General features: G+C 44.4%; 3 protein-coding genes across 3 annotated transcripts; all 3 read right to left on the bottom strand.

Annotated features, from left to right (window-relative positions):
- Window positions 1-10582: 10582 nt before the first annotated feature.
- On the bottom strand, window positions 10583-18319 carry LOC104032301 (stem-loop histone mRNA binding protein). Its single transcript, XM_075709285.1, has 8 exons — window positions 18276-18319; window positions 17275-17421; window positions 14714-14818; window positions 14112-14171; window positions 13736-13867; window positions 12938-13087; window positions 11534-11618; window positions 10583-10823 (listed from the first exon to the last, which is right to left on the bottom strand). The coding sequence occupies exons 1-8, from the start codon at window positions 18317-18319 to the stop codon at window positions 10707-10709; spliced, it is 840 nt and encodes a 279-aa protein (XP_075565400.1). The 3' UTR covers window positions 10583-10706.
- Window positions 18320-23417: 5098 nt separating this feature from the next.
- LOC104027634 (uncharacterized) lies at window positions 23418-39544 on the bottom strand. Its single transcript, XM_075709873.1, has 12 exons — window positions 39360-39544; window positions 37425-37541; window positions 35500-35604; window positions 34637-34768; window positions 31993-32142; window positions 31085-31222; window positions 30281-30397; window positions 29105-29212; window positions 28563-28676; window positions 28156-28269; window positions 27211-27396; window positions 23418-25407 (listed from the first exon to the last, which is right to left on the bottom strand). The coding sequence occupies exons 1-10, from the start codon at window positions 39542-39544 to the stop codon at window positions 28164-28166; spliced, it is 1272 nt and encodes a 423-aa protein (XP_075565988.1). The 3' UTR covers window positions 23418-25407; window positions 27211-27396; window positions 28156-28163.
- A 3755-nt stretch (window positions 39545-43299) lies between these two features.
- On the bottom strand, window positions 43300-59565 carry TMEM129 (transmembrane protein 129, E3 ubiquitin ligase). The gene is made up of 4 exons (XM_075708988.1): window positions 59361-59565; window positions 58207-58681; window positions 55719-55878; window positions 43300-45316 (listed from the first exon to the last, which is right to left on the bottom strand). Exons 1-4 carry the CDS (start codon window positions 59563-59565, stop codon window positions 45068-45070), a joined length of 1089 nt encoding a protein of 362 aa, XP_075565103.1. The 3' UTR covers window positions 43300-45067.
- Between the last annotated feature and the right edge of the window lie 5661 nt (window positions 59566-65226).

The following is a 65226-nucleotide window of genomic DNA, read 5'->3' as shown; positions in this document are numbered from 1 at the left end:
ATGGGAAAAATTAAGTCAGGGCATTATGCCTGGGAATCAGGCAACCTGCTTCCTGTCTCATTCCTAATTCCTTTACGTGCCTGTACACTCCTTCACATCACACCTGACGGCTGCTCCGCTTACTCCTGGTCTCCACAGTGCAAGGGGCACAGAGCAGGGACGCCCCAGCTAAGGGCGATGCAGCAGCACGGGGGATAACGCTGGGTAACGCGGCCCTGCTGCTGCAGAGCCAAGGGGGCCGTGCACGGCGCCACGCTGAGCAACGCGGCCGAGAGCCCGGACCGCTGCTGGCTGCAGCGTGCCTACAGCACGCTTCTGCGCAGCGGGGCAATCTCCCTGGCTGCTCTATCGAATAGGACAGAAACACCCGCCCTGTCAGATAGGAACGATGGCGCTAAGTGGCTTCGCAGGGGACGTTTTCGGGACAGAGCGTGCTGCAAGGCAGCCCTCTTCGCTTCAATGGTCGCTTCTGCGAACCTGCAACCCCTAACTCAAACTACGCAACCATTTCCCCCTAACGCTGGTGAAATCAGTAGCTAAGGAGACAAATGCAAAAGCGCTACAGGGCCAGGCGGGTGTTGGTGGACCGCAGTTTCTCAGATAAACGGCCGCGGGCAAGGCAAGGGATCAGCTACCTGCAGCGTGGCACTGGTTTATTGCCATGGAAGGGGGCAGGCAGGCGAGTTTTTGCAGTTCTCTTTTGAGTTTTGCCCTCCACATTCAGTAACATACGTGAAGGTTTTTCAAGCTGATGTGCAGAAATCACTCTTCTAGAATAAATGCAATAGTTAGGGCTTTCCTGGTAGGGTTAAACCTTTCAGAAATGTAGCAAAGAAATGCCGAGACAGCGCAAAAGTGTCTCCTCAACCACTGGTGCCTCTAAGAAGCAGTGGTGTGACACGCCTGGCACGATGACAGAGTAAAATTTAGGTGCCCGCCCTCCCAAACCATTCATTCTCGTCTTCATAGCCTAGCACCTGGCTCGCCGGCTAAGCTCCCCGCTACCTCTGCACGCCTGATATTTGCATCATTCCCATCAGGTCTGCGAAAACAAGAAACTTCTGTCACACTCGGAACTGCATCTAATAGCATCCAGAAAGGGGGAGGCGCGGGGAGGGAGAGTGTTACCTAGGAGCTTCAGGATTTTCTCCGATAGACTTGGTTCATTTTCTCTGAAGCTTCTGTGTTTTCTTTTTTCCCCTTTCGCCCCACTTCTCTCAATGGTCTGGTGCCCTCAGAGTCCAGGAGCAGACACCAGCTGGCCCTAGCAAAGGCCACATCCCCCACCGCCTGCGTTGTTCTCTCCGGCTCGGCTATATGGATCCCTTAATTGCATGCATGTCTTTCAGGCTATTCTCCATGCATGAGCTGTCAGCAAAACCTTGCTGGAAACACTGGAATTTCACATTTTTCATGGAGATTTTCCATATCAAATGGGCAGTTCTACATTTTCCATGAAATTCCTAATGACTACAAAAAAAAATACAGCCACAGTGTTTGGAAGGACTTGCTCAGCTTGCCTTCAGGCACCATTTGAGTGCTAAATGCATGTGTGTGAATTTACTTAGCATATCATTTCAGGGATAGGATTGGAATATTTTTTTGTTGTTGCAGATGACGGGAGAGAAGCATGCATTCATCCATTCATTCATAAACTCAACTTGTGGCACTGCACGCTGGGGAAGGGATCTTTCGCATCATTTTTAAAACAGAAAGAGTGCAAAGCCCTGTCAACTGACAATATCCATCCAAGCTGTCATTGCCAATCACTTGAATGGACTGCAGCGGAGAGTATTTTCCACAATGAGATACCAATGGGGGTGACCATTAGGTCAGGAATCTTATTTTCTCAGCTCACCAACCCCTGCAAATAAATTCTCACCAAAAGGAGAGAAAAGCCTCATTGATTTGACAAGCGATCAGGCGCTGCAGTTGTCATTTTCCCAGCAGTTGCTAGCATATTTTTTGCCTGGTGTGCGAGATATGAATTTCCCGACTTAACCTATCAAGCTCTTAAAGGGGGATCATCCCTTTTTCATCAGCATCCTTGTGGAAAGTAGAACTCACGGCAATAAGACTCCAGAAGCAAAATACTGTTCTCAGCCTTAATGTATTACTAGTTGATTTACGACAAAGTTCACACAGGGGGTCTACTTTGTTGTTAATAGTCAGACATACTGATTCAACCTGCAAGACCGTGGGTTTTCTCCATCAATACCCACTTTAATTTGTAAAACACATCTTTACAAAGTTCGTTTGTTTTTCTTTATGAATGCAGAAAAACCAAACCAAGAGAGGCTATGAAAGCAAGAAAAACCGCATTATTCAATGAAAGAAGTCACATTTTCAGTTCTCTGTGTTCTTAGACACATACATTGAGTTTTCATAACTTTTTAAAATAGCACAGTAATGTAAAAAAAAAAAAAACAACTTTATACTGAATTCCTGCAAAGGGCCTAAATTTTACTTGTGGTTCTAGTGAAACAGATTGGTACTGGAAGACAAAGTATGTCTTGCTCCATGCTCCCCAAATCCACTTCACGTCTAAGAATTATAGCTTGAAAATTCATGTTGGATGTATTTGGGAGTTTTTGGAGGTAACATCTTAGCACCGTCCAAAATTAATTTATTTAATGATACAAAAGCATTGACTTTGCTGACATTTTTGCAGGAAGGTTCTTCAGGAACATTTTCTGACTGCAAGGAGAGCCTGGTCCCCCACTGAAGAACAGTTAAGAGCCTGCAGGGATGTGAGTCCTTGGTTTAACTGCCTTCTCCACAGCAGGCATAGCAAGGATCTGAATCCCCGAGTTCCCCACTTTTTTCATTAAAAACAAAAGTTCGATATAGAAGTTTTTCACATCATGAGAAGCCTGTTCCTGCCCAGTTCTAGACACTTTCTGAAGAGCTCGCCACCTGCTTGAATAAACTACTTCAGCCAGCCAAGATTATGATTTACAAAACCTGTAACTCCATCCAGCCATCCTTTATTTAGTTCCCAATAATAAAACTGCATTAGGTCTCGCTTAATCTGTGGCGTGATTGTTATTCAGAGAAATAATGCCATCCACTAATACTGGAAGCACTCATGCCAACATATCAGTAGATTTTAAAATATAATATATAAAATATTTTCATCCCAATATCTATATTTACTATTGGGAGGAGAAACGGACCAAGTCAGAATGCTTCATCATACGTATTCAAAAGAATGGTCAGAATGCCATTAAAACCACGTTAACGGCCAGGTAAAGCCTCACCTCTGTGCTTTATACTTCATGCCATACTTGGTCTAGCATAAAGATGGTTCCTGCTTGCTTAAGTTTGTCCAATGCGAATGAGGGGAAGGAGTTTTATGGTCAAATGTCAGAGAAAAATTGTAATTGATTCTTTTGGTAAATTGGCAGTTTGCTGGAGTTAGTATCAAATGCACTTAGCATCTTCAGACCACTGTTAGTCAGTACTGTATATTTTCTGAGCAGTCTTATCTCTGGAGTACATTGTACCAGAAACTCTAGCAGCATATTGAGGCATGAGTCTGCTTCCAGATAAGCCTGGGTGGCTTCAATTCTTTTTTTCCCCCATTCCAGATAAGTGCTCAAGGACAGGGGACCACCAGAATGTCATTTTATTCCTTATACATCTATTAATTCTAGCTTCGCCGTGTCCTTGCATACAATGTCCAGCTACTCAGGCTGTGAGCAGTCTCTAGATCGGACTGACTCTCTTTTGATTACTTTTTTTAGCAGTCTTTCCTCTGTGCCCCATATACGATAACCTTACCAACATATTCTTTTTAGTTGCTGCTAATTCCCTGCTTTGATTTCACATCCAGCTACAATGTATAATTTTAATTCTCACAGCAATGCTTTTTGAGCGCTGATGATTTAGGAGGTATAAGAGAAAAACATTCTAACAAATGTCAAAGAATATGGAGTCAATGTTCAGGAATATTCTGAAAATAATTAACTGTGGATAAAATCCTGAAACTAATTTTCCCTGGGAAATCTCAAATCCTCAGGAAAAAAATGAGCTTTTTCTTTTCTTTGCAAAAGAAAAAAAAATGTGTCTTCATCAAGCAATTTAAATAGGCATTTTCAGACACTTCCACCGTATAGCACTAACGGTTTTAAATGCAAGCAGGCTAGTACTATCTGTCAGGACTTTCTTCCCCCCTGAAGTCCATTTTTTCTCTGTCTGCTGTTAAGTTACTATTATCGTCCATTCCCTGTAATAATGGGCTTAAGATCAAGTGAAACTGGAAATGGAAAGAACAGTGAAAGATGACAGACTTGAAGGGATTTTATTGGAACTATGGGTTGCTCCTAAGGTCAGAATCAGTAAGTATAATTAGATTCCTGGCATTTACAACAAATGTAAAGCAACTCTGAGATCTCTTTTGTGTGCACGTAATTAAACATGCACTTTTACTGCCCTCTGCAGTACTGCAAAGTGACTTTGATTCTAGCACATGAAAGCTGATTGAAACAGCAGGAGCGAATCTTCATCTCTATATTGCACTCATATTTCTGAAAACAAAGCATTTTTCAGAAGAAATGGAATAGCCCCTTTCTTAAAGAAACACAAAAGGGAACGTTGTTTTTGCTAATAATTAGAGCCATTCCAGTACCTCCCAGGAACTTTCTCAATAGAAACCTGAACAGATAGAAAGCTCCCAGCGTGGACAGCTGAACCCCAGTTTAACCTACAAAGTAAGTTCCAACTTTCCACTTAAAACTAAGTTATTTCTCAAGTGCACGAATCAGCACTTTTTGGATAAATTAGTTTGCTCTTGTGCTTAAACACAATCCAAGGGAGGCAAGTGGCAAGCTCAAAGAATGAATAGCACTGGTAATCCAAAAATACAGTGGGGGCAGAGGTGACAGATGCTAGACCTCGATTCCTTGCCTGTTTTGTATTTTAGGTACTACCCAGATGCCACAAAATGAAACACTGCATGTATAGAATAAATTCTGCTCAGCAATACTGCTTTCTCTCCTAAACAATTTATCGTATACGCTAGACATCCTAACTACACTGTTTTCTTTGAAAATAAAATGGATTTTTGACACTTCTAAATAATTCAATCTCTTAACTATTAATATAATATTTTGCCAAAATCATCCCTATTTCTCAGGAAGCACTCAAACAGTTATTCTTAAACAGATATTAATCAATGTTCTCACATTTTGAGAAACCATATAGAAGAAAACACAGAAGAGTAAGAACTTCCAGTAAGTTCAAAATTCTTTCAAAAGGGCTCTTTTACCGGTCCAGTTTTGATAAAGAAATGCTTGATCCCCCAGCAGACTTCCACATAGATCCGTACTCAAGCATACATAGTTGCTGTGTATGCCTTACCTCTATACCAGGGGTTGTAACTGCATTAGCAACACGATGAAGCAGATAATCCTGAAAATAACTTTAGTAAATACACACACGAACTAAACATTCTTTGAATGGTATTTTTGACTTAAAAATGGATTCATGGAACAAACATGGTTTTAGCTTGGCTTCCTTAAAGAGGCTTAAATCCTTGTACTGTCAAGTTTTTTTTTTCAAAACATCTGTCCTGCCCCCTCTAATTTTTGAACTAGCTTTCCAGGTATTTAACAAAAGGGTACATATGCTCCTTTAAGCTTTATGTGACAACAGCTAAGTAATGAATAAAAGACCCAATTAATGCCCAAGCGAAGGAAAAGCTGGGACAGCTTAGCCTGTAAACGTCCTGCTTGCCGTCCTATCGGCACATGTATACCAACTACCCAGTCAAAACAGATGGAGATTTAAATTACCCACAGTTAAGACTCCTGGCAGTTAGCCAGGCATAGTATGAAGGATGCTGAAAGAGGACAAGGCTCGGTGCAAAGGGAGGAAGAGAAACTTAAAACAGAAGGCACAAATCTATAAAAAGCAGGCTTGACAGCTTCTGCTGCCTACGTAACAACCTGTTCCTTTTTATTTTTAAAGGAATTTAACCTAGTAAGTCTAAAGTTTGACAGCAGCACTTGCCAATTCGCCATCTGACGCAAACTCCGCTGTATGCAACTACGCACAAGGGAACGTGGGGATGTTATTTTTCCGTAAGATCAGTCTGTTAACAGGCAGTAACCTAATGGATTAGGCTATCCCACATTTAACCACTAGAGGGCTTTATTCGATTGCAAAAAAGTTTTTTCCAATTCCGTGTTCGGCACCTTTGAAAAAACATCCAAACTCAGACAACGTGAGCACTCTTTTTAAATGCAATCCATAAAAACTAAGCTCTCTAAGCAGTTGAAGCAAAGGGGAGTAATTTGTAGGATTAAAGACACTACTATGGATGCCCAGCTGTTTCAGGATAAATTAAAAAATCTGAGCCTGTTTCACAAACAGCTACTGGACATGGACCAGCTACATTTCTAGGCTGAAATGTTTTACCAACATATACCTAGTTCCTGGGTGAGCATGCATGCTGAACAGCACAGACCTGAAGAGCTGAACAGCACCTAAGGTTTGCTTTTAATGAAGCCAACAGAATTAAGTTACCTGTAAGCTAGCAAAAGCACATTAGAGGAAAAGAAAACAAGGGATAAATTAGCACAGAAAAAGGAACGGTAACATAGGACCTTACACTGTGAAGCAGAACTTTGTCTAAGTTGTCTCAGGTTGCTTGCCTAATATCTTTCTACACTGCATAGGTATCGTGGTTCTTCACAATGTTTTCCTCACGTTCCCCCATACATGGATCTTTTAGTCAGAGAAAGACTTCTACATTTCCTCCTCCAATACAGTTTCCAAAGAACACAAGTCACAAAATCATAAGGACTGTCACAGAGAACCCAAATTACTCAAAAAGATCATGATGGGGTTTTTTTTTTGTTGTTTTTTTTTTTTTTGGGGGGGGGGGGGTTGCTGCTGGTGTGTGATTGGTTTTGGGTTTTTTTTTTTCTTTTGTTTGTTTTTAATAGTATTTGTTCATGTATTATCTTCTCACTAAGAACCATATTAACTGTCTCAGATACCATACCTATGGTATCTGTAATTAATTATCTGGAATGCTTTCTGGAATTAATATTTTTTGTGAAGTCATGGAAAAAACTTAATAAAAATTGATTTTCAGAGACATGGACATTTTTCAGACTAGTAGAGTAACAAATTATTGTACAGTAAGCTCTGAAATGTATGCATCTCCTTTAGCTATCTCAGTGGATATTTATTGGGTTCAGTAGTAGTCTTAAGAAACCAGGTGTAAGTAACCTTAACCTTTGGAAGCCTCAAAACAATCTTCTGAATATTCCACTGCTCCAACCTGTTTGGCTAGCTACAGTGGTGTAGAAAAAGTTTTTTTTTTTTAAAAAAAAAAAGCTTTCTACTGGCCATTCTGATACTCAGGTACAGATTAACATGCCACCACCCCTTATCCCCCCTTAAAAAATCTCATCTAATGGTTTCTCTTCTAGCCTAGGGACTCCAATACTGCCTCATTCCGGTTCTCCACATAAAGGATTAAAGTTACTCATTCACTCCAGGATTATTTAAGGTGGTATTTTTTAGGTCATGTTACTCAGGAGAGCAGATTATATCTATCTGTTAGTACCTCAAGACTTAAGTTCATTTAAGATATCCTCAACAGCCTGGGTGTACCCTTGAAAAGCTCTGCCACTTTCTTTGTGCAAAATTTAAATACACCCTGAGGTTAAGAATAGCATGAATAGAAGCCAATTCACTGATCACCTAATTCCCTGTATAGCCATTCCAGTTGTCCTGGTTTCAGCTGGGATGGAGTTAATTTTCTTCCTAGCAGCTGGCATAATGGTGTGTTTTGGATTTAGTAGGAGAATAATGTTGATAACACACTGATGTTTTAGTTGTTGTTAAGTACTGCTTATGCTAGTCAAGGACTTTTCAGCTTCCCATGCTCTGCCAGGTGCACAAGAAACTGGGAGGGGGCACAGCCAGGACACTGACCCAAACTGGCCCAAGGGCTCTTCCATACCATACAGTGTCATGCTCAGTATAGAAACTGGGGGAGTTGGCTGGGGAGCAGCGATCGCTGCTCAGGGACTGGCTGGGTATCGGTCGGCGGGTGGTGAGCAATTGCATTGTGCATCACTTGCTTTGTATATTTTTATTATTACTACTACTATTTTACTTTATTTCAATTATTGAACTGTTCTCATCTCAACCCAGGAGTGTTTCTCACTCTTATTCTCCCGATTCTCTCCCCCATCCCCCAGGGCAGGGGGAGTAAGCGAGCAGCTGCATGGTGCTGAGCTGCTGGTTGGGGCTAAACCACACCACCAGTATAACACCACCAAATTAGACAGCTTGAGTATTACTACTCACTGCAGCAAGTGTGTAAGCAGCCCAAGCACCTGGTGTCTCCTGATAACATGCAAACTGTGACATATCTGAGTGTCAACTACTAACCTGCACTTCAAGCTTATGAAGATAGAACCAAGTTGACACAAAATACCAGTTTCCAGGTATGCAATATGTAGTTTTCTACAGAAATCTTGCCTTACTCGTTTCACACTGGGTAGAAACACATCATTTAACATTAATACTTTATTCTAGACTGACATTCAGCTGCATGAACTATTTGTATCTTAAGACATGAATGGTTTTGTTCTTGGCCTCCTGTTACTAACTTTTAAAACATTCAGAAGTAACACACATTCTCAAAAAAACCACTCTTATGAAAACAGTTTGGTACCATCAGTTACTAATGGTCAAGTGGCACAGAGACAGAACTGCATTAAGCTTTAAGTGGCTGACTCAAATTTGATGCATTAGCCATTAAAAAACCTAAGAGTAAGTAGCCATGACTTGAAATAGGGTTCCCAAGTAGCTTCATATGCTATTGTCTGTCAGGCCTGTCATCAAAAGTTAAAACCAAGACAGTCAGAACAGTTACTGTACTACCTGGGAAGTGTAGTTTAAAACCCTTTTAGCTGCCATGTAGAAACCGTAAATAAAGGCATCAAATGATTCTAGTTAGACATGGAAGAATTTGGCTTGGCCTTAAGACAACTTTTATTGAAGGGGATATAGGAAAAAAGTTCCAAAGCAATTGTGGCTCAAGCTGCAATTAGGTATTACACAATAAACGCTTCAAAACAACCAGGAACAGTGTGGCCAGAAAATGGGCCATGAGAAAAGCAATCTGGGAGGGCAAAGAGGGCTTACTCCAGGTAGTAAGCAAGACTAACTATCACTTTGCTGCCTTCTCTGGAAAAAATACATGCTAGGAAGGCTCTCTCCTTAACACCAGAGCATAGCTCCAGCCTTATCCCTATGCCACTGCTCCCTCTTGGAAGTTTCACCATCAGATCAAGCTACCAGATGTTAAGAGTGCCCAACAAATTACATAGCTAGTAATACTGCTTACAGCTAGGATAATCACTTGAGTTGAAAAGCTTAAGTGTCTGCATTGAGCCTGACAGCGTTGTAACACCAACACCTGGAAATTCCATTTTAGAGACAAAACCAGGTGAGGTGACTTTAACAAAAAGTCCTGTATAGTGAACAAGATTGAAGTGTCCACCTAGCACTTCTAGCAGTTTTTCTAGAGAACAGAACTTGGTAACAGCTAATGGACATCTACTGAACTAACCTGCTTCTAAGGAGTCTGCAAAAGGTCAACAACAGGCTTACCCATCATAACTAAGTCTTAAATTCACCCCAGTGGCCTGCACACAAACAAATCATTTTTAAGGTCTCCCTCAAAGTCAGAGGATGGTGCTAACACGCACATATCCTAGCCTAGTATCAATATCAGTCTCGGATACATGGCTTGCAGTATTTTTCTGCATTTTGTTATCCACAGAACATCACTGGTAGGAAATGAAGAGTCATAAGTAAATCCAATTCCATTTATTTTCCAGCAACATCCCATACAAAAGTAATGGAAACATTAGCTGCTTTCAGCAGAAAATCTGTACAGTGTTATCATTTACAACAGTTTTACATTTAAAAATCAGCAAATTAAAAAGAATCAAGCACTTTACCTACACATTGTTTTATTGACTGTATTAACAAGTGACTCATGACTATTTACAAATTTCAAATTCAGGCTACTGCTTCTTAAAGGATTATTACCTTGGGCTTTACCATACAGACCTCGAATTTTTTGAGAGTATTTAATTTCCAATCAGAAACGTTTTTGCAAGTAAAAAAGTATCTGCTGGGTTTTTTTTAAAAAAAGTTAAGGCAGTTTAATCTTACAGTAAGTAACTGCAGTAGATGAGTTTACTAGTACTAATCAGCAGCGAGGTTCAGCTACCAACTGTATTACTTCAAGTCAGATCCTTGTAGTAAAGTCAGATGGTAAAGCAAGGTAACATACCGATGCTCAAAAATATCTCCCTACTTTGTTCTTGATCTGCAGGCGGACAACTGAAATTATGGACAGAGTGAGGGAAAAATAAAATCAATAAGATCTTTGCTGAACTATTTATAATTACTTGAGGACAGTATTGCCTTTGGCTATTTTTTCTATTAAAAGGTCTTATAAAAAAAATCTGATATACATAAATTAAAAGTTAAGAAGTCACACAACTGTATTTTTACATAACTTTGGTCCAGAGAATACGTAGACCAACCACAACTGGGAGAACAGCCTTCAACTTTGCTTAAGCTTTCTTACTATTAACAGTTTATGAATTAAGCTAATCTCTCAAATTTAAAAGAAAGTTCCTCTAAAACAGTTTGCACGAGACTATTTAACTCACAGTATCAAAATCTTTAAGTGGTTCACTCAAACACACTTCCAAGTCGAATTCACCTTCTGCTTGATAGTCAACATGTCTGACTTTGGTGGGAGTGCCAGAACAGGTATCCTGGAATACAAAGTCAGTTAATAATTAGCAGTTAAATACAAGTTTAGTTATGCAAGAATTCATTTAACTTCTGTAATTTGTTTCAACCACCCTGTAACAGAGGCTTACAAACATTTTACAGGCACAAAAAATGAAGGCTTCTGCCCATTCAACCACATTCTAGAATTTCCTGCAAATGTTTTAAGGATCTATATACGCATACATTAAAACATTATACAGATTCAATATTCACCAGAGAAACAAATCCAGTAAGAAAAATATTACTAGATCTTTACTGAAGGTTACTGCTCAGCTGTACTAAATGCTTTCTGGATATAAACAGAGCCTACTTCAAAAAGTCTGAGCGTGCCAAGAAAATTACATCCTGTTTTAACATTAGATATTGCAATCTAAAGTAGTATTTGCACTATACATCACAGTTCATAACTGACATGCTTTGAACAGATAAATTTTCTTTTGCAGGCTATGAAAAGCGAGATATCTGTCATTTGAGATGGTCACTTAAGTTCTAACTCTCTAAACTCAAGCTACAGACAGATACTGGCTATAGCTGGGGAAGTGTCTGAATTTAAAGATCACTCAGCTTTATAAACAGTCCCTAAACACGGCAGATTATGCAATTTCTCATGTATTCAGGCTACTCTGGATCTAATTCCAAGTAACAGACCAATTATTAACAAATATTTATGCAAAATAACAGATATGCTTACATCATTATCTTGACAGCTTGTCTGAGATTCAGTAGAATTGCTTCCAACAGATTCTGTCTCCATCTCACCAAGGTCAACAGGACTACTGTAAAATAATTAAAAAACATACAGCTTAAAAAAAATTCAGTTTTTTAGTACTAAGTTGCACTTTGTTGGTGCAGTTCTGAAAATGATGGCTAAAGAAGAACAAGACGACCTGCAGAGATTATCGGGACAGTGGTAGCAAACTGCAGAGCCCGAAGAGAATAGCAGGTCAACTCAATACAGCCAAAATGGCCAAGGACTAAATTAAAGTCTTGAGATTGAATACTGCAACTTGTCAAAGACAAATACCCAACACTCAAACAATGCCTCAATACAAATGATGACAAATGTTATGGAAGAGCAAGGAATTTCTCTTTTTTCCCCAGACAAGGTTTTCATCAATTGGTTTTGCAACATAAAATTTAGTATCCAGTGTACACAGAACTAGACCCCAGCACCTGAAGACAGACTAGTATTTCAACACCAACGTATACAGTAGGCTTCAGGACGAAATAACAACTCCTCTCACATCAATTACAAGTAAAAGGAAGCTAAAAGTAAGCCTTTGCTTTTAGCTCCCATTGCTCCGTATTGGTTTAAAATCAGCAGCACTGTTAGGGAAAAACAGTAGTTTACTACCACAAAACTGTTTCCTGAGGAATTAGTTACATCTGTGTCCCCTTCATTCTATAGACCCAGTTTTATTCTGGATGTTTCCTGGTCGGCTGTATTGCTCTCTATAAAGGAAAATAACTAGTTGCATTATTCTACATCTGCTAGAGCAGAATACCACAGGAGCTTGGACCTTGAACACTTGTGGCCATGCTTTTAATTTAATGGTACCAAGACTTCTCTCCTCCGCTCTGCTCAAGAAACAAGAATTTATACCACTGTTCTTGAACTAGCAAGCGAGAAGGCTATGAGGCAGGTTCTCATACACTGTATTGGTCCAAGCTCAGCATTCATGAGAGCTATTAATTAGCGAGAACTCTCCAGCACTGCTTCTACCACAGATTAATCTGCAGACTGCTCTGAAAGAATCAGCTTGCCTCGATGGTGTGGTATTTTCTTTTATAGAGCACTGCAGAACAAGCTCTGATTTCACCCAGTGGACATACATTAAAAAAGCAAGGGATATATATGTATGCCCATGCAAGGACACTGGGTAAGTCTACTCCCACCAACTAGGTGCAGAAAGCTATTAGATATTTTGACTGAGAAGGAACTGAATAGCACTAAGTGTGGACAAGTAACTAATTAAAACATTCAGCAATCACTGACTTGTCTCACAAAGGGCTATGCTGGGCTTGCTTTTTTTTTTAAAACATGAGATTTTATACATTAATTTCTATAAAGGTATCTTGAATACCGTATACATACATTTCCTGCAGATCACATCCTTCTTCAGTAGGTGGATCCCAGGAATGCAATGCAACTTTCCATAGTTTAATTTGCTGGTCCCATGACCTACGGCTGTACTTCTTAAATTTATTGGGAGTTCTGGGATGAACTCCTGGTACACGATGGCATCTATTCAGATATTAGACATGAAAAATTCATTACTGTTTTTCACACAGACATAAAGTAGTTTTTAATGTTAAGACTGATTGCCTGCTACACACGCTCATTACAATGCAGCAAATTCTAAGTGATTCCATTATTTGAGAAAATACTCAACTCCAGCACTCAAGTGAAGAGTTGTCATCTCCATATGAATGTTTTCGTTTTTCTGTCTTCAAGTCAAATGAAAAAAAAAAAAAATTATGAATCATAGGTCTGAAAACTTCAGCATGAAATTTCCGAATGTAACATATTCCAAACTTAAGGGCAACTGTAGTCCGTTTTGTCTTTTAGCTTATTAATGAGAAAATTGACTGCAAAAAGCAGTTTCATTTCTAGTTGACAAGCACAACCAAAAGAACTTTCACTTCCATTTCTGCAGCATGAGAGAGTTTGAAGGAACATTCCTCATGTACTGACTAGTAAAAAAAAAAATCCACATCTCATTTGATTGTTAGTGCCACTTATCTGTTAAAAAATGTCTTAGAAGGTTTAATTTGTAGATGCCTTCTATGTGAGTGTGTTTCAGATACCAAGTTTAGTACGTTAATATGCTTATAAAGAACAGGTATGGCTTACAATCAAATATTTAGTTTTCCAGAAATAACAGCAGCTTACCTAGGAACTTCTTTAATGTATCTATCATATGCAATTGTGTTTTTTCCATAGTTTATCTGTTTTTGTCTTCTCATCAAAACCACTTCATCCGTCTCAAGTTCTACAGTCACAGTGGACTCCTTTGAATCAGAACTAAAGAAAAAAACATTGTAAATTTGTGACTACTAGAAAACAAGACTCAAAACCAAACCCACATGTAGAAGATTATAAAGAAACATGCTAAAACTTTTGAAATGAATGCTTGGGATGTTACTGAACTATGACATTAGAGCAGACTTAAGATGAACTATTTTGAACTGCGCGTTTCAGAAGCAACAATGGTATATGTGAAAATCAGGTCAGGATTTTCCTCAGCTAAGCTAGAAATTTAACCTACCTTCCAGAGGAAGACTTCCTTTCTCTTGAAAATTCATTTATCAGGAGTTTTCTTCTGTATCTGTAAGAGTTCAAATCAGTATTAGGAATATACAAACATGAAGGGAACACATAAGGCTGTGCTGCCACCGCTCACAGTTGATTTTACTTCTCAGCTAAGCAGCAGTCTTGAAGTCAACCCAAACACTGTAAAAGCTTTCCACTATGGAATGAACATTTCATTTTCCCCTAAAAAAAAAAAAAAAAAAAAAAGAATCTGCGGACTTCCTTTTCCTAAGTCTTTTCCCTAAAAATCTTTTTATAGCATTGATATACAAAACCAGGAATTAGTGAAAGGACATTCAAAGTAATTTAATCTAAGAGATTCAGGAAAGGTTTCTTCCAAAAGGGAGGTATTTAGTGATACACATCAACTCTCCAGGGTATGCTATGTCATTCCTCCAGGACTTAAGCCAAAGCTGACCTAAAAGCAGCAGACAAGAAACTAAGGTTGGTCTACTTTTACTACAATGGTGAAGTTAAAAATAAAAGTCAATACAGATTCTACAAGACAACTACCATTTCCCCTCCTTTCCCTGCATCATCTTAAACACCCGTGGGTACCTTGCAATTTCTTTGTTAACACTGGTCCTCATTTCATCTTCTTCCACTGCAGTTCCCCAATCTGAACACCGGGAAAGGGATCCAGGGCCTTCTGGTGTTGTAAAACTAAAAAGAAAGAAAGAAAGAAAAAAAAAAAAAAGAAAAAAAAAGAAAAAAGCCTCTACATTAAAATTTTCTTTTATTGTATTTCCCACCCCCAGCATCTCCCCCATTCACAGCTTGATAGCTATTTAATATATTCATTTATAATATTCACAGTGAGTGTGAAAATTTTGTATTGTTCTATTAAAATGTCATCATTGTAAAATTAAGCATCAGTTGAGAGTTCCACCTTGAGGTTGTGCGGTCTGGTTTTTTTTTTTTTTTTTTTTTTCTTTTTCTTAAGAAGTTTATGTAGGTGTCTACAGAAACATACCACTGTAGCATGTAACCTAGCCTACACTTTCAATAACTTTAAGCTAGTGCCCTTCAGAAAACAGTATGTGAAATACCAACTTCACTCATTTACTCACTTATTTTCACTCCACTAAGTGAGTTAACAAATATTTATTCTTTCGTGATTGCAGACTCATTAGCTGTATGAGACAAACGTTAGAACACAGTATACAATTGTACAGCTAAAGTTACATGACAGCACCAGGAGTTTCTCCATGTGACAATGTACCTAGTAGAGAAGGCAAAGGCACAAAAAAAGTAGTCAATTTTTAGCTAGCAAACTGAGCTTTAGCTACGACTTTGCAAACTGGTATTTAACAACTTTATTGTAGCCCATTAGCACCACAAGCAGATTCAGACTGTTGCAGGGAATAAGCTTATAACCCTTCCCAGCCAAGAATAGTTGTCTATATTCAGATTATTGAGTATGTTTTCCAGTTTCTGTCCTCCTGATGACCAATTTTCCCGAAGTACAAACTCAAAACTGTATCCTACAGACCAGAGCTTTTTCAGTAGATCTGGAGACTTACCAGGATTCTGTGCAAAGAAGTCCCTTGAAGTCAGGGAATTAGATCCATCTGTGCTAAAACCAGATCCAACTCCCTCCCTGCTCCCAGCTCAGAGATCAGCTTGCATTACTTTGAAGTTTTTGTTAAATTCAAACTAAAAGTTCTTTTTAGATGAAACCCAGTTACCAACTCAGAAAAATTAAAAATCCATAGCAAACAGTAAAGGTCCCTCTGCAAATATCTGTCCAACCTCCGAGGATTTGTAGCATTTGCTTATATTGATTTCTAACTTTGCACAAAATGCAGGCCACGTTCAATTATTGCTCTCCCGTGGTAGAGAACAGCGCAATCCCAGAAGCCAGTTAGTCCCATCATCTGAACTTTTTCCTCAACACTGGGTCACACCTTTTTGTACTTGTTTGATTTGGTACCTGTGCTGTGCATACAGAGAATTAGGGAGAATGTGGGAGGGTCTACAGCTTTTTCTCTCAATTAATTTGCTCTGTGACAGTACTGGTGCCAGACATACTAAGCTTAGCTGTCTGTCTTCAGATCCTCATGCCCACATGCTGTTTCACACTTGGTAAGAAGCCCCGGTGCTGCAACAGGACTGCAAACGGTGCTCAAACTCTGCCAGAGGTGCAGAAAAATAAGGCTGTAGCCCCCTCCCTAGACTGAATCCATTGTGTGACCTGGCCTCCATCCCAATCTTCTTCCCATTTTAAGCACGAAGAGAACAACTTCAATCAGAGCTGAATCCAAACTAAACCTGAGAGTATGCCTGTTCAATTCAATACTGGAAGACACACAAAAGCATTGTTTGTTTAGGTTGAAACTGATGAAGCAGTCTGTAAAGTTTCATCTTTGTACCCCTATTCAAACACACTTCCTGAAATAAATTTAACTTACTCTGGATATTGTAATTTGAGCCACTGACTAATGTCTTCCCTGCTTATTATCAGCAAAGAAAAACGGGTAGTTGCAGGGCACCACCCACCTCATTCTAGACTAGAAACCTAGATTCAATCAACTGGGCTGCAGGCCACAACTCCCACCCACTGATAAAAGGGACTAAAGGGACTGTGGCATGAATAGCTCAGATGTACATAGTGATATAAAATAAGATACTTTCACTAAACTGAAGTTTACCTGTACTGGGAAATGGTAAGGAAGGCAGCGAGCAGCAGTATGAACAGAGCGAGTGCCCTCAGACACGTGCTGACACAACTTTTCAAGACGATCTGTACTGCCTTCAGAAATATGAAGACAGATGGCTTTTTTTATTTTACCACAACGGTACGTGCAACCTGTACCCACAGACAAACATGATGGGCTTGTGCAGTTATTGCTTCATGATAAATGGCAGTAAGGAAGCAGGAAACAGACAGAAAAATGATGAAGAATGTAATTCAAGCCATAAGAGGGGAAAAAAGTTTATTCTTAAGAAGTGACTCCGAGAGAAAAACACCGCACTTGATTCTTTTCCCTCCTTTAGGACCATTTGTTTGTGGTCCACGAGCGATTTATAAATAGGCAGGGCTTGAGAAACCGAGTGCAGCAGTTCAACAGCTCCTGATGCACAGAGGAGCTGCCGTTCCTACTGCAAGCGCGGCCTACCTGTGCAGCCTGCTGTCAGGAGGCCTGTGCTTGTTTTCATGGTGCTTGTTTTCATGGGGCGCGGGTGCATCGGGCTCCTCCTGCGTTCTCCGCTTCCCATCTGCGCCGCGCTTCCTTCCTTGGGACCAGCGAGGCGGGGGCTGCGGGCTGGCAGCAGACAGGCCAAGAGACAACGTGAGGCGGCTTTGCCTTACGGACCTCTTTAAAGCATCCTCCCGCGCAAGGCATCGGCGTTTATTTCTTCGCCTGCCTTCAACAAACCAAGCTGAGCGGCACACGCAGGTGCGGGCCGCAGGAGCCCCTCAGGCGGCGGCCCCGCCGCGCAGGAGCCCCTCAGGCGGCGGCCCCGCCGCGCAGGAGCCCCTCAGGCGGCGGCCCCGCCGCGCAGGAGCCCCTCAGGCGGCGGCCCCGCCGCGCAGGAGCCCCTCAGGCGGCGGCCCCGCCGCGCAGGAGCCCCTCAGGCGGCGGCCCCGCCGCGCAGGAGCCCCTCAGGCGGCGGCCCCGCCGCGCAGGAGCCCCTCAGGCGGCGGCCCCGCCGCGCAGGAGCCCCTCAGGCGGCGGCCCCGCCGCGCAGGAGCCCCTCAGGCGGCGGCCCCGCCGCGGCGGCCCCAGGGGAACGGCGCTGCTAAGGGCCCCGCGGCCCGCCCCGGCAGACGGGGGCAGCAGGGGGCCTGGGCCCGGGCACCCCTTCCCCCCGCGGGAGCTGCAGCCCCGCTTCCCCCCCCCCCGCCTGGCCCCGCCATCGCCGGGGCCCCGCACCTCAGCCAGGGCCCCCCGGCCGCCCCGCGGCCCGACATGGCTGCCAGGCCGGCAGCGGCGGGCGGGGAGGCCGCGGGCAGGTGCGCGCGGGCCGCCGCTGTCCCCCCGCCCCGGCGCCCGGCCGAGGGAGGGCGGCTCGCCCGCCGCCGCCCGCCGCTCCGCCACCGCGGAGAAGAAGGGGAGCGACGAGCGCCGGTACCGCCACCCCTCCCCACCCCTCCCCTCAGCCCGCGGGGCCCCACCTGCTCCTCGCGCCGCCGTGCGGGCTCCTCTGGCGGAAGGACATGGCGCGGGGCGCCGGGGGCGAGGCGGGCGGCGCGGGAGAGCGGCCTCGCTTCGCGCTCAGCCCCTTCGCATCTCCCGCCGGCGCTGACTGGCACCGCCCGCCCCGCCCCGCCCGCGCCGGCCCCGCCACCGGGACAGGTACGCGGGGGGGGAGAAGGGAGAAGGGCAAAGCGCAGCCGCCAAACCGCGGCCTCGCCCGCCGAGCCCAGCCGAACCGGCTGCCGGGCGCGGCGCAAAGGCGCTGCCCGCCGCGGCGCCCCCGGCAGACGCAGCCCCGCGGGCGCTGGCCCCCCCCCCCCCCCCCCGCCCGCCGGCTGCAATGGTTTAGCCCCGCCGGCCCCGCCCCGCCCCCGGGGCGTGTTGGCGGGAGAATCGAGCGCGGCGGCGCGCGGTTTTGGCGCGCGCTGGCTGGGGGGGGGGCGGGGCCCACCACGCCGCGAGCCCGCGGCGCGGGCGGGGAGCGCTGCCCGCGCGAAACCACCACAAAAAAAAAAAAACATAGCCGAAAGGAAAGGAAAGGAAAAATACAGATTCCTGTGATTTAAAGATGAAGGCTCGCAGTCATCAGCGCGGCTCTCCGGTCCCCGCAGAGCCGGTTCCGACCCTACTGCAGGCCCTTCCGACAAAAATTCCTGTTTTGTGAAATGACATGGCATTAAGTAATATTTTACATCACTATTGAATAAGGCTGGGTAACGCCATGAGGTTGCTATGCTTCGGTAAGTGGAGTTTTCGGGTGGTTTTAATTGCAAATGGACGGCGTTTGCAGACGCGCAGCGAGATCGTGCTCATCCGTGAGGTCTGGCACATACTGACCTTTTACAACGGTAATTCAAAACAACCTGGAGAATGCCTAGAGTTGTCAGATTAAAGCTAAAACAATCAATGAGATATAATATTCTTAATTTAATGAAATTTATTGACATTGGTAAGGTATAAAGCACAGGAAGCAACACTGTTCTCAAAGCAAACTTTTTTTCTTGTTGTTGTTCTAGAATTCAGTTTCTAAGGCATGCAGTTACCCCTGAGGGTGTTTAATTATGTGTTCTATTTCTGCTTGTTCAGGTGCAGTCTTTGCATACCCTGATTCAGCTCTACAGCAGTCAGTCTGTTTTCAGTACACCACAAAAAATCCATCATGATGCCTCAACTGAAACCTTAAAAATTACGAAAAAGTGCCGCCTCCTGCTTCAGTTCACAGGAGCAACACGCAAGAGGAGAAAGCCCACGGTCTGGATATTCATCCGTTTTTCCCCCTCTAACAAGAGCCCCAGCCTCGTTCATTGAATACATTACTGCCCAGCACACTTAGGTAATACTCATCCAGCCTGTACCTTCTGGTCATAAATCCTCTGCTGTCAAAAGGTTAAGTACTCAAGAATTACAGGCTTTGCGAGAGCTATTGTCGCCTACGGCTGCAGTAGCTCTCGCTTGCCATAGAAGCTGGCACAATTTCGCATTATTTCTAAGAATGTAGTTTCTTCTAACCACGTCTCACCTGTGTATCATGAACTGAATCATCTGTTGCACAGGGCCAGCTGGCCTCCTCCTTACCAGCATCTGGTCACTGCCTGCAGCGTACAATTAACTCCTTTTCACTAGCCATATCTGCATTGCCTCTTCTTAAAATTACCACTCTACAGTAGCTATGATAATAAAAGTTAAAAAAACAGAGCAGAATTATAGTCATGGTATCAGGTTACAGAAAATGGAATTTTAAGCTTAGTTTCAGCAAGCTTTCTTCTGGATCACACATGGTTTGCATGTCAGTCTACATTATTACTGGATCAGCCTCATCTTTCTCACAGGCAGCAGAAAGCCAGCAAACTTTGGCTCTGGTTACTTGACAGAAACCCACTTACATGTTCATACCTAACCTAGCTCAGGCAAGGTAATTGCATGGAGTCATATAAGTAAGTTACTGAGCTCTGAAAACAATACAAAAATCCTGCAGGTTTCACCAGTAAAGCTTTCTAGTGCAGATGTGGCCTTAGTCCAAAACACTTCTAACGATATTTAAGGATATGGGACTATTTCAAAAGCTGCAATTAGGGTTTGTTGGTTTTTTTTCCTTTGACTTGCATATTTGTTTAGTAAGGTTGCAACAATGACTGCAGTTCTCAAGAATCTCTGCTCTTTGGCTCACTCAAAGGCCAGACACTCAAGCAGCAGCTTAAACTGTCAGCTGAGCAGGTGCAAAGCAGCACCGAAGTAGGTATTTGACAGATTAAAGAGCATAAACATGTCTTCCACTGAACCTGGCTGAAGTGAACCTAATACTCATTACTATGACAGGCTGTATTTGAGTAACACTTGCAAGATCAGCATGAAATCTGTTTGATAGATGACAGAAGTAGCAAACAAAACTGCTTTTTTATTTTTGTTTTTTTGAGAGACTGAGTACATATTGACAGGTGGTGCTTTGTTTTGTTGTTTTTTGCATGAAGATACTTCATGCATAGCAAGGTTGAAGTGTATGTTGAGGGAGAATTTGCATCTTTACTGTAGAAATGAAGCATGGTTTTACAAACTACAACTTTCTCATGTAATTATTTACAGAAATGAAAGTAAAAGACACCTGCTACTCTGAGTTGTGTTGCTGGTCACCATTTACATAGAATTGGAGCTCTTGTTGTCCGCAAGTTGAGTAGAAAGGACGCAGTCACCAGGCAGTGGGTGGCAGTACACACCGTCACATGCTAGGAAGAAGGAATTGTCCAAACAGCATAATTGCAGCTGAAACGAGTATGTTGCTTTGGATCCCTATTATTTAAAGTAATCCAGACAGTTGTCAGAGGAACAGTACCTGCAATTTGCAATTAGTCCTTCTGCCTCTTCACCACATGCTCCCATTAATTCCAGGTCTCTAGACTCAAATCTTGAGTAGTTGCAGGAACACAGTTGTTTCTTCCTGTTTCCTGATTAATCTTTTTTGGTGAGTGGAACAGAATGGCCTACAGAACACCCCAGCCAAAGTCTGGTAATTAACCAGGCAGCCCTTCTTACCCCTTTTTCAGTTTGCAGATACAAAAAGGGGCTTTCTTCAAGGCTGTGCAAAACCATACACAGTAGGCACCGCATCTACAGCTGCTTTTAACCCTGGGCAAAAGAGCAAGGGTAAGAAGGTAGAGGTCAGATAAGGGTCCCAGATCAGCACAGTAAAAACTGCTCAATTTTCTTCTACCAGAGATCACTGCAGTATTATATTCATGGTCTTGAAGGCCAAGAGGAAGCACCTGCTCAGTGAAGCTCAGGATTGCTCAGATGTGTTGAAGAACCTCTCCATGGTGAATTCACAAAGCTCATTGCACATTGTCTTGTTAGAAGTGGGAGAAATGCACACTATTTTTTCCAAAAAGGCACAAATACTATTCAACCATTTGGCTGAATGGTTTGTTTTGGTTTTAATTTTTTTGGCAAAGCTGTGCCAGACAACGGATGGATGAACACACACATCCACTCACACTAACTTCCCAGCAAAACTAACAGCTTCCGAACCGCAAAGACGACTGCTCCCTGCCTTAGGAACTGCACCAGGCCAGACCAAGAGTCTTCAGACAATAATTTGCATTGGCTTTTAGAAATTAAACATTTTGACATCTCAGCAGCTGGCTTACCTTCTATTGATTTTTTTTTTCATCTATTGATTTTTTTTTTTCATTATTTTGCTTGACTTTTCAATGGTTTACATGTTTTTTCCCCCCGTTTGCAAATGCACTGAATTAAAATGGTTCACTTCTACAAATTGCATTTGCATTCTCATTATACGTATGTATCTTAAAGACTCCTGCTAGGTATGTATTTGGAAATGGTGTTTTAGCTGTTTAATAATGCTTTTTAGGTGGAATGTCTGCATAACTAGTGCTCCTGGCTGAAATCAGTAGTACTTTGAGAAGAGGTAAGGGAGAACTCTGTTCACTTTCCATCAACTCATTAGTTTTTCCTCAAAGGTTGTACACAGGTCCTGTACTTTTCTCCTCAGAGATCTCTGTTGTAGGATGTCTCTAAAATACCCACCTTTGGGCGATAACAGTCGGGCTGGCTCTACGCTCAGTGAAACACTAAGGTCTGAAAACCGTACCATGTAAGGGATTTACCTTGAAGTCCCTTTCCCTTTGCCTGGCCTTACCGTAACTGTACAAACTCACGCACTTTCTGTGTGGCATCTCCATAAACATCCACGCTCCTGCAGGAAGTTTGCTATGCTAGCACCTCTTCTTTCCCACATGCTTCTATGGAAAACAGAACTGTGTTCCTCAACCAAGGACATGCTTGAAGTTCAGCATAGGTTCAAAACACGTACAAACAAACTCTGTTTTCTCCAGCCTTGGTCCGAGATAAGATGACCTGAACAGCATGTTTACATGAATGCATCCAGGCAAGCCAGACAGAGGACAGCTCCATCCTGGAAGCCACGCAGTACTTTTAGCATAACACTACGTACAAGTTAAATTCCGTTTATCAGGGAGAACCATCTGCTGTAACACAGCTTTGGGATTACAGCTGCCTTGCATCTTTCTGTCCCTGTCAGCAAAGAAAATCCTTCAGAAAAGCACTTTCACACCACACCGGAGATTTTAAGGGAAGAGGAGATATCCTTATCACTGTGACCTCAAAGGAGCAGTTTTAAAAACAAAACAAAGTACACATAACCAATGGCATTTCAGAACTGCTAGTGAAGCACTGTTTCTATCAGCACAGATAACGTATCATCTGCAAGTAGATGGAAGCATGCCAACAGAAGATACATGTCACTTCTTGGAAGAAATTTAATCCTGGCTGGTGAAGTTCAGAGTTTATTTTGGCTTAATTATGACCTGAGCACAGATTTATGCAAACTGGATTTAAATAAAATAGGTAAAATTAATGGAAGGCTATCAAATACAAACTGGGGGGGAAGTGCCAGCTTTGCTTGCCTTAGTTATAAACTCTTATGTCAAATAGCCTTGGATAGATAAACAAGTGAATGAATGGATTGCATTCCAGTTTTAACTGCTCCATTTAGACTGATGAGAGTATTGTTACTAATCAGAAGACATGACAATGCTTCTACATCCAGTGGCAGCACTGCGTGAAATAACTTTAGCAGATGAGGTTTGAGGTCTGCTCACTATCATTCCTTTCCTTGTGCTAGCATAGCTTGTCCAAGCGTACAGAACCTCCCCAAAATTCAACTGCTACAGGCAGATTGGTTATTCTATTTCTAGTCTGAGTACATTCAACCAAGAAATACAATATATTTTAAGGACTGCTTATCATAGGCAAAAGCTTAAGGGCTCTGACTGCTGAGCTGAAATATTTCATGACAGCTACTACTCTCACCGAACAACTCCATCCTCTCCAGGAGGACACCTTTCTCATAGCAGAATGGGTGCTAGGGCTTCAGCTGCTCCCTTCCACGAGGTTACAATGCACTAAATACAAGTTCATGACAAGATGTCAAAATACAAACTGAGAGGCTGGACACAACCCAAGTTCTACTGTAAACTCCCTACAAGAGTTTGATTTAATCTCCAAAGAGTCCTCCTTCCTCCTTTTAGCAAGGGCTAAAAAAACCAACCCCAAAATAAACAAAGCACCTTAAAACAAATAAAAAAAAGGACTACTGAACCCACATATTCCTTTTATAATGAAACTCTGACAACGTAACAGCAAAAGCAGACTAACAGGGATTTTTAAAGTTAAAGTCTTTAATTCTTCTGCATAAAGACAAAATGCCAAAAATGTAACACATTCCCTTATTTACAATCATCATAAATCACGTGGAAGCATGCACGCTGGAACAACAAGGTTCTAAATATTACTTCTTAAAAAGCCCTGTATAGATGTGTTCCTTGTATACACACACTCCATGCTCTGTGGTGTGTGACTGAGCCACCCGTGTGCTGGGACAGTACTGAACCCCATGCCTGAGCATGCCTGGAAATAACGCTCTGAAGGGACTGGGAGTAGCTTCTGGGGAACCAGCTTGCTTCCACTGCAGTGGAAGCCCACAATGGGCTTTTGGTCCTTGGGTACACTACCAGCCCCCCAGCAAGGCTGCTGTGTGTCATCCCTAGCACTGCCACAGTTCTGCAGTGGCCTTGTGAAGAGCCAAACTGAACTACTGCAAAGAGACAATTCCCAGCTCTAACAGACATTTGCATCCCAGTACATGCTACATAAAATGCCACAAGGACCGTAAAAAAAAAAAAAAAAAAAAAAATCTTGTAACTGGCACATGAATCTGGTCTAAACTCCACTGTTGCCTCAGTCCTCACACTGACCTTCTGAGCACAGTGCTAGCGAGTAAAACACAGGAGAGCTTATCTCAACACTGTGACAACCCTTAGCCTGGACACCCCATGCCCAAGAGCAGCTCCAAACCTGCCAATACTGCTGCTCACCTCTAATTCCTGTAGGAACAGCAGGCACTGAACTCATCCTCTTATACTCTCAGCAGCAAACTGGCTCTTTGGGTCAGGCTGCAACACACATAAAAATGAAATGCAGGTATTTAGGCTGTGGTGTTGTTCAAACAGTCACTCATCCCCCTAAAGAGGGGGAGCTGATTTTGATAAACCATCTACCTTTCCCTTGTCTTTTCTCACTAGACTTAGGCAAATGCTAGCTCAATACATCTTATCTCAGAGAATAGTAAATAAGCCAAATGGATGATCATCCAATTCAAAAGCTAAGAACAGTTTCTCTTTAACAACTGGAGAAAGGTTGGAAGTATCTACATTATTTTGAAGCAGTTCTTCAGGTTGGATGTGCAACTCTGGTCCAGTAGAGAAAATGGGGTTTAACTCCCTGGTTTAAGGGGTGGCATTCTTCAGTCTGACTCGATATTGGAACAATTCACCAGCATAACATTAGCGCACTCTAAGTAGCATGATCTCCAAATGGCAAGAGCAGGATCCATCAGCTGAAGTAACCTTTACAATATGATGTATATGGCGTCTGCCAACGCAGGTAAAGCAGAAACATTCTCACAAAAGCTTTAAGGAGCATCCATTATCATCGCAGCACACACTTAATGAAATCTGAAGTTTTACACTTGAGGCAGAGCTTGCAGAAAACGATCTATCTTTAAAGAGCTGGAGAAACCTAAACAAAAAGGCAGATAACAGCATTTTATAAATACAATGTATCTAGTCATTAACAGCAAAACATTTACTCTTTTAAGCTGTAGTATTACTGTAGCAGTAAATGGAACACAGTACTGCATGTTGTGAGCTTAAAGCACAGTATAAAAGACAAAGCCATACTGTCCATGCTAAAGAGTGTTACAGATAGTGTAACACCTTGAGAACATAAGTTATTGGAAAAACAAAGAAAATACTACATACCCTATACTGCTAAAGTATTTGTCAAAGAGAAAATGAAGTAGTTGAGCCCATCTTTCCTAACCCCTCACACAATTTTCACCTAAATGTTGTTATTAATTCATAAATTACATTTTTCCTCTCAATTCTAATTAACCTGCTGTATCTTAAGTGTCCCACTAGGTTTTATTTCCTTTAGAAAGCAAGCAGATACATTCAAAGTTACAGACATTTAACTGGGCTCCAAAGAGCCACATTTATTTTTCCTGTTTAAGACAGAAATTTTCTTTTAGCAAAAAGGCAGGTGGTGTGGAATTCTACCATATAACCCACTATCGGGTTTTCAAGCAACATTCACTTTCCACAGATGAATTTCCTCCCATTTCGGAGTTAGAGCTCATCACACCTAAAAACCATGATTAAAGGCAGTGTCTCTCTTTAATATTGATCTTTGTATCCCAGGAAACCAATGTTTTGCTCCATAGAGAAGCTACTTAATTCACTTTCTGTATTTTACATGTCACAAAGAGTTTTTAAATTAGAATGAGTGATTATGAATGCACTGAGTATATACACTCCTTATTAGAGACTTATTTACAACAGAGACAACTGCAGAGCACCTAAATACCAACTATCTAGAAGACCAGAATAGAATAGAATCGCTTAGGTTGGAGAAGACCTTTAAGATGATAGAGTCCAACCGTTAACCTAGCACTGCCAAGTCCATCACTAAACCATGGCCCTAAGCACCACATCTACACAGCTTCTAAATACCTTCAGGGATGGGGACTCAACCACTTCCCTGGGCAGCCTGTTCCAATGCTTGACCACTCTTTCCGTGAAGAAATTTTTCCTAATATCCAATCTGAACCTCCCCTGGTACAACTTGAGCCCATTTCCTCTCGTCCTATCACTTGTTACTTGGGAGAAGAGACCAACACCCACCTCACTACAACCTCCTTTCAGGGAGTTGTAGAGAGCGATAAGGTCTCCCCTCAGCCTCCTCTTCTCCAGGCTAAACAACCCCAGTTCCCTCAGCCGCTCCTCATAAGGCCTGTGCTCCAGACCCATCACCAGCTTCGTTGCCCTTCTCTGAACACGCTCCAGCACCTCAATGTCTTTCTTGTCATGAGGGGCCCAAAACTGGACACAGTGTTCAAGGTGCGGCCTCACCAGTGCCGAGTACAGGGGGACGATCACTTCCCTGTTCAGCCGGCTGTCGACCAATGCCCCCAGGTCCTTTTCGGCCAGGCAGCTTTCCAGCCACCTTTCCCCAAGCCTGTAGCGTTGCATGGGGTTGTTGTGACCCATGTGCAGGACCCGGCACTTGGCCCTATTGAACCTCATACAATTCGCCTTGGCCCATCCATCCAGCCTGTCCAGATCCCTCTGTAGAGCCTTCCTACCCTCAAGCAGATCAACACTGCCGCCCAACTTGGTGTTGCCTGCAAACTTACTGAGGGTGCACTCTATCCCCTTGTCTAGATCGTTGATAAAGATATTAAACAGAACCAGCCCCAACACTGAGGCAGTATAATAAGAAAGGCTCTCTTAACTGTGATGTAGAGAGGCATGCTTCTTTTACCTGTTCATTTCACCTTACGTTGATTGCACATATGCTGACTGTAAATCTCTTCCTCTCTCAGAGCAGATCTTATGCAACTGCACCAGTTTTCCAAGGATGATCTCAGGCTATATCCCTATTCTTCAAATCATTTTCTGTCACAGGAGAAAGTCCTCCTTCTTCGATACTTCTATATACAAAGAGAGACTAGATATTTTCAAATATTGAATTAGCACTTTAGAAAAGTGAATCCATATTAAGTCTTATTCATGCTCGAAGATTTTAAATTAAGGAAAAAAAGTCTATAGAAAAACCATCATTAGCACAATTTTTTAAACACTCTACCTGCCTTTTCGTCATACTGGTAGAATTCAAATCCTAAGTAGTGTAAAACTGTGTGCCATATTCTTAATGAGTTTTATTATGCAAAATATTCCAAGATCACTGTTAAACAGACACCTATATCCTAGTCCATAATGTTTCAGACCCTGCATTAAATGTAGATGAAAGACAACAAGTTACACAAGACTACCTGCTAACACAAGCTGTCTGACTCAAGATACTACCCATGCTATTCATTCACCACAGGAGTCTAAGGTCCAAGAGGAAATTTTCATTGAAATCTACTGCTGCAAATGCAAAGTTGTGACTTCATCAGAAAAATATTAAGAGGCAGAAAAGCTGCTACTGAAAATTATTTTAAAAATTGGCATTTTTCATTTGGGTGATAACACACATGTTTTCTGGCTGAACAGGTAAATATTTCAATTTACTAAGTCTGAAGTACTAGATCTTTTAATTAAGGCGCTGCATTAAATACAAGAGGATGGGATGAAATTCTAATATAATAAAGGACTAAAAAGAGAAACTGATCTGCTTGAACTGAACAGTTGGATTCTGTAGAACGATACTGCATATGGGCTACTGAAACAGAATAGGTAAAATAAGTAGTCAGCATGAACTCACCTTGGTATTTAAATTTTTTTCCTCATTATTCTATCTTCAGCACTTGCACTTCTCCATCCCCTTTCAGGGTATTCTGACTGATGTCCTTCCAATAAACTGCTACAAAGTTTAAGCCTACAAATAAAAAAAAACCCAAAACAACAAAGTGGCTTTATTATGGTAATCTTTTTCTACTAAATGCAGCTACAACCTGCTATTTACTCTAATACAGACTGTAACATGAGAACGTTAAGGACAGAATTTTATCACGCAACATATAAATATTTGCCAACACATCCCTAAGAAGAATGGTAAAAAAATCTCCATGTTTGTAATAAAAGCTTGGATTGAAATACAGCAATAAGGCAACTATGCTTCTAACGTAATACGCAAAAAAAAGTCCCTGACTGTTGAGCTGCATTTTATACCTCTCCAGCCTGCAGTCCGTATCTCTGCAAGTTTTGCTGTCAGGCAGAAAGGAGTTGGTTTTTCTCTGTTTCTGATTGTTCCATCCTGAAGAACAACTGGCTGGAATTGGGTCACTGCATAAAAACAAATAACTATCATTGTTGCCAGCCACAAAATAATCTCTCAGGAGACACAGAAGCAGCTTTCAGCTCCTAGGCTTAGCAAGTGAGAGGCTAGTAACAACCACAGGGAACAATTCTGTAAAATGCCATCACTTTCCATAAGACAAAGAGGGTCAAAGAGGCTCAGCGTCTTCCAGCATTACTTCATGGCAGAAACAGCAGAAAGCAACAGATGGAGAATCAGACTGGGGAAAGCCAAGTTAACTCAAAGAACAAAAAGAACAACCAAACATACCACATGCTGGAGGAAGCATAAGGAGGGAGAAAAAAAATCCATTGTATTCAACAGTGAAGGAAAAGGAAGATTAAAAAGAAACCAAGGACACCTTCACAGCACAAGCAATAAACAGAAAGAACATCATAATCATTATGGTATCTACCTTGTTATTTCTATACCATGTTGTACTGTCATTACTTCGTCATTTTCACCAAAGGCTTCCCACTCTGAGCACTTTGAAAAAGCCTCCTGATGTCCTGATTCAGTAAGACTAGAAAGACAGTGAAAAGGTTTAAAACCATGGATCTTTGTACCACAGTTCCTCTTAATTCTTCTGAAGATAACTGGGCTAAGTAGAGAGAAAAAAAACACACATGAATAAACATTTTTACTAAGGTTATCATGAAAAGTCTACTAAACCCCAAAAAACTTAAATCATTGTTCCAGTTTTCTTGTGGTTCTGACAAAATTTTCTACAGAGTTAAACCATGCTCTCCTCTACATAGTCTATCCTTTCTCATTTATACGAAGACTTCTTATGCAGCAGCTAGAAAGGGGGGGAAAAAAGGTAATATGATTAAGACCAATCGCTAGAAGAGTAGTTTAATTCCTGAACAACTCAGAATAAAGGTGTTCGCCTGAAAAACTCTACCCTTCCATTACCCATTTTTGAACATTAACTTCACTCTGTCCTCCTCCCAGGATGGGTGATCAATTCCTTGCTGTTCCAACAAGCATTTTCTTCCATACCAGCAGGGAAAAGTGTAATCAAAACACACAAAGCTTCTTTCACATCCCTTCAGGAACACATATTCTCTATAATACTTGTAGCAAATGTAACATGGCAATAATTAAACAGGCAGTGAGTTTCAGTACTTGCTGACAGACTTACAACTGTACACTGGGCTCTATTCCTTTACTGTAACATTCACCAACTTGTACACACTCTGTACACCAAAAAACAGAATGCACTGCATGTAAGAGGTATGAGAAATAACTATGACAGACACATAATCATTTCAGAAGTACAACCTCTGAAGCAGAAACCAGGTTCCATGAGAAATGAAGAACACCACATTAGTGTTGCCTAAATCTACACGCAAAAAAACCCCATGTTGTGTCTTCTGACACTGAAATTTCTTCACCATTGCAGTGGACCACTGTGAATATTTGCTATCATGCAACACAATTATTCTGGCATTATTTCCTTTCCTCATTAAATTGCACACCCATTTAGATGAAATTAAAGCTATTAACAAATGGAGGCATAAATACCAGTCATATTCCAAAAGTCGGTTCATAACATCCATGAATCTCCATATGGATAATAATTTCGTACCTTTCCAGTGTGTGGTACATATGCACATAATGGTTTTTGCTCTTTGAAACCACAGAGGAGTCAGAATTGTTTCTTTTTCTGCGTTTCCATACCGGGGAAGAATCGGGAGAACAGGAACTACAAAAATAAGACACAGATTTTACACACGTTAACGTTTTTCATCTCTGTTTAAATGCTTATCAGAGTTCTGTAAAATAATGGCACATGCTACACAGGAAGACTTCTTTTTAAGTATGATTCTTCAGTCACAACAGAGGAACACAGAGATAATGGCTCAAATTTTGGTAATCACTCCGCTGTATTTTTGGACAGTAAACCCAGTCACAATCACACAACAAACTTGGAAGCAGACCCATTTTCAGCTCCACACACATGCCCCCAGATCAAGATGTCTCAGTAAAGAGGGAAGTGCACAAGGTGCTTCGCTGTTAAGTCTCCCTGCTCTTCTGCAGACAGGTGCAACACTGTTAATTAAGGACGGTCACTCTTGCTTCTGAAAAAGGCATCCTGCTTTCAGCACTTGCCAACAGTGGGTAAAGAAACCTCAGTACTCCACTGTATAAACAGAGAAACTGAAAAAACACTGCCTTTTTCTCCTGTTAACCATGCAATTTGGTAATGCTGGTAATTTTTTCACATTCAATACTCTGTACCAGTGACAGATTACATTCAACAGCAAAAGTGCCGAACCCTGAATCTGAGCGTTAACTGTCCTCCCTCATTAAACATTTCCTAAAAAAACTGACAGTACCAACATGTATTGCATTACTTCAATAAGTTAACCATGAAAGTTTTATCTCATACCTCTCTGGTGTGTAGTCAGTCTGTCTGCATTCATCTTCCCATTCATTTCTCTTCTGCTTTTCGTCAAATACAAGGGAGCCAGAAACATCCTGATCTTCACAGAACCATTCTTGGGAACTGCCTGAGGGTTCTGTACTACTAAAAACAGAAAAGGGGGGCGGGGCATGCATTTAAAATACTACCCATGTAGCTTACCACGCCAAGCAGAAGACAGTTAAGCTGCAGTAATAATTAACAGTTCATCTCATATGACATCCAAACGGTGTAAACAACTGCAACTTCCTCTGCACGTCAATTACAACACAGCTAAAACTATTTACGGAGCTAATAGATTTCCACTCTTTTTCTCCCAATTTACTAGTCCCGACCTTGTGGAGTATTAGGTGGTGTTAGTTAGCAGAGCTAGCCTTGTTAGAGAAACTCAAAGTTCTGAAAAGATATAAAAAAAATTCCATCTTGAATACATTTGCCACTCTCCTGCAGAGAGCACAGAAATCTCTCTCTAATCTTACACTTCTCAGATCCTCTAACATTGCTATTGCAGAAAAAGGAAAGACGGCAAGGTTATCAACGTCAAGGAATAGTAGTCACTGAATTTCTCTTATGTCTATCCCTTTCTAGAAAAAGAAATTTTACCTTGTGCTGACCAGTGTAAACACACAGGGGAAGGGAGCGTACTACTATAGACAGACCAAAGCCTTCCTCCCCGAAGTGCCTTACTGGAGATGAATTTAGACTAAATAATGGGAATATCTTGAAGACTAGCAGAATTCAGAAGGAAAACAAGGTGTTCAAGGAGACTCCCATTTCTGAACCTGATCTCTTGCTCCCAGTTAGGAATGCTCTAAAGGAAAGAGAGAGTCCTGTCAAGCAAGAGACAGGTGCTGACTTAATTCACCCATACACACACTGGCTGCAGATCCCAGGTTTCTTCAGTAGGAGGATCCCAGGCATGCAGTGCTATCTTCCACAGCCTGATCTGCTGGTCCCAGGATCTACGGCTGTACTTCTTAAATTTGTTGGGAGTTCTAGGATGAACTCCTGGTATTCGCTGATTCCTGTAAATACACAGTAACATTTATATTTCAGGACATGATTTTCATTCTTAAAAAAAATCCTCAGTCCATCAGATCATGCAAGCATCAGCAGCCTAATAAATAAAATTTTCGTATTTTTAAACACTTAACTGAAATGGGTATATTCTAAAACACTGTCAAAAACAGACCACACAAGCAACAACTAACAATAAGATGCTCGGTCAGACCAGAGGTTCATCCAGTCCAGCTCTCTGACAGCTGCCAAAAGCAGATCCCTACTGCCCACAGATAAATATGAAACAGAAGAAGCGTAACTCATACCCCTTCAATAATATCCTAGCCTCCAGCTATTTCTATCTCAGTTTTCCCGAGTCAGGTGCAGTTTCTTTGTATTTAGTATTGTACCAAGTCTGGCTGGGATGGAGTTAACTTCCTTCATAGCAGTCCCTGCAGTGCTGTGTTTTGGATTTATGGTTAAAACAGTGCTGATAACACACTAATTTTTGGCTACTGCTGAACAGTGCTTGCACAGCTTCAAGGCCTTCTCTCCTTCCCACTCTGCCCTGTCCCCTCCCACAGCCACTAAGTCGAGGGTGAACAAGAAGTTGAGAGGGAACAGCTGACTCGAATTACTGAAAGAGATATTCAACACCATATAATGCCATGCTCAGAAATAAAAACTGGGGCAAAGGAAGAAGGGGAGGTGTCTTCCAAAGCAGCCACTGCTCAGAAACTGTCAGGGCACCACTCTATTTGTGGGAAGTAGTGAGCGATTGCATTTGCATCACTTGCTTTCCCCACTCCTTTCTTTCCTTCACCTATTAAACTGCCCTTATCTCAATCCATCAGTTTTCCCGCTGTTGCTCTTCCTATTCTTTCCCCATCCCACTGGGGAGAGGGAGGGAGCAAGTAGCTGTGTGGGTACTTGGCTGCTGGTCAACCCACAAGTATCTTCAGTGAACTTTTATTTCACCACCATCCATGCATTATTGTAATGGGGAATGCTATAATTCTAAACAGCATTTGTCTTTTGGGAGTATAAAAAACAAAGCACCCACACTCTCTGGGTAAAATGTAAATTACATATATGCCTTTCCACTGAATCTACACTGGGCAGACACTATAACAATGCTGTCTGGGATCACCCAATGGCTGGAAGTGCTATTTCTCAGATGGTATCCCAAACCCAGATCCTGCCCACCACAAATTACTGGAGAGCTCACTCAAACCGTATCTTCAGTACAAAATAATCTTGTTTATAGCCCTACCATACTGGAGTCAGCTTTAAGCCTGGGGGTGGAAAAATACATATTACAATAGTGTTTTAAATCACACAAAGTACCTTGGTCTCAAGCGGTTCCCCCTACCAGCTTCACAGATCAATGTACTTAGCCATAACACTTTTTGTAAGATAAACAGATCCCTGCTAAGGAACAGTGTTATATGCTATCCTGTTAAAATGCCACCCAGAACATTTTTTCTTTTTTTAAGTTTATCCCATCTTTTTTCTGAACGTTGTTCTCACCCTTTCCTGTTCTCCACCTATGTTTTAACTGATCACAGCACAGCTACGCAAGTGCCAGACATCACCGTAAGACTGGCTACAGTCCTACCACTGATGATGAAGTGACAAAAAAAAAATTTACAACTCACAAAGCAATCCAAGACTTTGAAGAAAAAAGTGTACTGAAGCTGTGATCATGACACTGTGCGATATCTGCGATCATTTACAATCTGTTGTTGATTTTCAGTCGCCTAGTCTAATCTCTCAAGTTTTGCTCAACAACAAGCTTGCAGTGTCCACTGCACTCGGCTGGCAATTTTCACAACAGACTCTTACAGGTAGAATCCACAGAAAGCTAGCAACTATTAAGTAGCAAGCCACACTGAGAAAAACACCTCTAAAAATAAACCTCAAAACAAAAAAAACAAAAACACAGATGCACATCCACACATTAGTACAGACTAGCTTCTAAATCTCAATAGCTCTGCAGAAAGCAGAGGGGGCTGGCTAAGAAATCTTGATTTAAGTGTCACAATTCACAGGCTCTGAAGCCCCAAGCGGAATGACAGAGAAAGCATGAAATCCAGGTTTTGATTTGGTAGTTACTGATGAATCACTGAAGACTGGTCTCCCTTACCAATACTTAAATGCATGGCTTTATTCAGTCCTCATTCAAAGCTGTCATTTCTTGGTATTAATTAACTTCACACTGGCCTAGCAACAGTCACCAGTAGTGTCACAAGGAGCTGATTAATACAGAATTTATTTGAAGTATGTTTGCTACTAGCAACAGTGATACACAAAGGGAACATTTAGCTTTAAATTTTCCCTAACTAAATTTGCTCATATGCAGAAAATACCTGGTTTCTCTTTAACAAAAATCAATTGATTCAAGTTTTCTTCACTTACTGTTCATACAATTTTAAGAGAACTAAAGCTGTGTGCTGATCTACACACACATCAGGAACAAATAAGAGTTTATTTGGAAATGTACAACATAGTGCAACTTACTTTGGAACTTCCTTAATGTATCTGTCATATGCAAGGGTATTCTTTCCAAAATTGATCTGTTTTTGTCTTCTCCTCAGAACCACTTCATCTGTTTCCCTTTCAGCTGGATTAGCAGAATCACTTGAAACAGAACTTAAAAATAAAAGTTAAAATTAAGTTGAAAAGAACTTTAATAGCTTTACAACAAGTTATATAAACATATACTCTACAACTGCATGTATTCTTACTCTGATAGACAGTAAACACAACTCTTAACTTCACCAGTTTACAGAAATGAAAGTTGTGCTAACCAAATTAATCGTTAGAACAAAAAGAGCAGGTTTCGCAGGTTCATGCAATTGCTCAGTTTTGTAACAAGTAAAGATATACCTGAGGGTACTCGTGCTAAAGCTGTCTTACTAGAAGCTTAGAGCTAGTCCTACAATGAGAAAATCAAATGATACGTGATTATTGCATATGTGTGTAACAACCTCCTAACATAAATGTGAAAAAGCTTAAACTCAATAAAATGAAGATGGATAATATAAAGGAGGCTAGCTTGAATGATCTAATAGCCATTTCTCTCTCCAAGCCTCGATGGCTGGTTTTCATTTTTCCTTTCACTATTCCAGTATTTTCTCATATGGAAAGTTGCAATGAATATGCAATTTAAGCTGAAAAAGAAGAGAATCTGAAATGACCATACAAGTGGCTTTTGAGGTAAGACTTCTCAGTGCTATTCTCTCCTTAAGGCTTCCTTCAGGCTTGATATGAAACAGCCTGGCTGTGTTTCAAATCTTCATTAACGCATGTAAAGTAGCTGGAGATCATCAGATGACTATTGCTAAAATCAACACAATAGTTAGTAATTATTCAATACCTACTTTGCCTTTTTTTTATTTGATGTCCTCATTGTTTTGCCTTCTTCAATTCTACCTTCCCAGTCAGGGCAACTAGAAAGAGGCCTAGAATCTTCTAGTGTTGAAGAGCTGGAAAATAATGAGGAAACGTGAACATTTGTTGCTCATAACCTATTTAATGAACAGAAACTTCAAAAGAGGACAAAAACAGCTCTACAACTGTAGCACCATGGGCATGCCCCTACTCTATTTCAGTTTTAAGTCAAACAAATTGAAACATTTCAGCTCAAGCCACCTTCAGCAGTGATGCAGGATTATCAGTTTTACTTTGCAGGGAAAGAAAATGGTCATGAAGTGAATTTCATGTCAAAACATAGACCTGACCATTTCTTAAAATACTCCCAGCTCAGCCAACGCAAACACTTCTCTCAACTACTTGAGGACCCTGTCAATACTGCCAACTCCATCAAAGAGTGCAATTCATGAAATTACTTGAGGTCAAAATTATCAGTCTAGTCACTGCTCTCTGTCGTCAGCTAAGGACTTTGTAAAGGACAGAGGAGATGCTTAAGAAATAGAAAAATGCCCATCACATCAGCAGAACTAACATTTTGTCAGACAACTTCATATCCCAACATATCATTTCAAGAATGTAAACTCTGCTGAGTAAAGCCAGAAAGGGAGTCAAGAAGCTCTTAAATAATCAGTTGGATCACTGATGTTCTCCGAGTGAAGAAACACTTACCAGGTTCCTCATTAATTTAAAAAATATAATAAATGAAAACTGTATAATGCTGTAATATTCTGAAGTGCTGAAAATTTCTCCTTTCAGTCTTCTTTCAATGTTAATGCCTCAACATTTAACACAAGTAATATAGAAGTAGATTTAGCTTATAGTCTTACTTTCCCTAAACGGTTTCACATCAACAGATGAGATTACCATCCATGCTGCCAGTGACATTTTAACACATGACATAAAAATTCCACACTAAGAAGGAACATATGTACTCAGCAAAAGAGAAACAAAATGCTGCTAGCACATCCAGTTTGACTCACAATCATAACATACTGTTAATATTTTTGATGATAGCATCAAAGACACAGAAAACACTCCTAAATACAAGGTATTTCCTAAGCTCTTCACAAGATTCATTTATTAACTGAAGCAATATTAAACATGCCATCAGAAATGACAATCACCTTCATATAATGTAATAGTCAGAGATGTATGAATTATATACAGAAAGTTTTCATGTGCCCTCAGTAAAATAGTTAAACTCTTCTAACTTATGCTCTACTCAGTTTTCTGCAAATATCCAACCACTCACCACTTTTCATACCTCCTGTCAGACATTAAGATACCAGTCTCAAGCACTTCTTCCACCTGAGGTCTTTGGTCTAGAATATCCAAAAGCAAAGCAAAATACTCCTAGAACTATCTACCTACAAAATTTGATCTCTTCTCAAATTGTCTTTGGTACTGGACTACCAAAAAAAAAACCAACCCAACCCAAAAAAAAGTTATTTATTAAAAACTGTAGTACAGCTGAATATACTGAGTGCACTGTCAAGTGAAGAGACAAACATCACGGTTTGTCCACACTTTACAGATAAAGATGTGTAAGCAAAGCATAAAAAGTAACAGCATATTGCTTCAACGGGAGTTTTCTACTAAAATTGAAGATTTCAGCAATAAAGGGCTTAAACTACTGCCTCAATATATACCATTTCTCTCTTCCATATGAAATACTTGCTAATATTACAGCATGTATTTCAATTAGCCAAACTGAATGGTCTACTCTTGCATAATGCAGAGATCATTTGCTAACTCTGTGCTACTGTATTATTAGAAAACATTTAATTAAATCACGTCGAAGGTTTTGTTGGATTCCTAAAGAAAAGAGTACAGCAAAGTGAAGATTTAAACAAACTTCACATTTATTCCTTACCTCTCCAGCCATTGGTCTAAATGTCTACATTGATATTCATCAAACACAAAAGAATCTGAATCATTCCAGGTTCTACATTCCTGTTCTTGATGCCAGCAGTGTGGATGTTGCACAGAACTAGAAAACAAGAATTTTCATCAGAAATCAAGTCATCAGCAGTCACTGAACATTGCCTATACAAAACAAATATGGACAATCTGAGTATCATCATTAATAGTTACAAAACACTGATTTGGCTAGATATGTGATTTGCGTCAACTTACTCATTCAGGCAACACTAATTTAGCAAAGGTGTTAGACAATGCAATTGCTGAGAAAAGGTCTTTGACAAATGCAACTAAGACATTAGAATTTTAAAATAAAATGTTAATATTTAGATAACCAAATGTATATCCTTTCTCTATTTACAAACAAAAAAGAAAAAAACAAACAACTGAGGACTGTCACCACTGTTTATGGAACTGCAGACATGTGCCAACATTCATAGACTGTCCTCGGTCAGCAATGCATTATTTAACATTTATATACCGTTTTATCCAGCACTAAACTCGTGGAAGAGGCTAATACAGAAACATCACTTAAACACAGGAAAACAGCATGTCTAAGGAGAAGTAGGTCAAACGTTTATGTGGAAACAATTTTACACAGGAAATTCTTTACCAGACACTGCTGCAGCGTCCGCACAAGTAAGCATGGGACAAGGAGCTAGACTGGGGTGCTTGCCACATGCTGGAAGGACAGCCAAAAATTGCTTAAGGACTAAGAGTCATCTACATTTTCCTCCTCAGTTCTGGCAGCCGTAACATCTTAAATGATAGGGTAGTAAACAAAATACCCTCACAGCATCTACTAACATCAGACCTGGCTTCTGAGCTAAGGACCACACCTGCAGATCAGCCACCACCTACACTGCAGGCTCCAGACAGTAAACATACTGTGTTTCTATATGTGCCAGTAAACGGTAAACATACTGTTCTATATGTGCCATGCTTCTACACTTTTTAAGTCAACAAGTGACAGGGAAGGAAGGGTTTTGTTCTTTTAACCCTGGATTAACAACTTATGTTTTCTTTCCCTTCCTCCTCCACCCTGACTGGCTTTGGGAGTTTCCTGCTCCCAGAGGGCTCAAAGTTACTAACACAACAGCACAAATAGCTTACTCCTAACCATGGATCTAGGCTAAAGGCCGCTTTCAACACATTCGGTTTTTGTAAAGGCAGTGAATGGATAAAATCTTTCTCTAACCAGCCTCAACAACAATTAATTTAAAAGACTTGAGAGAAACGGGGGGGGGGGGGGGGGGGGGGGGGGCACAAAACCTAGCATGCCTAAGGTACAACACTATTTGAAAATCTAGGGAAAAATGCTAACTGAAATTGTGCGTTTTAGAAATACTCCAGTGTTTCTTTATCTCCGATGCTTTGCACTCCCCGCCCACTTCAGTGTCAGCCACAAGGCGAGCCCCAGCGTCTCCCCGCCGGACTCAGGGCATTTCACCCGAGCCCACAGGCTTCTGCCTGGGCTGCAGCGCATAGAATAACATCACAGAATCATCACGACATCCTTCACTCCGAGCCCAACCCTCTCCCCACTGCCAGGAGAGACCAAAGCAGCCTCAGCAAGGAGACTCGCTCAGCGCGGGCGCCGCCCGCGGGGCGCAGGGGCCGGAGGCGCTCGGTGGAGGGCGGCAAAGCTGCCAGCAGCCGCCTCTCCCCGCTACCCCTCCCGGGTGCCGAGGAGGACGAGGCTGAAGGCGGGAAGGGCGGACGAAGCCCACCCGTCCACCCTGCGCCCTCCGCGCCGCCTACCCCCGCAACAGCCGTCCTGGGACAGGCAGCGCCACACCCCCGCCCCGCCCACACACCGGAGCCCCGGGAGCTCTACAGCCGCCCGCCCCACGCCCCAGCCGCCCCGCTCCTCCGCGGTAGCCCCCACCTGCGCAGCCCGCCCGGCTCTCCGCCGCCGGCGTGGCGCGGCAGGCCCCGCTGCCCGCTGAACATGGCCGAGGCGAGCGGCGCCGCCGCCGCGCAACATGGCTGCGCCCGCGGCGCGAGGCAGCGCGCAGGCGCCGCCCGCCCCCCCGAGAGGCGGTGGCCGTGGGCAGCGCGCATGCGCGGCATTCCTGCCCAGCGGGGGGCGCTGCGCAGGCGCACGACGTCATAGAACCGTAGAATCGGTTAGGTTGGAAAAGACCTTGAAGCTCATCCAGTCCAACCATTAACCTACCACTGCCAAGCCCAGCACTAAGCCAGGTGAGGGTCGAGGGATAATGAAGTTGATGTTCCTGGCTTGGTGGCTGGATTATTTTTTAATGAAAATAAAAACTAGGAATCATTAAGGTTGGAAAGGACCTCTAAGGTCATCAGTCCAACCGTCAACCCAACACCACCGTGCCCACTAAACCATGTCCCAAAGTGCCACGTCTACCCGTTTTTTCAACACCTCCAGGGATGGTGACTCCACCACCTCTCTGGGCAGCCTGTTCCAATGCTTGACCACTCTTTCCATGAAGAAATTTTTCTTAATATCCAACCTAAACCTCCCCTGGCGCAGCTTGAGCCCATTTCCTCTTGTCCTGCCGCTAACTACATGGGAGAAGAGACCAACACCCACCTCACTACACCCTCCTTTCAGGGAGTTGTAGAGAGCGATAAGGTCTCCCCTCAGCCTCCTCTTCTCCAGGCTAAACAACCCCAGTTCCCTCAGCCGCTCCTCATAAGGCCTGTGCTCCAGACCCTTCACCAGCTTCGTTGCCCTTCTCTGAACACGCTCCAGCACCTCAATGTCCTTCAATGTTGCTTTAGGTGACGTCGTGGTGTGGCAGGCAGAGAGCCGGGACAGGGCCGTGGGGCCAAAGTGTTAGGAGGGAAAGTACGTTGCTCCTGCTAAAAAGCCCCCGAGGGAGGGAGGGCAGGCAGGCGTCGTGCCCTGCTGCCCAGGCTGCTGTGGGTTTGGTTTTGGCCAAGTTAGTCTTGAGCTAGAGGTGAGGTAAATCAGATCAGCAAAGGGGGTTGACAGGCACCACAACATACACCCTAGACAAATGTGTCCAACATGTCCCACATTTCATACTGTTAATGGAATGCGCTACATTCTTCAACTGCCTGCGTTTGTTAACATAGCTAAGCAATGTCACAATAAAAAAATTGTTTTGCACAGGACGTATAATTGCTATACGCCAGTGCTCCCCTGGAAAGACAAATTGCTCGTCATTGCCCCTGCTGATTTCATGATGTCCAGTCTCATTCCTTCCCCCCTGCTAGTTACGGGAAGTATTTGTTTGTGGTTTTTTTCTTCCCCTGAGATACATAGATTTTACACATTTTCCTTCATTTATACAACCCTCTGCATTCAGGTTATAGTAGGAAAACTCATCAAAGAAGGAATTATCAGGTGCACCTTCAGGAGAATTTAAGCCCTCTGTATTCACGTTCTCAGCTAAAACATTGTATACAGTTAAGTCAGACTGATTTCCACCCATATAAAGTTTTAACTGATAAACATAACTTTAAAATGAAAACCAGAAGTCTTACATAAAATCAATTGTATTTTTATTCAGCTTTTCAGAGAGTTTTAAGATTAACTACATGTATTCATTAAGCCTTTTCCTTAAAGGCTATCCAAATAATACTGTCCATTTTAAAATAGGTAAGCTATTTAGGTAAAAAAAACCAACCACAAATAACAAACCCTGCAGTGTGTCTTTGGAAGAAAATGTCTTGTAATGCAGGTAAGAGCTTGAATATTTATATCTCAACTCCTTAAATATCTCAAAGTCAACATTAAGAAATGGCACTCAGAACTTTAGTCAGCTACGTCTTACTGAGGTTTAGCCTGACTGGAATGGTACATAGCTGCAGTCTACCAAGTTTCAACACAATAAAAATACTTCTACTGAAGAGATAACATAATAACCTGGTATTTTGGTATCAAGTTATGGCAAGCCTCATAGTAAACAACTGCATTCGTACCATGGATTCAAAATATATCCTGCTTGGACAAAATGCCTTTTCTGAGTTAGCAAACTATGTTAACCTAAAAAAATCAACAGATAACATATTTTGCCAATATTTTTTGGAACACTATAATTACAGAAATAACACAACTGTGGAAATAAATAATACAGCCACAGCCCATGGTTTCAGAAAGACCTGTTCCGCTGCAGCACATATGGAAATTTAGGCTATACATGTATACATACATATGGGGTATTTATACTGACACTGTGCACCCACACATAGATTGTCTTACTATAATGACATTATATTTATATAGCGTACTTCAGTTTACTACCATTGCCTATCCACAAGTCAGTGATGTGGAAAAGCATACACACAGCTGAAAAAGCAATGCTAAATCAGTAATAATTCAAGAAAATTATTTAAGTAAATATTTTAGCCCATCACATTACTTGGTTCATTTTTTTCCTTAGAAAAATGCTGTAAGACTGATTGTAAACCCTACCCTTAAGTTTAAGAAATCTATCAAGATTGGGTGGGAGGCAATGTATTTCTTTCTACTGTAAAGACCTTCTCTAGAAACAGCCCTATATGTGCATGTGGTTCTTCAGATAATGACCTGAGGCAATCACAAAGACAAATGCCTATTTTTATACTCTATTATTTTCATGTTCAGTGATTTATTCAAGACAAATAAGATCACATGACTGTGCAGGGAGAGGTCATGGTTTCTCCTTCTACTGTCTCTAAGAAGAATACATCATATGGATTTTTAACAAGTTGGTTCTCTAACACAGCCTTTAAGAAGCTTACAAACTTTGGAGGCATGCCAGATTACTCTGAGAACTTAAACTTGGAAAAAAAATGCTTGTTTTAAGGAATTAAAGCCAGGCACTATTATTAACATAAATCATAATTTTATTTTGGTAATTATTACTAAGTTTTCTAAGAGGCACTTCTGTGGATAGAGCACTACCATTAAAAATGCAAGAGTATTATACATTTATGACTGTTAGTTTGTCGTACTGTTATATTGGCAAAAGAAGTAAGATGAATAAAAGCAAAGTTCCACTGAAATGAAAACTTCCAATAAATTTGAAGTAGATTTCTGTAAAGAACAACACTACACAAGCAATTAGGAAACTAAAGCTCTTATTACATGAGATACTATTGGCAACTGACCTGTTTTTCTTGTATAAAACCATCCGCAACTACACGTATTTATTATCTAAGTTTCTCAAGGCCTTCATGACGTTAACTTCACACATCTTTACAATAAACATTTTTATTCCAAACTGGAAGAGAGCTGTAGGAATTGAATGACCATCAGTGGCAAAACCGCAACTCCAAAATCCTACCTTCTCTTCTGCAACTGTTTCAAGGACCACATCCCTCATATCTGTGCCACGTTATGTAAACTTCCCAGAAATAAATGGTACAAAATGTTTACTTGTAAAGGCTGCTGTGTAGTGAGGAGGTGCACATCAGATGACAGCACCTGGCCCTGTAAGAATCTTCCAAGGGTTAGAAAAACCTGTGGAGACCATTTCAAACTTCAGAATAACTTTCCCACAGAAGTACTAGAAAATATTTTAAATTCAATCACTGATCAGCTCCTTGATTTTTTATTAATTTTCAGACATGTCAGCAAATCTGCCTGAAACTCATGAACTCAATTTAATCCTATTCAGACGAAGAGGGACATGCCACTTAAGATCTCTTTGGGAAAAAGAGATGAATTCACTCAGTTGTCAAATTTTCACTCTATACAATCCAAAACAACAGGTAATGAAAGACAGAAAAATCACCCTTATTAATAGGTAGTACAGATAATTGCATAGTAAATGCTGTATATGTAACAACTGAGATATGCTCAAGCAATTATTGTCCTTAAACCCAAACAGTTTGGACTTTTGTAAGTGCATGTTATTAACCCCCCCCTCCCCAAAAACCCAACACCGACAATATAACATATGTTAGTTCTCAAATGATGCTGTCAAATCTGTTCTCAATTCTTTACCCCTCTCCAAAATACAGCTTGCAGCCACATTCGTAACCATTTCCTGGCTGGCTGGCTCTAAGCGCAGTTTGGGGCATTCATCACACAACCTTTAGCTAGGCTGAGACTAATGGAATCTTTTACGGTTGTGCTTCCAGTACTTGTACCGTTTTTTAACATCCTGCCACCTATTCCTTCTCAAAGCAGTTTTCCCTATCATGATAATCAAGACATTTTCAGTTAACCACTGGCATGTCATCTATGCTAGTGATTCACTGATAAGATCCATCTGATTATACAGGTGGGAGGTATTAGGGTTCTTATTCTTCTAGCCCAAAGCATTAAAACAATCCTTTCTCTCACTGTTTGACTCACCTGTCTCCTGAGGTTACTACCCCTCTAAGGTAGACAACCCAAGCAAGCAAATACCTGCATCTCAGCCCCTGCAGTGCACAGGTCAGTGTAAGAACTCAAACGTTCTCCAGCAGCTTGAGGCTCTCCACCAAGCAGTATGCCAAATAATTGTTCATTGAAGGGTGTGGGGGACAGCTAGACTGCTAAGGACTGCATTTAGGTCTGGGAGTAGGGCTCTCTTAAATGTATGGAAAATGCTTTGATTTTAATTTACAAATTATTCCAATGCAGAGCAGACCAAGAAGTGTGCATCAGTACCCTATGATTATTAAAACAGCGACTACTGCTTATGTTCAGTCTTTGAATTGCAAGCCTGAAAAACTTTCATTAATGATGGTCATTCTTCGGGTGTCTAGCATGGCAACTTATACCTTTGTGATCCTGGCACCTCTTTCAGGGGAAAGGTTACTCCTCAGAAAAAGCTTACAGGCTTTGAAAGAGCTGAGCATTCTTTCAGAGTATTTAGACAGTTCAGATGCTTGCTGCACTCCCTTCAAATGTATAAAAAAAAGTCCATCACCCGAAGAGCATCAAAACCTTAAGCGATGCAGCTCCTGGAAACCAACAGATTTAACAATGCATAGCATTAGCAGTGGAGGTAAATGGGGTATGTTTCTGAATCCTGTTGTTTGAAGGAAATACATCCATCAAAAAATAAGCTGGAGGCAGATTAATGGAGTAAGAGGTCCCTATGGGAGTTGTACATCTTCTGGGATTAAATTCCTTAGCCTACTGAAACCAATCCCCTTTATAAGTGGAGGGGACCAGCAGAAGGAATGCAATCGGTATACTCGTTCGGTGAACACTTACGAAGATTAGTAAGAACTTTACAAATGCATTAAAGAAGAACAAAAGTATCAATGAAGTCTAACTGAAGTCATTTTCTCAGCTAGCCCTTTACTAAAGAATCAAACCCCAAGTAAAATTTAAAAATTTGAAGAATTTAACCTATGTTAAAACTGGAAAAGAGTATAGTACTGCAAATATAGAGGGATACACTTATTCCACCCAAGACATAAGAAAGCAAAATATGGGTTAAAAAAAAAAAAAAATCCAGAAACTGACATCTGGTGAATAAAACCCAAAGATACAGGTAAAAGTGCAGAGGAACTGAAAAGACTTACATCTGTTTTCAACATTGTAAAAGAAAGCTTTGGAGTTTGCACCCTTGTAGAACATGAAGTGTCAGAAACAAATCTAACAGGCGTTTTAACCAAACCCACTATGAAATACATTCAAATTTAAAAAGTTAAAACATACCCCAGTATTATTCATCGTATTATGCAAACATCTAAAATGCAAAATTTGGCTCGGCAAGTCGGACAAGGCACTTGGCTCGACAGCCAGGTCTCTGGGTGCTGCTGATCCTGTCGGCTGGCAAACCATTTGCCCATGCAGGTGAGGCACCACATGGGACGACAGTAGCATTGCTGGCATTCCCCTTCGTTTGGCTCCTGGCAGTTCTTGATGAGCTTGATGTTAGCGATAGTCTGCATACACCCTATGCATGGCTCCAGTTCCTAAAGGAGGAGAAAAACATCAAAATTATGAACGGCACAGAATGGTTTCTGTTATGGCTCTTCAAAGACTTTTAGAAAATTATCTGTGCAGAAGCATAGCAGGAACCTGAGTTGGGCAGAGCCTCAAGGCAGAACTGCCCCACCAGAAGATCCCAAACAGTTTCAGTCTCCAGAGCCATGTTTTACCAGAACACCCTCTAATGAATGAGAACAAAGTCTCTCTTTGTACAGAAAACCCGGAACTGCTGCACTAGACTGATTAAACAAAAATGTCTGAAAATAAACATTTGTTCTTTCTCTCTCTGAAGAGCTCCACCTGTTTCCAGAGCACAGCAGCCAGAGCAAGGTAAGCAAGCAGCCATCTTTATCATTCACACATACCATTTTTCAAAAAACATTCCAGTATAAAGTAAGGAACATAAAGCAAACAGTTCTTACCACTTATTACAGCAAATGGCTGTTCCTATCTTCCATCTTTGTAAGTAAGAGACATAAATAACAGAGGAAGTCAGGGCTCTACTGAACACAATGGGCACTCATCTTGAAGGACCAGAAATTTACTTAATTTTTCTTGGATAATATTGGAATAATTGATATTACCCCACCGTTAATTATGCCACATGAACTTGCAGGTACATATAAGGAGATCATCTTGCTATGAAGCGTTTTACAATTAATAAACAATAATTAGCATTTCCCATGTGTCTTCCAGCCAGGAGCTCTCCAAGAACTTGACAAAGTTCAAAAGACAACAGGCTGAACAGGCATTACCTGTGTCACACATTAAAAGCCCTGCAAGAAGGCAACTCTCTCAAATGAATAGTATCTTCTTGTTATTTTGAACATCTCTTTTCACTATACGCTGGCACTGCAATCAGAATGTACAATCGCATTATGTGCAGATGTATCTGATCCAGTTTTATTTTAGCTAGTTCATGTAACCATACAGTGAACATACCATATAAACTACATGACACTACCAAAGATACCAAGTACTTGCTCCATTGCCTGGAACATGTGACACGGACTCACTGCAAGGTCACCAGAACTAGTTTAATTAGTTACCTCTGGTACATTGAACAGTGCTAGTCACACTTCCGATTGCAGCACAAGTATAATAATGACCAGGCCTCCGCAAATATTACTGAAGGAAGGACTCCGTGGCATTATTTACAATTAAAGCAAGCCCCAATTAAGAATCATTAATTTATTTCAGCAGAAGATCCAGCAAAACCTGGCTGTCTAGAAAAGCAAGCTGTAATGGAGCACGCTGCCTAAAGAACAGTAACAACAGCTGTGATTCTAGCTCTCCATAAACTTTCTGGAAATGTAACCTCATCATTTCCGAATGTTTTCAAGTAAAATTTTTATGGAAATGATTACGAGGGACTTTCTTCCACTCTGCTATTTCTTGTGTCTCAAAAATGTAATGTTCACAAAAATGTAATGTTCACAATACAGTTCATCTCCTCATAGAAGGAACAGACGAAGCAGCCAGAACTACACTTATTACATGTTTCCTGAAATGGAAGGTGAGCCCTTGTGATGGGTGCACCCACCCTGAGTGAGTGAACAGCACTTCGGTTCAGGCATCACCGACATGTAGGCATGACTGGAGTCAGCCCTGCTGTGCAGACCTTGAGAAACTGTGCTGGCCATACCTTCTCAGGAAGTTCAGGAATTTAAGCTATGCCATATCAGGAGCCAACGGTGCCAGCCTGAGCTGGAACTAGACAAAACTAAAACAGCTATGGCTGCACAGCCGCACATACACCGAAGGGGAGATTGACTATGAGTAAATCACTTTACGCTATAAATATCTTTGAGATCTCCTGAATGGCAGCAGGCTGCACAGCGGTGATTTCCCCTTGGGTAGGACGCCTCTCAAGGTTAGTCCTCGAGACCTAACCTTGAGGTTATCAACAGCGAGGTAAGCAACGTGTTATGTTAGATCTAAAGCATACTGTATACAAGCTAGCTTAATTATTAGAAGTGCAGTAAGTAGTAGAGTGTTTGACTGCCGTTTAAGCATCATTTAATTACCATTTAATGACTGTTTGATTACTGTTTAATTACCATTTAATAATCATTGTTTAATCATCATTCAATCATTGTTTAATCATTGTTTAATAAAACCTTCTGGTTAACCCCACAACTTCTTTTAATAATTCACCTGCAACAAAAATTGGCATAGTCAGCAGGATGGCAGGTTCAATCACTGACTGCTTACAGAGGCACGGAGTTAGCCCCTCACTGAAATTTTCAGAAGATTGGGCATGTGAAAATTGGAATAATTGGAATAAGATAGAGGAGCAGTTAAACCTCACAAGAGGGAAAATGAAAGATGGTAAAGAAAAGGAATATGTTGGGAACATGTTTGGAAGCAGCTTGTCAGTATAAGGAATGCAAGGAATGGGAAATGCAAATGTTAGAAGATGAAGTTGAACAAAGAAAGCAACAAGAAATGCTGTTATCTTTGCAGATAGACCAATTGCTGAAACAACTGGGGGAAGAAAAAGAAGAATGAAGGAAGGTAGAGGATAAACTAAAACTCATTATTACTTGGGCCTGCAACCCCCCAGATCCTGTAGAAATCTGTAAATTAATCATAGCCCCAGAAGACTGGGATGGAGATATTTGAGAGGACCCTGATCAAGAACTTAGCCAGGAGAGTGAATTAGATGAATCAGAATTTAAGGTAGCTCCTGATATTAAAACTGAGGTATCTGCTGGACCCCACAGGGGCAACCAGAGAAACACTACAAGGACCATTCCATGGGACCCCCTTCAGCTGGCCAATCTGCAAGAAAAATATGCGCGGAAGCCTGGCGAGAGTGAGACCGAGCATCTGTGGTGTGTCTCCTTAACTGGAGGAGACCATATTATCTTAGATCAAGGCGAAGCAGATGGGTTTTGGGGACCAGGCGTGTTCTTGAACAAGGGACCAGACCCTAACACTGAGCCACACTCTATCAGCAACAAGCAGCGTACCAGGCAGGGGGCATAGACCCTGGGGGTAGAGGGGAGCCCACTGCTATACCAATCAGATCATTAAGGGAACTTTCTACTGCCATTACAAAAGCAGCCTGCCTTCAGGCTATGAACGACAGGGGTGCACATGGTAATTACCCTATCGCTGCCCCTGTAGACCCTCAGGCTATGGATACTACTACTAAGGGCAGCCTCTGCTATCTTAAAACCGTACCTCATTGCAAAAAGGGACAAAATAAGACAAAACATAGAGCATAACACTCAGGAGGGTCAGGACAGCCAACTCCTCCTCTGATCCATCCCGACCTGGGCAGAACTGTTGCATGGCATTGTCAATCATGGTCAAGAGATGGGGTGGGACGAACTGACACCAACTGGGCAATCCTGAACAGAAGCAGACATCAGACAGATCTGGCAAGTAAAACAGACTCCCTAGAACCCCCGACGCCTTCCTTGACCTCAAAAACCCTCTGGTGAGGTAGTGGACCCCCGAAAAAGGCGTAATGAACTATGGAGAAAAGCCTAGTGCTAGGCATACCTCAGGTACCCATACAGGACCAACCAATGAGGACTATACTTAGTCTGATCAAGGCTTTCCAAAAACAAAGGGTATCAGGGAATCTGGAACAAACCAAACAACCGTCTGCCCCCGAAGACTCTTCAAATAACCCTTTTAGACATCTTAGGGAGGAATTTCAAACCTTGAAGCCAAAAAAAGAGGAAGTCTCACATGGCAACTTGGGCTGCCTGTCCAGAGGATTGAAACTTATCAATGGGGTAACGCAGACAGCCCTCACATTTATGTTCCAGTTGGCCCCCAAAGACAGCTAGTAAATTTTTTAATTGACACAGAAGCTCAAATTTCAATAATCTCAAGTTTGGACGCCCAAAGAACTTACGTTAAGCCTGGTCAATTGAGGGTTAAAATAACAGAATTTACCAGCTAAAGTAAACTTGTTATTGCCAGGGTGGAAAAGGATATCAAGGCACCAATTAGCAGTAGTTTCAGGGAAAGAAAATGTGTTAGGCTTTGATGTATTACAAGGACAAGTTTGGAAATTGCCAGATGCTAGTGTTTGGTCTTTTGGCTGCCTGGAGTGTCCTTGGTTAGCTGAGTGAAAATTAGCAGCTACTCATGGGAGTCAGCAAACTGGTGTAGTTCACTTACTGCGAGCTGCACCCACGCTGCCTGACTCAAAAATAACTAACTTCCCTCAGTATCCTAGCTCTGCCATCGCCTGGATGGGTATTGTGGAGGTCATAGCTGACCTAGAAAAAAAAGACACATCTCCGGAGTGCACTCCCCGTGTAATTCCACAGTGTGGCCAGCTAAAAAAACAGACGGGAGGTGGTGCCTAACCATTGCCTACAGAAAGCTAAATGCAAACACTGCCCCTCTCATGGCCACCATCCTGAACATTGCTACATTAACTGCCACCGTCCAGGCTGCCGCTCACCCCTGGATGGTGGTACTAGATGTAAAAGACAGGCTTTTTTGTGGTGCCATTGCAGGAGTAGGATAAAAGAAAATTTGCTTTCACCTAGGATGGGATACAAGTTACTTTTCATAGACTTCCTCAGGGCTATAAGCGTTCACCCACTATAGCTCGGTGGAGCTAAACATCATATTATCACTAGGTGAATATATCCTAGCTATTTATCAAATGCATATAATTTATACATGTTCCTTTTCCAGGTTAAGTAAAGGTGGCCTGTCCACCTAGGTAAGGCCAGTAATTCATGTCTGTGGGAAAGATGACGCTTCATGATACCGAGTCCCTTTTCATCCCTACATACTATCAGGCCTCTCCCACCTCTCTCCTTCACTCCTCACTGGGGTCCAGCTCCTGCCTTAGAAAAAAAGAAAAAAATCAGTTTATTTACAGTCAGTTAAGATTTTACAATAGCTCTTGCTTTGCTCACAAATATATGTTGTGGTGGGTTGACCTTGGCTGGACACCAGGTGCCCACAGAGCTGCTCTGTCGCTCTCCTCCTCAGCAGGATGGAGAGGGGAGAAAATAAGATGGAAAAAAACTCATGGGTCAAGATAAAGGCAGTGTAATAAAGTAAAAGCCGCACATGGAAGCAAAGGAAACAAGATTTCTTCTCTAATTCCCATCAGCAGGTGATGTCCAGCCACTTCCTGGGAAGCAGGGCTTCAGTATGCATAGCGGTTGCTCCAGAAGACAAACGTAGTAATAACGAATGCCCCCCACTTCCTCCTTTCTCTTAGCCTTCATTGCTGAGCAGATGTCATATGGTGTGGAATATCCTTTTGGTCAGTTTGGGTCAGCTGTCCTGGCTGTGTCCCCTCCCAAGATCTTGCCCACCCGGAGCCTACTGGTGAGGGGGAAATGTGGGAGAGACAGCCTTGGTGCTGTGCGAGCACTGCTCAGCAGTGGCCAAAACACTGCTGAGTTATCAACACCTTTCTAGCTACCAATACAAAGCACAGCACTATGAGAGCTGCTACGGAGAAAATTAACTCCATCTCAGCCAGATCAAATACATATGTACAATGTCCACAGATATAAATAAAGTCCAATTCAAAAGACAACAGGCAACCTTCTCTTGCTGGAAACTTGAGAATCCTAATTCTGTAGTATTTGCCCTCCCTTGTGCACCTATAGGAATCATAGAATGGTTTGGGTTGGAAGGGACCTTTAAAGGTCATCTAGTCCAGCCCCCCTGCAGTGAGCAGGGACATCTTCAACTAGATCAGGGTGCTCAGAGCCCCGTCCAACCTGACCTGGAGTACTTCTAGGGATGGGGCATCTACCACCTCTCTGGGCAACCTGTGCCTGTGTTTCACCACCCTCATCGTAAAAAATTTCTTACATCTAGTCTGAATCTACCCTCTTTTAGTTTAAAACCATTACCCCTTGTCCAATTGCAACAGGCCCTGCTAAAAAGTCTGTCCCTGTCTTTCTTATAAGCCCCCTTTGAGTATTGAAAAGCTGTGATAAGGTCTCCCTGGAGCTGCCTTTTTTCCAGGCTGAACAACCCCAACTCTCTCAGCCTGGCCTCATAGGAGAGGTGCTCCAGCCCTTGGATCATTTTGGTGGCCCTCCTCTGGACCCGCTCCAGCAGGTCCCTGTCCTTCTTGTGCTGAGGGCCCCAGAGCTGGACACAGTACTGCAGGTGGGGTCTCACCAGAGCAGAGCAGAGGGGCAGAATCCCCTCCCTCGACCTGCTGGCCATGCTTCTTGTGATGCAGCCCAGGATACGGTTGGCTTTCTGGGCTGCAAGAGCACATTGCCGGCTCATGTCCAGCTTTTCACCCACCAGTACCCCCAAGTCCTTCTCCGCAGGGCTGCTCTCAATCCCTTCATCCCCCAGCCCGTATTGATACCGGGAGTTGCCCCGACCCAGGTGCAGGACCTTGCACTTGGCCTTGTTGAACCTCAGGAGGTTCCCATAGGCCCACTTCTCGAGCTTGTCCAGGTCCCTCTGGATGGCATCCTGTCCCTCAGGCGTGTCAGCCACACCACTCATCTTGGTGCTGTCTGCAAACTTGCTGAGCATGCACTTAATCACACTGTCTATGTCATTGATGAAGATATTAAACAGTACTGGTCCCAGGACAGACCCCTGAGGGACACCACTCATCACCAGTCCCCATCTGGACACTGAGCTGTTGACCACTACCCTCTGGATGTGACCATCCAGGAAATCCAATGAATTTTATATTACTGGTATTTGTCACCTCCTGCACTTGCTCCTTAAGATGTTGGTATTTTCTCACCTTCTCAGCCACTGCATCAGCAAGTGACAATGGTTTACTTTCATATCTAGCAGTTAAGTCCTGACAAATATCAAGTCAGGTTTATATAATTTGTTTTGATGATCTTTTAAAAGTGAATCCTGAAACATTGCCCATTCTTTCTTTTTAGCTTCCACTGCCAACAGTTCACATAGCTGGTTGTGTCTCTTTATCCTAGCATCTTGAACCACAGGGCAATATCCAATAATACGTGAACAAGTCTCACTCTCTGCTTGGCAATGCCAACAGTTCTTAATTTGAGCATCCTGCCTACCCCTTGCCAAATACTCTCTCGTGGGGTAGGCATTAAATTCTTAACTGTAATGCAGTGACGAGCTTTCTGTGAGGAATGCCCCTGTAATGTTCAATCCAGTTATTACTAATTTTATCCTTTTCAAAGTTTGTAAACCCATGGCCTTGGGACAACAGCTTGGTCCAATTAAAAAATTCCTGCTTTTGCCAGTCACAGGGTCTTGGAAAGATGACCTTCGGAGCAGACATCTCCCATTTCAAGACTGGTTCCTCACTGCCCACAACTTCTGAGATCACCATGACTGCTCTGGGGTCCCAAGTAGATGGAATTTTCTCTTTATCCCCACCTGCCGCAATCCATAGTTTTTCAAACTCTTTCTCTATACCTTCTTTCCGGACAACAGATCTTATAGCCTTGTCTGAAGACTGAGCAATTCGGTGCAGCCTACAGGCCCGCACACTAGGAATTAGTCCAGAGAGTCTGGTAATACCCAGCCCTCCATCCTGAGTGCTGGAATACAGGATGGCATCACAGCTACATGCAGGTAGATGTAACCAATCTTTGACAGCTGCTTGAATTGCCAAAGCAAGGGTCTGTAGGTACATGGCTTTCACATCAGTTTGGTCTGCTAAGTAAATCAATCGTGGGTTAGTATATCACTTCAAGATGTCCACTTGCTGAAATGGTTTCAGTGGACCCTGCCCAATCTGCCTTAACCATTTATTCAGTTTTTCTAGTAGTTCCAACTTCGATATTCCCATCCATGGGTCTATACATAGTCCCAGGTATTTTTCTGAACTACCTGGATCAATCATATTGAGGGGTGTGCCATTTATTGTCCATGCCAGACAGTCACTGATCACGTAACAGTCCTTCACAGGCTGGATGTAAAAGTCACGGCACTTCTGCCCTTATGTTTTGAGGCCTGTCAGATCGCAAAAGACCTCTGAAATGTCAGTATTTTTCTGCATTCCATCCTAGGATTCAAGTTGTCTGCAAAGACAGCTAGGTGGATAAATCCCAGCTACTAATGGTTACTCATGGTTAATGGTTGGACTGGATGATCTTAAAGGTCTTTTCCAACCTAAACGATTCTATGATTCTAACTAAAAGGGGTAACCAGTCCAGAGTGACCCCGCCGAGACTTTTGTTACTTTCTTTCCAGGAACGGTACCAGGAATGATACTGGAATGCCTCCCTTGGAGATCGGACTGGTCATCAGAGGAATATTCATCCTTCTTGCGGGAGTAATCACCGCCAACATGGACCAGATCCAGTTTACACCACAACAAGCCCAGAGCATGGGTTGGAGGCCCTTGCTTCTTTTATTTGTGCTAATCAATATGGTAACTGTAGTACATTCTGCATCATACATGTTTAAAATTGATGGAAGTACAGGAATATTGGGAGAACCAGCAAAAAACCTAACGATGACAATCACTGACTACAATTTCACACAATTGTAAAAGCCAAGTAAGAGTCACCTTATTTCTGCTATACCAGGTGACAGAATCTCTATTGAATGTAATGTGACAAATTATTCAAAGGCAAACACCTACATGATCATCAGGAAGATAAATGAAACTCAATCAAAAAGCAGAGCAGGCTGTCCCTCACAGCCCAATGGCATAATCAGTTTCCTCTTTAATGACCCAACTATAGAAGCAGTGTGCCTGTGGACAGATAAAGGCAGAGACAGCGAAATGGACTATCCTTAAACGTAATGCTAACATCTACTCCCAGACCTCACATTATACCAACAACTACCCCTACTACCTATCAACCTACTTCCTGTTCTATTACTCCCATAACTGACCAAGCTACATATCCACGAATTTCTGCAATTGGACCCTATGCTACTGAACGTGCAGGACAGCAACAATTCATATTTAACCTGCCACAGTCCCTGAAAAGGGTAGAACTGTCCATGTGTACTAATCTGTGTAAGAACACTTTGTGAAGACTTAATTGTTGATAGAAATTTTACCTATAATGTGTCCAATCAATCAAATGTATGTGTTTGCAACTTTGTAAACGTTACTGGATGTGACTTTAATCACAGAGCCCCAGCGACCTCATAGGCACTGTTAAAGCAAAACTACACACTATATCAAGACCTTTTACCTTCCCCATTGGAATGAACTTGATGCTGTTCCCCCAGCTACCGAAACATAAAGACTTACAGGCCTTATTATAAAAAGCACAACAAAGCAAAACCACATCAATAACTGTACATCACAACGGAGAAGAAATACACCGTATACTAGGAAGAGTGAAAAAGGATGGGGAACAGCACTGGTGGGAAACCCTGTTAGTATGGGCTCCGATGGCAACAGGTGTATTGAACGCCGTGTTACATCCTGTAGTAATAATAATGTTTGTCCTTCTGGTAGGCTGTATTGCTATTATTGTCTTTTTATATATTTGAGTCTGGTTTTTGGCCCACTCAGTATATCTCATCATAAACCGTACAGAATATCTTGCTACTGATTGTCTGGAACTATCTTATAATTAACCTTAATTAATTTTGTATTTATTGCTTAATCCGCGAGTAGACAACATGATGCTATTACCGCCTCATATTTATAGCACAGAGGCAAGAGGTGACTGTACCACGACTGGGTGAAGTAACGTGAATTGACTGCAGTCACGGGGTGGAGTGCGACCGATGCACCCACCCTGAGTGAGTGAACAGCACTTCGGTTCAGGCATCACCGACACGTAGGCATGACTGGAGTCAGCCCTGCTGTGCAGACCTTGAGAAACTGTGCTGGCCATACCTTCTCAGGAAGTTCAGGAATTTAGGCTGTGTCTTATCAGGAGCCAACGGTGCCAGCCTGAGCTGGAACTAGACAAAACTAAAACGGCTATGGCTGCACATCTGCACGTACACCGAAGGGGAGATTAACTACCAGTAAACCACTTTACGCTATAAATATCTGTAGCCCCGCTGAGCCCACTGAGCTCTCCTGAACGGCAGCGGGCTGCACGGCAGTGATTTCCCCTGGGGTAGGATGCCTCTCAGGGTTAGTCCTCAAGGCCGAAAGATCCCTTACCCGGTATCTGTTATCAACAGCGAGGTAAGCAACATGTTATATTAGATCTAAAGCATACTGTATACGAGCTAGCTTAATTATTAGAAGTGCAGTAAGTAGTAGTGTTTGACTGCCATTTAATTACCATTTAATAATCATCATTTAATAATTATCATTTAATCATCATTCAATCATTGTTTAATCAGTGTTCAATAAAACGTTTTGGTTAATCCCACAATGATGACTTCTCTTAACAATTCGCCTGCGACAGCCCTAAATAAACAGTTATCAATTACACAGTAATCACAGGCTCACCTATATTGAAAAGTATAATTAGTACAGTGGATAGAAAGTCTCACCTGAGTGCTTGGAACAGGATATGTCTGGTTAATTTCCACCAGAGATGTAAAGGTTTCTAGAAATAAATCACTAAGGCTTTGATGGATCACAACATTAGCTGCATTGCTGATGGGAGCACGGAGCTTTTCTCGGAGCTCCCCGTATTCTGTGGAGTTCAACCTGAAGAAGAAAAGATGGAACAAAATGTTACCTTGATTAACTATTCAAATACCTTGATAGTACATTGCAGAGGTTAACATCAGTGAAGTGAATCCACAGAAAAGTTATTTAGGTTGGTACATACTAGTCAGAATAAATACCCAGTGAGTATTTTGTTTTCTTTCGCTGTTTAGTTGTTGTTTTTGACACAACTTAGACAACAGAACACGCTGTCCTCCTTCCTGTGTCAGACTGCCGACAGGATATGCCAGAGTAGCTAAAACAGCATACAAAAGTAAAGGAAGGCTTTTGAAGTAATCAGCATGAACAAAAGCAATACCTAATTCATGCATTAACTGTAAAGTACTGCGTGCACAATTTCTGCCCACCTTCTTAATGCTTATTTACTTATACCATATCTAAATTCTAGTTTATAAACTCCTGAGGACAGAAATTAAGAGTTATATCATCTGGCATGTATCACATGGAGATATAGTACATGTAAGTATCTGAAGAATGTCAATCAGTATCAGTTTCTGTGATTTTATGATACAATTTTAGATAAAACCTGAAATTTCACAAAGGTTACAAACAGCTGCTGAATGTGACTTACGCTTTGATTGCAGGCTGTAACAAGCTGCGTTTCACACTAGGTTGCTTCTGCTAAAGCAAGTCTCTCTGAGTGAGGCCCACAGACCTCGAGTGGCACATGAGACCTTGTGCAGATCCTGCAGTGACACATTACTGCTGTTACCCCTTTTTAATGTAACAGTTCTGAACTGTAGATTCAGAACTCCCCAGCTCGATGTTTCCACTCATTAAACAGCTTTCACCGAGCAGCCCTGGGAACATCGCCCTGAAATTCCTCATTCTTCCTACCACTCGCCGAGTTCCCGGAGCCCCGCACAATGCAATGCTGGCTTAGCTTTAGCTCCCAGTAGTCTCCATTATTTTATTATAGGATAATGTTGTTTGTTAACAATCTGTGCAAATAACAGACCTTTGTATCCAGAGGAAAAATCCACCTTGAACGCACAGGGAAATGTGGCCTGCCTACACAAAAGCATTTTTCTTCCAGAAACATCCCACTGTATCTAATTCTGATTCTGGATATATACAATGGTCCTATATCCTTAATAGGGAAATTTTGTCCTATGGCACCTCTCTTAAATCCTGTATGACTGCATTCTACCAGAGATTTGCTATTTCTGACACATCTTATTACAAGATTACTCTTCTCAGTGCTGTTCCGTTTAGCCACAAAATAAAATTTTGGGGTTTGGATTTTTTTTCCCTAAAAGGAATTGCCAAAGCAGCCATGATTTTCTCAGCTGGGGATGTAGTTTTATCACTCTGGCACTGAAGTGCTTACAGAAGAAAATCATTAGTTGACTTATTTGGTCACCACTCTTTTCTTAGGATTGTTCTGAGCTCTGTTCACCTGGATATCTAACACAATCACCTCTATGCCTTCCTCATACTTACCAGGACCCCTCTGCTCACCTACAAGTCCGGTGATCAGCCTGCTTTTCATTACCTAGTAAATAAAAGCTGCTGACATACAACTTCACAGCAAACAGACACCTAAATGCCTTTTCAAACATATAGTTGTAGGAGCATCAGCATGGCTTTGTGTACTCCTTTTAATGACACAACAACAAAGGCTTTAGCACCATTCTAATCAGTGTTACAGGTTTCTGCAAAACTTGTACTTTTGCCTAGCTACACAGAGAGACTGCTGAAAAAAACAGCATGGGCTTGTGGAAAACAAGCCCTAACAGTTCACAGCACATTTGCTATGATTTACTGCTACGAGAACACATAAATCAGAAATGGACCAAAATTTCTTGCTTTAAGGTCAGCTAGCTTGCAGTAGCTCAGCGAGAACTCTTCTAGCAGCAACAAAATTATGAGCCTTGAGCAGAAGGAAGGGAAAAAAAAAAAAGTCATGGGTGAACAACAGCCAGTTTTAGACAAATTACTACTTCTCCTCCCTCAAAATGTGGAAGACCAAAGATTCTCCCTTTCATTCCTGTTCTCCACCTTTCACCTAAGTTTTTCCAGTCACTTCTTTCTGCACCCAGCACAATCCTTTTCCTAAGAATGGATCAAACAGGGCAGGCCCTCTGTTTAACCATTGTGCATTCAATACTGTAGGTGTATGAATCTCTCCAAACAACCTTTCTTCACTGCACTGTGGGGCAGGACTGTGCACACAGCATCTCCGAACACCAGGCAGGGAACAAAAAGGAAGGGACGAGACCCAAGGAGTCTTCAGATCTGCCACAAAAGCACTCCATTAGCACTATCAGACAGCTTATATATAACATAACAGGGTAGATGTTTTACCGGATATCAAACGCCTTCACGTAGGGATTAATACTGGCAACACGGATGGTGAGGAACTGCACAGGCATGTTTGAGTCTGGGGTGAGTTCATGCTGTCTGGAATCTGTCACCGTCAAATGAATGTCCTGCTGCTGGGCAACGTGTAAACAGTAGGTGGTCACTTTAATCACCCATGTGTCCGTAACAATAACCCTCGCTCCTGGGGTTCCAGTAGCAAATTTGTCAATTCTCCTAAATTCTGTATTGATGGAAGAAGCTACTGCCCTCCAACCTGACTGCGGGAGAGCATGAACAGCGAGTGTTCGGGCTAACGGATGATTATTCCAACCTTTCCGTGACCAGTAATATGCCAGGGCACTGGTGACTGCTGGAAAGAGAACAGCGAAGAAGAAGAAAGTCTTCCATCCTTTGGGAGCCAGGTAGAAAAAACAAAGATGTTTTTCAGGTGCAGCAAAGCACATACCAAGATAATAACCTGCAAGGAAAAAGACTTGCATTCAGAAAGCAATTAAGTACAGCATGAACACACACCCCTGACTCACACAGTTATCTAAGCAGCGAGCTCGCCTCTGGGAGAGCTGCTGTACTTCGGGATGGTAACTCAAATTCAAGCCTCTTGTCCTAAGCAATCTGAGGTAAAATCTTACCTGTCACGGATCTTTACCAGGATTATGTAGGTAAATGAAGCTGATTTGAGTTTGCAGGTCAACTAAAATTACCTGCAGGACGACACTTACTTTTAGCAGAATTACACAGCTAAAGGACGCCGATTTGAAATGGCTGGTTAAATAAAAGGCTACTCCTTTGTAACCGGATGTACTCCGACGCAGCCAACTTGTTGTAAAGTTTAGGGTGCGCATTACAAAGCGGCTTGAGAGATACGGAACGGCTGCATTTCCGAGACGTGTGGCGTGACCTGATTCACCCCCAGCTGCGCGCACCCCACATGCGGGCAGCGGCGAGGCACCCCCTTGGCACCCCCTTGGCACCCCCTTGGCACCCCCTTGCTCCCGGCCGGGCTCGCAGCGGGCGCAGCAGCCTCCCGAGCGCAGGCTCTGCCGGGCAGCCGGTCTGCCCTTCCCAGCCGGGAGGCTGAGGCCGCCGCCTCCCCGCGGAGACTCGCCCGAGGGCCCCCCCGGGCCCCCGCCGCTCACCCAGGGGCAGCAGGGAGTGCGCCAGCAGCGTGCCGGTGCTGCGCCGCAGGTGGTACTGCACGAAGGCCGCGTCCTCGCTGCCCAGCCAGGCGGCCAGCAGGCTCTGCACCGTCAGCCCCGCCGAGCGCACCTCGTCGGGCGGGAAGACGAAGCAGACGGCGAACACCAGGTAGGCCAGCGTGAAGGTCACCGCCGGGCTCTCCATCCTGCGCCCCGCCGGGCACGGCCCGCTCCCGCCGCCCGCCGCGGCCCGGCCCAGCCCGGCCTGCCCCGCCCCGCCCCGCCCCGCCCCGCCCCGCCGCGGCCCCGCGGCGCCCTGGGAGCGGTAGTTCCCGCCGCGGCCCCCGGGACGGGCAGGGCGGGGCGGCTCCCTGGCGCCGCTGGGCCCGGGCGGGGACCCCGCCATCCCAGACAGGGACCCCCGCCATCCCGGGCATGGACCCCCGCCATCCCGGGCAGGGAGTCCGCCTTCCCGGGCAGGGACCCCCGCCGGCCCGGGCAGGGCCCCCGCCTTCCCGGGCAGGGACCCCCGCCATCCCGGGCAGGGCCCCCGCCATCCCGGGCAAGGGCCCCCGCCGGCCCGGGGAGGGACCCCACCATCCTGGGGAGGGACCCCGCCATCCCGGACAGGGACCCCCGCCATCCCGGGCATGGACCCCCGCCATCCCGGGCAGGGAGCCCGCCTTCCCGGACAGGGACCCCCGCCGGCCCGGGCATGGACCCCGCCTTCCCGGACAGGGACCCCCCGCCTTCCTGGGCAGGGACCCCCGCCGGCCCGGGCATGGACCCCGCCTTCCCGGACAGGGACCCCCGCCTTCCCGGGCAGGGACCCCCCGCCGGCCCGGGCAGGGCCCCCGCCATCCCGGGCAGGGCCCCCGCCATCCCCGGCAGGGACCCCCGCCATCCCGGGCATAGACCCCCGCCATCCCCGGCAGGGACCTCCGCCGGCCCGGGCAGGGACCCCCACCATCCCGGGGAGGGACCCCCGCCATCCCGGGCATGGACCCCCGCCATCCCGGGCAAGGGCCCCCGCCGGCCCGGGGAGGGACCCCACCATCCCAGGGAGGGCCCCCGCCATCCCGGGCAGGGACCCCCGCCATCCCGGGCAGGGCCCCCGCCATCCCGGGCATGGACCCCGCCGTCCCGGGCAGGGCCCCCAAGGCCACAGCCCCGCTGCAGCTGATGGTAGCGACCACCCGGCTCAGCCCCGGGCTCCCCGGCACTGGGCAGGACCCAAACCTCCCCCTGGCCTCCGGCTTTGTAAACCGCTACGGTCATGCTTCGCAGGGCTGGCAAAGGGAAGGGATGGCAGCCCTAAGCTTGAAAGAGCTCTGTTGGATGAGGGTAGCATCCCGCTGAAGTAGGCAAAGGGCACGTGTTGCTTAAGGGTCTGAAAAACCTTACTTGTTCTTGGTGCATTTTGTGTAACGTGTTCTTCAGAGAACAATCAAGACAGGGGTGTAAGATCTTAAAAGGCCTTAAAGGGAGGCAGATTTTAAGGTATCTTTTTGCACTCCCAAACACAGTAAAGGGAGAGGCCTGACTGGGATCTCTGGTTACTACTAAAGTACAAATAATAACTCATAGAATCATAGAATCATAGAATAGAATCATTTAGGTTGGAAAAGACCTTTAAGATCATCCAGTCCAACCATTAACCTAACACTGCCAAGTCCACCTCTAAACCAAGAATCACTGCTTCTCTTAGAATGCAACAAAACCCCTGCTGGCACCCTATCATAACCATAGCCTGCAATATTTGTCTCTTTTAGAGAAGGTGGGGGAAACTGTGTACTTGGAGAAGCACGGCAGCGAAAGCAACGTGACAGGTTATACGCTACTAGTGATGGGGAGGTAGGTCAATAGGAAGAGCTGCCCCCAGAATGTGAAATCTTATGCTGGCGGATGGCTGATGTGCTGCTGCTGTTGGTGGAGATCGGGAATTCATGGTGGTGTAGTGACTCTTGAGTAAGACAGTCGCATCAGTAAAATGATGATTGGATTACAGGCAATTTATTTCATCCTAAAAGACATCATTGTTGGGAAGTTTATTGTTTTAAAAATAGTTTTATTGCTGCTAATGACTCAACTATAAGGACTGTTTTAATTTGCAGAATGGACTATGAAGTTCAATACTGAAAGGTTGCGAAGCAGCAAGTTTTCTTTCTGTGGTTTTATTCAAAAGATTGTTGAAGCGGAATAACTGAGATTTTGTGGATGTACTGGGGGCTACAGGGGACTGATGGGTTTATGTTGTGAGGGGGGAAGAGAGGCAAAATGCTCTAACTGCTACATGGGACGGTTGTGCAAAAGTCCTGAAGATGATGGAATTTCACGTGGATTTATTTATCAACATGGACCTCTGAATGGAACCACAGTTTAAATGTGGACCACCTTCTTTCAAAAGCTTTCCAGCTTCTGAGCTGATCCTGCATTAATTTATGTAGCAGCAACTTTCATGTCCTTTAAAGACTCCTACCGGTATCAGCAGTGTTTCATAAACCCACCACAGGACCGAGTCTCAGGGGACACTGCCAGTTTGCTTATAATGACCTCTTTTACGAAGCCTGGGTAAGCCCCAGGCCCAATTCCTCCGTAGCAGGCACCTACAAGAATAATATTGGGGGTCTAAATCTCAAATTCGTGCCCAGTTATGCTTGGCGTGGAAATCAGAGTGTGCGTAGCACAGCGCAGGCGCCTGCCTGGCTCTCCGCTGGCCACGACACGAGGCGACGGCGAGGCCGGTGCCCAGCCGGGCCGCCGGGGTCCGTAAACATCCGTACGGGCCCCGCACGCTCTGTCCCGGCCCTCCTACTTCACCCCTTCCAATGCAAAAGGCTTGGGGGTACCGAGAATTTGCTTTTCTAAAATTTCATGCCGAAGGGTGGGATTGTTTACCCCCGGGGCTTGCAGATACAAGGCTCTGCCCCCCGGGACAATGAGGGCCTGTGGGGCCTGACCCCGGGCTAGCAGTGACACCACAGGTACGTCACATGGCTCTTCCCGAAGAGCACCAAACGCGCAGTTTTTCCCCCGGGGCCGGTCCGCGCCCCGCCGAGCGTGGCCCCGAAGCGGGGCGTCGCTGCCGGCCGCCCCCGGGCTGAGGCGCTCCGGCGCCGTGACGCCAGCGCGGCGCCGTGACGAGCGCCCGCGCACTACACTTCCCAGCCTGCCTCGCGCGGGGGCGCAGGCCCGCGGGGGCGCATCGGCCCAGGGCCGCGGCTGTCCCCGCCCCCCTGCAGGACGCTTTTCTGATTGGCGGGCGCCTTCCGAATGCCGCTTCCTCATTCGCCGGCCGGGGCTGCCGTTGAAATTTGAAATCCTGAGGCGGCGGCAGAGGGGGCGCTGCTCGGTGGTGCTGCAGCGGCCGGGAGCTCGCGCCTGCCGCGTCCGCAGCATCGCCTCAGCCGAGCGCCTGCGGGCTCGCAGCGGGCCCCGCCGGCAGGTAGGGGTCCTTCGGGGGTCTCCTGGGGAGGGGGCGGCTCCGGCTCTCTACGGAGCCGCGGGCTGCCCCGCTGAGCTTGGGTGTGGGAGGGCTGGGGGGGGGAGGGGAACGGGGACCCCTTCTGTGGGCTTGGGATGGTGTGGGGCTGGGGGGGGACAGTCTGGGGGATCCCCTCTGTGAGCTTGGGGCGGTGTGGGGCTGGGGGGGGGTCACCACAGTCTGGGGGATCCCCTCTGTGAGCTTGGGGCGGTGTGGGGCTGGGGGGGGTCACCACAGTCTGGGGGATCCCCTCTGTGATCTTGGGGCGGTGTGGGGCTGGGGGGACAGTCTCGGGGATCCCCTCTGTGAGCTTGGGGCGGTGCAGGGCTGGGGGGGGTCACCACAGTATGGGGGATCCCCTCTGTGAGCTTGGGGCGGTGTGGGGCTGGGGGGACAGTCTCGGGGATCCCCTCTGTGAGCTTGGGGCGGTGCGGGGCTGGGGGGGGCACCAAAGTCTGGGGGACCCTCTCTGAGAGCTTGGGCTGGTGTGGGGCTGGGGGGACAGTCTGGGGGATCCCCTCTGTGAGCTTGGGGCGGTGCGGGGCTGGGGGGGGTCACCACAGTCTGGGGGATCCCCTCTGTGAGCTTGGGGTGGTGCGGGGCTGGGGGGGGGGTCACCACAGTCTGGGGGATCCCCTCTGTGAGCTTGGGGCGGTGTGGGGCTGGGGGGACAGTCTCGGGGATCCCCTCTGTGAGCTTGGGGCGGTGCAGGGCTGGGGGGGGTCACCACAGTATGGGGGATCCCCTCTGTGAGCTTGGGGCGGTGTGGGGCTGGGGGGACAGTCTGGGGGATCCCCTCTGTGAGCTTGGGGCGGTGCGGGGCTGGGGGGGGCACCAAAGTCTGGGGGACCCTCTCTGAGAGCTTGGGCTGGTGTGGGGCTGGGGGGACAGTCTGGGGGATCCCCTCTGTGAGCTTGGGGCGGTGCGGGGCTGGGGGGGGGTCACCACAGTCTGGGGGATCCCCTCTGTGAGCTTGGGGCGGTGCGGGGCTGGGGGGGGTCACCACAGTCTGGGGGATCCCCTCTGTGAGCTTGGGGTGGTGCGGGGCTGGGGGGGGGGTCACCACAGTCTGGGGGATCCCCTCTGTGAGCTTGGGGCGGTGCGGGGCTGGGAGGGGGTCACCACAGTCTGGGGGATCCCCTCTGTGAGCTTGGGGCGGTGCGGGGCTGGGGGGGGTCACCACAGTCTGGGGGATCCCCTCTGTGATCTTGGGGCGGTGTGGGGCTGGGGGGACAGTCTCGGGGATCCCCTCTGTGAGCTTGGGGCGGTGCAGGGCTGGGGGGGGTCACCACAGTATGGGGGATCCCCTCTGTGAGCTTGGGGCGGTGTGGGGCTGGGGGGACAGTCTCGGGGATCCCCTCTGTGAGCTTGGGGCGGTGCGGGGCTGGGGGGGGTCACCACAGTCTGGGGGATCCCCTCTGTGAGCTTGGGGTGGTGCGGGGCTGGGGGGGGGGGGTCACCACAGTCTGGGGGATCCCCTCTGTGAGCTTGGGGCGGTGCGGGGCTGGGAGGGGGTCACCACAGTCTGGGGGATCCCCTCTGTGAGCTTGGGGCGGTGCGGGGCTGGGGGGGGTCACCACAGTCTGGGGGATCCCCTCTGTGATCTTGGGGCGGTGTGGGGCTGGGGGGACAGTCTCGGGGATCCCCTCTGTGAGCTTGGGGCGGTGCAGGGCTGGGGGGGGTCACCACAGTCTGGGGGATCCCCTCTGTGAGCTTGGGGCGGTGTGGGGCTGGGGGGACAGTCTCGGGGATCCCCTCTGTGAGCTTGGGGCGGTGCGGGGCTGGGGGGGGTCACCACAGTCTGGGGGATCCCCTCTGTGAGCTTGGGGCGGTGCGGGGCTGGGGGGGGTCACCACAGTCTGGGGGATCCCCTCTGTGAGCTTGGGGTGGTGCGGGGCTGGGGGGGGGGGGGGTCACCACAGTCTGGGGGATCCCCTCTGTGAGCTTGGGGCGGTGTGGGGCTGGGGGGACAGTCTCGGGGATCCCCTCTGTGAGCTTGGGGCGGTGCAGGGCTGGGGGCGGTCACCACAGTATGGGGGATCCCCTCTGTGAGCTTGGGGCGGTGTGGGGCTGGGGGGACAGTCTCGGGGATCCCCTCTGTGAGCTTGGGGCGGTGCGGGGCTGGGGGGGGCACCAAAGTCTGGGGGACCCTCTCTGAGAGCTTGGGCTGGTGTGGGGCTGGGGGGACAGTCTGGGGGATCCCCTCTGTGAGCTTGGGGTGGTGCGGGGCTGGGGGGGGGTCACCACAGTCTGGGGGATCCCCTCTGTGAGCTTGGGGCGGTGCGGGGCTGGGGGGGGGTCACCACAGTCTGGGGGATCCCCTCTGTGAGCTTGGGGCGGTGCGGGGCTGGGGGGGGGGGGTCGCCACAGTCTGGGGGATCC

This window comes from Pelecanus crispus, chromosome 4 (genome assembly GCF_030463565.1).
Source record: "Pelecanus crispus isolate bPelCri1 chromosome 4, bPelCri1.pri, whole genome shotgun sequence".
Lineage (NCBI taxonomy): Eukaryota > Metazoa > Chordata > Aves > Pelecaniformes > Pelecanidae > Pelecanus > Pelecanus crispus.
This window is presented reverse-complemented; position numbering and strand designations above follow the sequence as displayed.

Bases quoted from the DNA above. Each gene is read 5' to 3' on its own strand.
- LOC104027634 (XM_075709873.1), bottom strand. From the start codon at position 39,544: ATGCCGCGCATGCGCGCTGCCCACGGCCACCGCCTCTCGGGGGGGCGG. The intron at 35,605-37,424 runs GTAAGGAATAAA...ATTATTTTCCAG, and splicing joins TTAGACCAATGGCTGGAGAG to CTCTTCAACACTAGAAGATT. The intron at 29,213-30,280 runs GTACGAAATTAT...CTGTCTTTCTAG, and splicing joins ATGTACCACACACTGGAAAG to TCTTACTGAATCAGGACATC.
- LOC104032301 (XM_075709285.1), bottom strand. From the start codon at position 18,319: ATGTCCTTCCGCCAGAGGAGCCCGCACGGCGGCGCGAGGAGCAG. The intron at 17,422-18,275 runs GTGGGGCCCCGC...GTCTGCTGCCAG, and splicing joins CACGGCGGCGCGAGGAGCAG to CCCGCAGCCCCCGCCTCGCT. The intron at 14,172-14,713 runs GTACCCACGGGT...GAACTCTTACAG, and splicing joins GTTAACAAAGAAATTGCAAG to ATACAGAAGAAAACTCCTGA.
- TMEM129 (XM_075708988.1), bottom strand. From the start codon at position 59,565: ATGGAGAGCCCGGCGGTGACCTTCACGCTGGCCTACCTGGTGTTCGCC. The intron at 58,682-59,360 runs GTGAGCGGCGGG...TTTTCCTTGCAG, and splicing joins GCACTCCCTGCTGCCCCTGG to GTTATTATCTTGGTATGTGC. The intron at 45,317-55,718 runs GTGAGACTTTCT...CTCCTCCTTTAG, and splicing joins ATCCTGTTCCAAGCACTCAG to GAACTGGAGCCATGCATAGG.